This window comes from Hemitrygon akajei, unplaced genomic scaffold, assembly GCF_048418815.1.
Source record: "Hemitrygon akajei unplaced genomic scaffold, sHemAka1.3 Scf000123, whole genome shotgun sequence".
NCBI lineage: Eukaryota > Metazoa > Chordata > Chondrichthyes > Myliobatiformes > Dasyatidae > Hemitrygon > Hemitrygon akajei.
The window spans coordinates 359-72,447 of NW_027332009.1; the positions used below are offsets into that span (position 1 = coordinate 359).

The window sequence follows — 72,089 nt, forward strand, 5'->3', positions numbered from 1 at the left end:
TCCCCCTACGATGTCAGACTCCCTGGGTTATATTTTCCTGGCTTATTCTGAAGGTGCAAACGGGGTCACAGAAGTGATGTGTGGTGCTGAGTTTGTAGGGGTGATAACACGGGGAGAGGTGATAGGTCCTGAGGGGCAATATAGAGACGGGGGAAAGGTGTAGACGCTGAAAGGGGTTACGGGTATGGAGGAATGTTTTAGGTCCTATGTGGCTTTATAGACCGGGGGGAAGCGGTTGGTGGCAGGGGGATAGATGGGTTTACAGAGGCGGGGCGCGGTGTAGGAACAACCTTCCCTAAGCTGTTCGAACCTCACAGAACCTTGCACGACTGCACGGCTCTGTAAACACCCACCAGCCCGGAGACTTTCGTCCCCACCTCCCCCACTCTCCTACGGCCACCTCGAAGCTTTCATTCCAAATATTTCATGTTGCAGACCACGGAACTCCCATAACGGAGACACTAGCCATTAGCCTAGACCTGGCTTGGTTCTGAGCTCTGCCACTCAGTAGTGTCCCGTGCAGGAGCGAGTCCCCTAGAAAGAAAGGTCCGGGTCTACTACCCAGAGACGTAGATCTCCACCAGGTGGGACCACCCTGACCTGGGAGTGGTGCCCGGGGTCCGAGATCCGCTCACAGGGTTCCGGGAAAACGGCTCCCTGTGAGGTAGAGGGGCTCAACGCCATATCGGATATCCCGCGGGTGGTGGTGTTTGCAAAAATGTAGAGGACTGTCGGGGCCGGAAGAGAGGAGTGGAGGGTGGGAGTGACGGAGACAGGGATGGCTGCAGGAGCGGGAAGGGGTGACAGAGACGAGGAGGGTGTCAGGAGAGGTAGAGCTGAAAGAGGCGAGGAGGGATGTAAGGGGGGTGACGGAGACGGGGAGGTGTGCGCGGGAGGGAGAATGTGATGGAGATGGGAAGGGGTATAGGGGAGGGTGGGTGACGGAGACAGGGAGAGGCGTACGGGGTGTAAGATTGACGTGGAGGTGGTGCAGGATAAGAGGGGGTTGTCACAGAGATAACGAGTGGTGCATATGAGGAATGGTCACACATCTTGGGACGTGAAGAGGTGCTTCGGGTGGAGGGTGGGTTCCCGTCGACATGGGTGACGGGGCCACATCTCACTGCGATTCTGCCTTGAGTGGGAGGGCCGAAAGTGGATGGATCGAGCGGCCTCTATCTCACCCGCACATCCATCCTCGCTGCGCACAGTTCCACCGGACACACCAACCTTGAAGTCACGGTCCCGGACGCCATCACCGAGTGGAAGGGGAGTGCGTTCTGCAGCGGGGACGCAGGCTTTGGGCTCTCGGACACAGTGTCTCTGTTCGCCTTTAAGCCCTTCTTCGTGGACCTGGTGCTGCCCTACTCCGTCGTAAGGACCGAGGGCTTCTCCCTCAAAGCGAAGGTCTTCAACTACATGGCGGAGAGTCTAATGGTAAGGGGGAGGCGCTGGGTGTGTTCCGCCGAATTTGGGACCCTCACGGAGTCAAATCCCAACTGGTCCCTCAACGGACTGAGTGCCAGGCGCTCCCTCAGCCGGTATTCCGCAATTCTTCCACAAAGTTCCTCATTGCAAAGATCTCTCCTCACTCCCCCCTCAGCACCTCACATAGCATTTCCCCCCGCACCCCTACCGGCAGAATTCCCTCCTCACTCCCTCCCAGCATTCATTCCTCACCCCTCTCACTGCTTTCGCGCACAACCCCTCCACACAGAATTCCTTCCTCACCTCCCTCCACGGTGTTCTTTCCTCAGCCTCTCCCACTGCGTTCCCTTCTCCGCACCTTCGCAGAGCGTTCCCTCTCGGCCCCCCTCCCACAGCGTTCCCTCCTCACATCTTTCACAGCGTTTCTCCCTACCTTTCTCGACCGTCCCACAGCATTCACTCCTCAACCCCTCCCACATCATCCTGTCCTCATTCCCACCCACAACATTGCCTCATCAGCCCTTCCCACAGTGTTCCATTGTTACCTCTCTTCCAGGGTTTTCCTTGCTCACCCCCTCCTACAGCATTCCCTCCTCAACTCCCTCCCACAGTTCCCTCTTCACCCCATTCAACAGCGGTGTCCTGCTCGCCACCCACAGCGTTTTACCCTCGCTCCCTCCCACAGCGTTAATTCTACAATCTGTCCCACAGCGTTCATTCCTCAGCCCTCCCACAACGGTTCGCTCACAGCCCCTCCCACAGCGTTACCTCCTCAACTCCCTCCCGCAGCCTTCCATTCCAGATCCCACCACAGCGTTCCCTCCTTAACCCTCTAACAGTTTTCCCTCCTCACCCTCTCCCACAGCGTTCCCTCCTTACCCCTCTAACAGTTTTCCCTCCTCACCCTCTCCCACAGTGTTCCCTCCTTACCCCTCCAACAGTTTCCCCTTCTCACCCTCTCCCACAGCGTTCCCTCCTTAACCCTCCAACAGTTTCCCTCCTCACCCTCTCCCACAGCGTTCCCTCCTTACCCCTCCCACAGTTTGCCCTCCTCACCCCTCCCCCACAGCGTTCCCTCCTCGCCCGATCACATGGGTTTCAGTCCTCATCCCTCCAACAGCGTTTCTTCAATACCCTCTCCCACAGCTTTCCTTCCTCACTTAAACCCGCGCAGCGGCCCTCCAACCCCCTCCCACAGTGTTCCCTCATCAACTCCATCCAACAGCGTTCCCTCCACTCATCCCAAGCCCACAGCGTTCCTTCCTCACCACTCCACAGCATTCCCTCCACACCACTAGCTACAGCCTTCCCTCTTCAGCCTCTTCCACAACATCCCCTCTCACAGCGTCCTTTCCTTAACCCACTCCAACAGAATTCCCTCCACATCACCTCTCACTTCGTCTTTCCTCGCCCTCTCACGCAGATTTCCCTCCACACCAGATACCACAGCTTTCCTCACCAGCCTCTCCATAGCGTTCCCTCCTCATCTCTCAGACACTGCATTCCCTTCTCGTCCCCTCCTCATCCACTTCCACTGGGTTCCCTCCTCACCCCTCCACAGTATCCCTTCCTCACCTCCACCCACTATTCAGCCCCTTCCACAGATTCCCTCCTCACCATCTCTCACAGCATCCTTTCCTCATCCACTCCCACAGCGTTCCCTCCTCACCCTCCTACAGTATTCCCTCCTCGCCCCCGTCACAGCGTCCTTTCCTCACCCATTCCCACAGCGTCCCTCCCCGAACGCCTCTCACAGCGTTCCCTCCTCACCCTACTACAGTATTCCCTCCTCACCCCCTCTCACAGCGTCCTTTCCTCACCCATTCCCACAGCGTCCCTCCCCGAACGCCTCTCACTGGCGTTCACTCCTCACCCCCTTCCACAGCCTTCCCTCCTCACCCCCCCCATAGCTTTCTATCCTCAATCACTCCAACAATTTCCCCTCCCCTCCCTCTCCCACAGCATCCTCTCTACGGTCGCTCCCAGTGTTCCCTCATCACCCTTCCTACAGGATTCCCCCCCTGAACTGCCTCTCACCACGTCCTTTCCTCACTCACTCCCTCAGTGTTCCCTCCTCACCCTTCCACAGCATTGCGTCCCCACCCCCCACAATTTTCTTTCCACACTCCCTCCCAAAGCGTTCCTTCACACCCCGTCCAGAGGGTTCCCTCCTCACCTGTCCCACAACGTCCCCTCCTCACCTATCAAACAGCGTTTCCTCCTCACGTTTTATCGCAACGTACCCCTTCCCTTCTCGACAGCCCCCTGCAGCGTCACCACCTCCCTCCCTCCAATAGCGTTCCCTCCTCGAGCCCTCCCACAGTGTTCCCTCCTAGCCCACTTCAAGAGCATTCTCTTCACCGCTTCCACGGCGATTCACTCTGAACCCCCAAAAGGCATTCCCTCCTGAACCCCTCCTACCGCTTTCACCCTCACCCCCTACAGCGTAAAATCCTCACCTTTTCTGTCAGCGTTCCCCTTCCCTTCTCGACCCCAGCTTTCCCTCCTCACCCTCTCAAACAGCGATCGCCCTCAATCCTAACCACAGCGTTCCTTTCTCACCCTCCCACTGCGTTCCCTCCTCACCCTCCCACACCGTTCCCTATTCACCCCGTTCACAGCGCCCTCTCTTCTCACCCTCCCCACTATGTCCCCCTCCTCAAACCCCTCCTACTGCCCTCCCACAGTTCCCTACTCATCCTGCAACAACGTTCCCCTCTTCGACCCCTTCCACAGCGATCCCGCTTCACCCCCCTCCTACAGCGTTCCTTATTCTCCCCATCTGCCCATCCGGACTGCGTGTTGTCTATGGGCACCGTCTTGGCCGGCTTGTCCGCACCTCGAGTTCCCAGTTGACGCCCATCTCCCCTTCTCTCTCTCCCACCGTCACAAGGTCAAGATCACCCTGGTTGAAGCTGAGGGCTTCGATATGGCGTTCTCCAACCGTGAACGCGAAGTATGCGTCCTGTCCAAAGACAGCGTTACCCTCAGTTGGAATCTGACCGCCTCGGGGATGGGTGAGTCCAATGTGCGGTCTCTGAACATCAGGATGAATCAGCCCCTGGATTCCCCGCCACTTCCCGGTCCAATGACTCCTGGTTTAGGGAGGGAGAGAAGAGTGTAAATCACACCCGGGTTCCCCTCCCCAACCCTCGCCCACTGACCCTGGGTTAGGGAGGGAGGGACAAGGTGAATCAGCCCCGGGTTTCGTTCCCCCATCGCTGTCCCCACCAAGCCTTGGGTAAGGAAGGGTGTGAATCATCCTCCGGTTTCCGTTCCCCCATCCCTGCACGACCGACGCCTATTTCGGGAGGGAGGTTCAGCCCCGTGTTTCCTCTCAACATCCCTGTCCCACTGACCCTTGTGTTAGGGAGGGAGGGATAGAGGGGCGTGAATCAGCCGCGGATTCCCGTTCCCCATCACAGTCCCACCGACTCCTGGGTTAGGGAGGGAGGATGGGGGTAAATCATCCCCGGGTGTCCGTTCCCTATCCCTACCCCAACGTTCTCTGGGTTAGGGAAGGAGGGAGAGATGAATAAGACCCGGGTCTCTGTACCCTATCACAGTCCTCACTGACCCCTAGGTTAGGGAGAGAGGAATGTCGTTCTCTCTCTCTCCCTTGCCCGTCTTTCCGCCTCCCTTTCTCCCTTTCTCCGTCCCATCACCTGAGTCCTCTTCTCGCGCTCCATTTCTCGCCTCCCTACATTCCCTCCTCACTCTATTCCACTCACCCCTCTCTGTTTGTCCCCAGGCGAGGTGAACTTCACTGTACGGGCAGAGTCTGTCCACTCGTCCACCCTTTGTGGGAACGAAGTTGTCGTCGTCCCGCCGAAGGGAGCCGTCGACATCATCCGCAAGCCGCTGATTATCGAGGTCAGCGCGGGTCTCCACGGCTACCCGGAGCCAGAGTCCGTCCCCTCCTGGGGACGCCACCCCCACACACCATATCCCTGTCTCGCTTTCTCTTGCGGTCCTGACCTTCATTATCCCTCACTCCTCCCTCGTTCCCTGTCAAAACCCTCCTTCACTCACCTCACTCCTATCCCTTACTCCTCCTCATTCACTGCCCTCACCCTTCCTCATTCCTCCCTCATTTACAACCCTGAATTCCACTCAGTCCTCCCTCATTCCGTCAAAATCTTCCCTCTATCACCTCATTCCTATTCCTTTCTGCTCCTCACTCACAGCCCACAATTCTCCCTCCCCGTTCCTCACTTTTCTCTCATTCACTGTCCTCAATCTCCCTCCATCCCCTCACTCCCTTCCTCATCCTCTCAATCGCTCTTTCATTCCCCTCCCCCCTTCCGTCCCTCTTTGCCCTTCACTGAGTCTCACTCCATGTCTCTCTCTCCGCAGCCCGAAGGCTCAGAGACGAGTTGTCGCACAGCTCCTTGCTCTGTCCTGCTGGTAGGTGGATCTCATTAACAAGGCTTTTTCACCCACTAAACTGCCACTCACTGGACCTTTTTCCACACCATTCTCTGTAAACTCTGAGAAAAATTCCAGGAGATCAGCAGTTTCTGAAATACTCAAGCCACCCCCATCTGGCACCAACAATCATTCCACGGTGATACAACATCGAACATAGAAATTTACAGGTGATCTGGCCCTCGACGCACAACGTTGTGCCGACCATGAAAGCTACTTTAGAAACTGCCTACAATTCCCCTGCTCTCTGTGTTTCTAAGCTCCACTTAACTACCTAAGATTCTCTTAAAAGACCCTAGTTTATCCGCCTTCACCACTGTCGCCGGCAATGCATTCCACGCGCCCACCACTCTCTGTGTGAAAAAAAAATCTTACTTCTGATATCCCCCTTGTATCTGTTTCCAAGCACCGTAAAAACTATGTCCCTCGTGTTAGCAATTTTAGCCCTGGGAAAATGCTTCTGGCTATCCAAACGATCGCTACCTCTCATCATCCTATACTCCTCTATCAGGTCACCTCTCATCCACAGTCGCTCCAAGGAGAAACGACCAAGTTCACTCAACTTATTTTCATAAGGCATTCTCTCCAATCCAGGCAACGTCCTTCTAAATTTTCTCTGCAATCTTTCTATAGTTTCCACATCCCTTCCTGTAGTGAGGAGACTTGAACTGTACGCAAGTACTCCAAGTGGGGTCAAAATAAGGTCTTGTATAGCTGTAACATTACCTCACGGCTCTTGAATTCAGCCCCACGGCTGATGAAGGCCAACACACAACACACCTTCTTATTAACACCATATGCGGCTTCTTAACAACACCGTCAAAGTCTTTTAGGTCACTATTCCAACCCTGTTCCGGTTTCGTCTGAACAACAACTGACCTCTTGACCACGTCGACATGCTTTGATGCATTGAGTTGTTCCCGTGTTATTGGCTGATGAGATGTTTGCATTAACGAGCAGGTGTACAGGGATACCTCATAAAGTGGCCACTGGGCGTAAACCAGAAAATGAACCAATGCTGTAGTGTTGTTGTGGGGAGGGTGGTCACAGCAAGGTTGGAGGGGAGAGACCCTCCTCTTACCAAAGGCCCATGAGGAGGACCTGTTCTTTTGTCTCACCCTCAGGGAAAGACATCACCGAGAAGATCCATCTCCAGGTCCCAGAAGACGTGGTGGAACGATCGGCCAGAGCCTACGTCACCGTGCTGGGTAAGGATCAGGCAGTACCACCCAACAGGTTTTTGAGCAGGTTCAATGACAGCCCGTCCACCCGTCCATTCTGAGTCCGCATTCCAAGTTTACTCGGAACATGAGAGGATGCAGCCCCTTCTTGAGTTTTTCAAGGGGCTGCTGCCAAGGTTCTGGTTCAACTATTGTCCCGCGGTTCTCATATAAGAGCACCCCAGTTCGGAAGTGAGCGGGGTCGTGAAGATAATCTCCTGGTGGGCTTGTTCCTAGGCCTGAACAAGATAGATGTTCGCGGATCGAGGCGGTGTAAAGTAGAGGGCGTTGCCCGGGCCGAATGCCTGCCTCCTTTTCGAGTGTACGCTAGTGCCCGGCTGTCCTTGGACAGCGAGCATGCCGTCGCAATGGGTACATTGGGGGACTGTCAGGAGCGGTGGGACCCTCATGATATCAATTGTCCAATAGACAGTAGTGACCATATTTTAATTTAAGTCTACTCACTGTCTTGTAAATGCTGAATATTTGTACCTTGTGTATTTGTGATGTAAGTAAACTTTTATAGTTCTGTAAAAAAAAGACACAGCGGGGTGTGTGTAGTAACCTAAATTTCTGCAGCACGTGAAATGGGGCGGGTTTCCGAGGTTGGGTCAGAGGTTCTAGAAACATGAGGTCCTCATTCCGATTGGGTTACGATCCGTGACGCCGTGACCCCTCCCTCTCAACTGCAGGTGACCTCATGGGAAGCGCGATGGAAAACCTGGACCACCTGCTCAGGCTGCCCACGGGCTGTGGTGAGCAGAACATGGTGAAGTTCGCCCCCAACATCTATGTGCTGAGTTACCTCCAGAAGACGCACCAGCTCACGTCCAAAATCAAGGATAAAGCTCTCGGCTTCTTGCGGACAGGTAAATCGCCGGCCCTGGTCTGTCTGCCCCTCGCACCAGGCCGTGAGGAAGGGGGGGGGGGAGGAGGGAAAAGAGGAGAGGAAAGAGGAGAAAAAGAGAAGAGAGAGAGAGAGAGAGAGAGAGAGAGAGAGAGAGAGAGAGAGAGAGAGAGAGAGAGAGAGAGAGAGAGAGAGAGACTCAGGTCCTCTGGCTCTTTTAGGAGTACAAGAATGAATTGCTTCGCGATCATTTTTTTTAAAGTTTAAAGAAAGGAACAGGCAAAGATGATGTGAAACTAGGTAAAAAAAAAAACCTCAGAGAAAGACAAGGTAGTGACTTGTGCAGACTGACACTTTTAAGATCACATCCTGAGACAAGGCCTCGTCCATGAGATAAGGCTACACCCTGGGACAAAACCCACATCCGAGAGAGAACACCACATCACGGGGACGAGGCCACATCCCTGAGACAAGCAAAGGCACAATTTAAAACCACAGTCAATTAAAGCAGCAGGTGTGTCATGTGTTAACACCTGACCAATGGAAAATGAAATGGTTACAGACGGTTGTGACTGTCGTACCACTTTGTCACCAGTAAGAGGAAACAACCATCATGTATTGTGAAAATATACGCGTTACAAATGTCAGTAATTACAATTTTAATCTTGCTAAAATCCTTACTATTTGAACGCAAAAAACAAATGATTCCAATAGAGAATAGACCCGATAGAATCATTAATTGACATTTTCTGAGGACGTGGAAGTGAGGGGAAGGTCTTTGTAAGTGTGTGTCAGTGAGTGTGAGAGAGAGAGAGAGAGAGAGAGAGAGAGAGAGAGAGAGAGAGAGAGAGAGAGAGAGAGGAGAGAGAGAGAGGAGAGAGAGGAGAGAGAGGAGGAGGAGAGAGAGAGAGAGAGACAGCGGGAGAGACGGAGGGAGGGAAGAGAAGACGAAGAGAAAGAGAGAGGGAGGACAAGAGAGAAATTGAGGAGGAGGGGAGAGAGAGAGAGAGAGAGAGAGAGAGAGAGAGAGAGAGAGAGAGAGAGAGAGAGAGAGAGAGAGAGAGAAAGAGGGAATGGTTGTGCATGTGCCTTACTGTGTGGCACCCCATACACTGTGTGCTTCAAGGGAAATTGTATATCTAAGAGAGGAATTGCTGTCTGTGTATGAGGTAGAGCGAGAGTGATGGAGACCATGTTTTTGTGACTCTGTGCGTCAGCCTCTGTGTGTGTCGAACTCTGTCGCTGCGTCTCTCTCAGTGTCTCCATGTCTCTCTTCATTTCCGTGATTCTCTTTGTGTCTCTTGCTGTGCGTGTCTCTCTCCGAGTTCTCTGTCTCTCTCTCTCCCGCTGTATCTTTCTGTATCTCTCTGTCCCTGTGTCTCTCAGCGTGTTTTTTTTTCCTCTGTCTATCTGTATTTCTCCGTCTTTCTCTCTCACTCTGTGTCTCTATGTGACTCTGTGTGTCTCTGTGTCTCTCCGTGTCTTTCTCTCACCCTGTGGCTCTCTGTGTATTTCCGGGTGCATTTGTGTCCCTCTGTATCTCTCCCCAATCTCTCTCCCCCCCCCACCTTCCCCTCTCTGTCTGTCACTCTCTTAGTCTCTGTAATTGTGAATTATTCATTCAAGAATTAGAGTAAGATTCATTACATCATCCTCTTCAATATGATAGTTGTTGTTTTGTGCCAGAAGAACTGCATTTTTAAAATTACTATGATAATTAAAGTAAATAAATTACAGGAAAGGCAAGTGTCAGGGAATGTTCAAAGATCAGTGTTCACAGTAATGAATTATTATCAGAGTACGTACATTTCACCACATGCGAACCTGGGATTCCTTTTCCTGCGGCATACTTAGGAAATCTATAGAACAGTAACTGTAAACTATAAGGAAAATGTGCAAACGGAGATATAAATACATAGCGAAATATAACACGCTATTATCCTTAAATGAATACAGCTATATACTGTTGTTCAAGAGCCTGCTGGTTGTTTCCATTGTTTAAGAAAGGGGAGAGACAGCAAAAAGAAAATTACAGACCTATTGGAAAATTATTGGAGTCGATCCTCAAGGATGAGATTGAGTTACCTTGACAAGATAGGCCCAAGTCAGCATGGTTTCATGAAGGGAAGATCCTGCCTCACCAACCTATTGGAATTTTTTGTGGTTATCTCGAATAAGATTGACAAGGGAGAGGCTGTGGATGTTGTGTATTTGGATTTTCAAAAGGCATTTGATAAGGTGCCGCATAAGAGGCTACTTAATAAAATGAGGGCCCATGGAATTACAGGAATAATATTGGAATGGCTGGAGCAGTGGCTGATAGGCAGAAAGCAAAGAGTGGGAATACAGGGATCCTGTTCTGGTTGGGTGCCGGTTACTAGTGGTGTTCCGCAGGGGTCGGTGTTGGGGCCTCTACTTTTTACACTGTACATCGATTATTTAGATTATGGATTAAATGGTTTTGTGGCTAAGTTTGCGGATGATATCAAGATAGGTGGAGGAGCAGGAAGAGGATAGAAAACTGGTTGACAGATAGAAAGCAAAGGGTAGCGGTGAATGGGTGTTTCTCAGAATGGCAGGTGGTGACTAGTGGGGTGCCACAGGGCTCGGTATTAGGACCACAGCTGTTTACGATTTACGTCAACGATTTAGATGAAGGGATTGAGAATAACATCAGCAAGTTTGCTGATGATACTAAACTGGGCGGCAGTGTGACATGTGATGAGGATGTTAGGAGAATTCAGGGTGACTGGGATAGGCTGGGTGAGTGGGCAGATACTTGGCAGATGACGTTTAATGTGAATAAATGTGAGGTTATCCACTTTGGAAGTAAGAACAGGAAGGCAGATTATTATCTGAACGGTGTAAAGTTAGGTAAGGGAGAAATACAAAGAGATCTAGGAGTCCTTGTTCATCAGTCACTGAAGGTGAATGAGCAAGTGCAGCAGGCAGTGAAGAAGTCTTTGGAATGTTGGCCTTTATTACAAAGGAAATTGAGTACAAGAGCAAGGAAATCCTCTTGCATTTGTACAGGGACCTGGTGAGACCACACCTGGAGTATTGTGTACAATTTTGGTCTTCAGATTTAAGGAAGGACATCCTGGCTGTAGAGGAAGTGCAGAGTAGATTCACAAGGTTAATTCCTGGGATGTCAGGACTGTCTTACGCAAAGAGGTTAGAGAGACTGGGCTTGTACACGCTGGAATTAAGGAGATTGAGAGGGGATCTGATTGCAACATATAAGATTATTAAGGGATTGGACAAGATAGAGGCAGGAAATATGTTCCAGATACTGGGAGAGTCCAGTACCAGTGGGCATGGTTTGAGAATAAGGTCATTTAGGACGAAGTTAAGGAAAAACTTCTTCCCCCAGAGAGTTGTGGGGGTCTGGAATGCACTGCCTCGGAAGGTAGTGGAGGCCAATTCTCTGGATGCTTTCAAGAAGGAACTAGATAGGTATCTTATGGATAGGGGTATCAAGGGATATGGGGACAAGGCAGGAACCGGGTATTGATAGTAATTGATCAGCCATGATCTCAAAATGGCGGTGCAGGCTCGAAGGGCCGAATGGTCTACTTCTGCACCTATTGTCTATTGTCTATAAGTGTTGAAGAAACGGAAAGGTTACAGAGAGATTCGGCCAGTTTAGGAGCGTGGGCAAAGAAATTGCAGATGAGATATACTGTTGAGAAATGTACGGTTGTACATCTTGTCAGAAGAAACAATCGGGCAGATTATTATTTAGATGGGGAGACAATTCAAAAATCGGAATTGGAAAGAGACTTGGGCGTCCTAGTGCAGGATACCCTAAAGGTTAACCACCAGGTTGGATTGGCAGTAAGGAAAGCGAATGCTATGTTGGTATTCATTTCAAGAGGAATAGTGTATAAGAGTAAGGAGGTGTTGTTGAGGCTCTATGGGGTACTGGTGAAACCCCATTTGGAACACTGTGTGCAGTTTTGGGCCCCTATCTTAGAAAGGATATGCTAATGTTGGAGAGAGTTCAGAAGATTCACGAGGATGTTTCCTGGAATGGAGGGACTAGCATATGAGGAGCATTTGTCGGCTCTTGGATTGTATTCATTAGAGTATAGAAGAATGAGAGGGGATCTCATAGAAACATTTCAAATGCTGAAAGGATTAGACAGAGTAGATGTGGAAAGGCTGTTTCCTTTGGTGGGTGAGTCCAGGACAAGAGGTCACAGTCTTAGAATTAGAAGGTATACATTTAAAACAGAGATGAGGAGAATTTTTTTTAGCCAGAGGGTCGTGGACTTATGGAATTCGTTGTCATATACAGCTGTGAAGGTCCAATCCTTGAGGGTTTATAAGGAGGAGATTGCCAGGTATCTAATTAGTCAGGGTATCAAGGGATATCGGAAAAAAGCCGGAAATTGGAACTAGACGGGAGAATAGTTTAGCTCATGGTGGAGTGGCGGAGCAGACTCGATGGGCCGAATAGCCTGTTTCTGCTCCTTTGTCTTGTGATCTTATGATGTTGTGGTTGAGGAATAGAAACTGTTCTTGAACCTGACGGTGCGAGATCTGAGACTCCTGTACCTGCTGCTTTATGGTAGCAGCGAGAACAGGGCATAAAACAATGAGATCATAAGACATAAGAGAAGTTTTAGGCCACTCAGCCCATCGAGTCCACACCAAAGGCAGATCCAGAATACTATTTTACCCCATACACCTGTCCTCTTACACATTTATTGCTGCTCCGACCGAACGGGAATCTATCAAATTCCACTTTAAATAAATGACCGTCAGATATAGGAAAAAAAACTGAACCATATGGCCCAATATTTCTGCTCTGCCATTACATCATGGTTGATCCAATTTTCCTATCAGCCCCAATCTCCCCGTATCACTTCATGCCCTGAACAATTAAGAATCTACCAAACTTTGCCCTCAATATAGATAAAGCCTTGGTCTCCACAGCTGCCTGTGGCAAATGAATGATTTCTGTACTTAAACAAGTTAGAAACTATTGAGAGTTTGAAGGTATTGACAATCATCTTGAATGAACAATACAAATGAAGATTTGGAGGATGCATTCATCGAAAGCGTTGTATAAAGGCAGTCCATATACCCACCGCAGACTGGAGCAGAGCATTCCACAGATTCACCAATCTTTGGCTGAGAATTTCCTCCTTACTACTGTTATAAGTGATCGTCCCTTTCTCCAATGGCAACTCATTCTTTGTGAAATGGGCACAAAACTGTCGCTAATACCCCAGTGTGGCCTGACTGGTGTCTTATAAAGCCTCAGAATTATCTCCCTTGCTTTCTCAGAACATACCATAGAACATAGGACAAAGAATAGTACAGCACCGTACAGGCCCTTCGGCCCACAATGTTGTGCCGGCCCTTAAATCCTGCCTCCCATGTAAACCCCACTTTAAATTCCTCCATATACCTGTCTAGTAGTCTCTTAAATTTCACTAGTGCATCTGCCTCCACCACTGACTCAGGCAGTACATTCCACGCAACAACCACTCTCTGAGTAAAATCCCTTCCTCTAATATCCCCCTTGAACTGCCCACCCCTTATCTTTAAGCCATCTCCTTTGGTATTGAGTAGAGGTGCCCTGGGGAAGAGGCGTTGGCTATGCACTCTATATATCGCTCTTAATATCTTGTATACCTCTATCATGACTCCTCTCATCCTCCTTCTCTCCAAAGAGTAAAGCCTACCTCCCTTAATTTCTGACCACAATGCATACGCTCTGAACCAGACAGCATCCTGGTAAATTTCCTGTGTACCTGTTCCAATGATTCCACATCCTTCCAACAATGACATAAAGATCCACCCAGTTCTGTGAACAGAACTGGACACAGTACTTCAAGTGTGGCCTAACCAGAGTTTTATAGAGCTGCATCATTACCTCGCGACACTTAAACTGTATCCCTTGGCTTATGAAAGCTAACACCCCATAAGCTTTCTCAACTACCCTATCTACCTGAGAGGCATCTTTTAGGGATCTGTGGACATGTACCCCCAGATCCCTCTGCTCCTCCACACTACCAAGTAACCTGCCATTTACTTTGTACTCTGCCTTGGAGTTTGTCCTTCCAAAGTGTATCACCTCACACTTCTCCAGGGTGAACTCCCATCTCCCACTTCTCAGCCTACTTCTGCATCCTATCAATGTCTCTCTGCAATTTTCGACGGTCCTCTACACTATCCACAACACCACCAACCTTTGTGTCGTCTGCAAACTTGCCAACCCATCCTTCTACCCCCTACATCCAGGTCTTTAATAAAAATCTCGAAAAGTAGAGGTCCCAGAACCGATTCTTGTGGGACCCCACTAGTCACAACTCTCCAATCCGAATGTACTCCCTCCACCATGACCCTCTGTTCTCTGCAGGCAAGCCAATTCTGAATCCACCCGGCCAAATTTCCCTGGATCCCATGCCTTCTGACATTCTGAATAAGCCTACCGTGTGGTATCTTGTCAAATGCCTTACTAAAATCCATGTAGATCACATCCACTGCACTACCGTCATCTATATGCCTGCTCACCTCCTAAAAGAACTCCATCAGGGCTGTTAGACACGATCCGCCCTTCACAATCAGACCATGATTCTCTAAATGCCAATAGATCCTTTCTCTATGAAAGTTTTCCAACAGCGTTCCCACCATAGACGTAAGGCTCACTGGTCTATAATTACCCAGACTATCCCTACTACGTTTTATTGAACAAGGGGACAACATTCGCCTCCCTCCAATCCTCCGGTACCTTTCCCGTAGACAACGAGGACATAAAGATCCTAGCCAGAGGCTCAGCAATCTCTTCCCTTGCCTCGTGGAGCAGCCAGGGGAATATTCCGTCAGGCCCCGAGAACTTATCCGTCTTAATATATTTTAACAACTCCAGCACCTCTTCTCCCACCTTGCTCTAGAACATCAACCTCACACATATTGTCCTCACCGTCATCAAGGTTCCTCTCCTTGGTGAATACTGAAGAAAAGTATTCATTGAGGACCTCGCTCACTTCCACAGCCTCCAGGCACATCTTCCCACCTTTACCTCTAATCGGACCTACCTTCACTAATGTCAGCCTTTTGTTCTTCACATAATTGAAGAATACCTTAGGGTCTTCCTTTACTCTACTCGCCAAAGCCTTCTCATGCCTCCTTCTTGCTCTCCTCAGCCCCTTCTTAAGCTCCTTTCTTGCTACCCTATATTCCTTAGTAGTCCTGCCTGAGCCCTGCTTCCTAAACCTCAAGTATGTTCCCTTCTTCCACCTGACTAGATTTTCTACCTCACTTGTCACCCATGGTTCCTTCACCCTGCCATTCTTTATCTTCCTCACCGGGACAAATATATCCCTAACATCCTGCAAGAGATCCCTAAACATCGACCACATGTCCATAGTGCGTTTCCCTGCAAAAACATCATCCCACTTCACACACGAAAGTTCTAGCCTTATAACCTCATATTTCGCCCTTTCTCAATTAAATATTTTCATGTCCTCTCTGATTCTATCCTTTTCCATGATAATGTTAAAGGCCAGGGAGCGGTGGTCACTGTCCCCCAGATGCTCACCCACTGAGTGATCTGTGACCTGACCTGGTTCGTTACCCAATACTAGATTTAGTATGGCATTCCCCCTAGACGGCCTGTCAACATATTGTGACAGGAATCCGTCCAGGACACACTTAACAAATAGTCTATTCCTCTTGAAATGAAGGCCAACTTTACATTTGGCTTCTTTACCACAGACTGAACCTGTATATTAACTTTCTGGGACTCTTGCACGGGGACTCCCAAGCCCTTCTGTGCCTCTGATGCTTCAATCTTCCCCCCATTTAGATGATATTCCACGCTGCTGTTTCTTTTACCAAAATGTATTATCAGACATTTCTCAACACTGCATTCCACCTGCCACATTTTTGCCCATTCTTCCAATTTGTTTAAGTCCTGCTGCAATCGCATTGCTTCCTCAGTACTACCTATCCCTCCACCTATTTTCGTATCATCCGCAAGATTTTCCATAAAATCCATGAATTCCACTATCCAAATCATTGACAAATAATGTGAAAATCAGCGGTCGCAATACTGGGCCCTGAGGAACATCACTAGTCACCGGCAGCTAACCAGAAAAGCCCCCTTTATTCCCACTCGCTCCCTCACTACCTGGGCCTGGGTGTGTCAATCTTTGATGACGCAAGCTGCTTTGCATTTGTCGATGGACCGTTCAGATAATCTGATGGCGGAGAGGAGGAAGCTATTCCTGAATCGTTGAGAGTGTGCCTACAGGCTCCTGTACCTCCTCCCCGATGGTAGTAAAGAGACGAGGGCACGTCCCGAGATGTTGAGGGTCCTTCAGTGATGGATGTCCGCTTCCTGAGGCACTGCCTCTTGAAGATATCCTCGACAGTGAGGAGAGTTGTGCCCGTGAGTGAGCTTGCTGAGGCCAGAACCCTCTGCAGCCTCTTACCTGGCGGTGAAACAACCCGTTGGAATGCTCCCGTGGGACATCTGTAAAAAATTGCGAAGAGTCTTTGGTGACAGGTCAAATCTCTTCAAACTCATAACGAAGTACAACTGCTAGCCTGCCTTCTTCATGATTGTATCAGCGTGCTGGGCTCAGTACACACCTGTTATAATCCCATTCGCCTTCCCACAGGATATCAACGCCAGCTGAACTACAAACACCATGACGGTTCCTTCAGTGCCTTCGGAAGCGATGATGGAGCGGGGAACACGTGGTAAGGAAGTTGGGCATGGCGCTAATGTCTGCCACTGACATCACATAAGGGGGGAGGCAGGGGGTCAGAGACAGAGGGACCCACACGAGGGGAAGGAGTGAGGCAGGTGAGAGGGAAAGATGGGGGAGAGTGATAGGGAGAGAATAAAAAGTGGGAAATAGATGACGGACGGAGGGAAAGGGACTGACAGGAGGAGGGGACTGGGAGGCAGGTGACTGAGAGATAGAGAGAGAAGAGCAAGGCAGAAGAGGGAATGAAACATTACCTCTCTTTCCCATGTTATTAATATACAGAGGCCAATTTTCTAGGTACCCTGTACACTTGCTCCTTAATGCAAATACACAATTATCCAATCACACGGCAACAAATAGTTCCAGAAAAAAAAGACGCCGACATAGTCAAGAGGTTTAGTTGTTGCTCAAACCAAACGTCAGAAAGGGGAAGAAACGTGATCTAAGCAACTTTGACCGTGGAATGATTGTTGGTGGCAGATGGGGTGTTTTAGTGTCTCAAAAACTAGTGATCTCCTGGGATTTTCATGCACGGCAGAATTTGCTGAGGATGGGTCCAAAATAAAGATGCAGTGAGAGTCAGGCAGTTCTGTGGGTGAAAATGCCTTGTTGATGAGAAAGGTCAGAGAATGGCCAGACTGGTTCAAGCTGACGGGAAGGCGACTGTAACTCCAACAACCACACGTTACAACAGTAGTGTTCAGAAGAGCATCTCTGAATGCCCAACAGGTCGAACTTTGAAGTGGATCGATTTAGTAAGCAGAAGTCCGCGATTGTACACTCAGTGACCACTTTATCCGTGTCTGAATTGTGAGGCCTTGGACGTTTGGAGTCAACGATGGATATTGTGTCCCAGCCGCCTAGATACACAAGACTGGACAGTACGATATGCAGAGCAACCTCTTGCCAAGGCTGTAGTCTCTCCTCTCACACAACTGATGAGCCCAAAGGAACGGCAGAGATCGATAGAATTTGGCATCAGCGGCATTGTAGGAGTTGGCGGCCAGAGTTCACTGTCTTAGCGATTCCAGTTCTGGGTATTTCTTTCGTGGTTTACGTATTAGTGAGTAGAACCGCAGGGCAGCAGAAGTTTGAGATCAGAGTTTCCCTTTCTCCTAGATGAGCTGCCAACCACTGCTGACGGGCCCCATCGCCCCGAAGCGATGTTAAGCCACCTGTAACCCACCTTTACAACTCCTGCTGTCAGTAGAAACAGTTCTGCTGGGCTCAGTAGCTAAGCCACACGTGAAGATCAGAAGCTGGACTTGTTTGTCAGAGGCTATTTGAAGAGCACGCCATTGGGAGAATTGAACAGGAGCTTGTCCCGATTACCAGCCCCGGCTGAAGGAACCCAAATCTCGATCAGGCTCTTCTTTAAGGCTGGATGATGGAGATGTGGAAAGCATGTTTTCAACAGGGAGTGGGGGTGTGGGTGCAGGGACTCCCTCAGAATAGAGGAACGTACTTTATGAATGGAGATATGGATGAGTTGATTTAGCCAGAGGGTGGTGAATCTATGGAATTCGTTGCCATAGGCGGCTGTGGAGCCAAGACATCGGGTATATTTAAAGTAGAGATTGATAGGTTCTTGATCAGTCGGGATGTTAAGAGAAAACGTAAATTGTCGCTGGCCTGTTAACCTTGTCTGCTGGAGGGAGATTCGGCATGGGAGTTGTGTACACTCGGTCGTAGTGCAGACTAGACCTCAGGCCGAGGGCTTGCCTGCTGACACGGACCAGGTGAGGAGGAGACAGTTGAGGCGGTGCAGAGTGGCGACCACGCTCGGCTGGGTGCTGGCCTCTCCTGTCGGTACTGCGCTCCCGCATTCGATGGGAGAAATGACAGGCTGGGTTATGCGCTATTTGTGCTATTTTTGTTAGGATTTGCTCCATGGCCTCAGAGGAAAGCTGATGCGCTCGTTTTCATCTATCATAGTTGAATGAAATTAAATTCGATTGGATTTTGGATATGAAGGCGCAATATTGCTCCTATATGTTATGTTCCTATGGGCTTTATTTGCCGCCTGTGTTTTGAAGCACGTGGTTAGATGCATTGTCGGTTCATCGTGGGTCGATGAGGAAAGTCAGTACGCCCCATTTCTTGTTCCGGCAGTGAGGGAAAGGGAGACAGAACAAAAGAGAGAGGCAGAAGAAAGTTGTGGAGGATGAGCCAGATGTGGCGAGTGCAGCCCTTGATCCCAGCAGTGAGAGCAACAATATGACCGCGCCAGGGTTCGATTCCCGCTTCCGTCTGTAAGGAGTTGGTATTTTCTCCCCGTCACCGCGTGTGTTTCCTCTGGGTGCTACGGTTTCCTCCCACATTCCAAAGATGACCGAACCGGTTATAAGTTGTGGGGCGAGCCGACTGGCGCGCCGGAAGCGTGGCGACACTTGTGGGCTGCCCACGAAACACCCTGGCTTATTTTCTGCACGTTAAAACTCTTGACTTTAAGTCCCAATTTGGATCTCCGAACAGCCAAAGCAATGGAAGGATGAGCTGGGAGGCTGCCCGCAAAGGTCACCACGGTTTCCAGCGACAAAATAGCGCGAGTTAAGACCATAAAATGCGGGAGCAGGATTAATCATCGAGACTGCTCCGCTATTCCATCATGGCGGGTTGAGATGGAACGGTAATATGGCGGCGTGAACAATGCTTTCCAACACTGGCAACCCCGGTTTATTTCTCACCGCAGTGCGTAAGGAATTTGTAAGTTCAACCCGGTTTCTCCCGGGTGCTCCACTTTTCTTCCATGGTCCAAAGAGTTACCGATTGGACGTTTAATTGGTTATTGTAAGTTGTCCCGTTATTAAACTAGGATGAAATCAGGGGACTGATGGACGGCACGGTTCAAATTCCGCACTCTATCTCAATAAACAAATAACCCTCTCAACTCCATTCTCCTGCCTTCTCCCGGTAACCTTCGACACCCTGCCTAAGCAAGAACTTGTCAACCTCTGCTTTTGATGTACCCGACGACTTGTCTACCACAGCGGTCTGTGACAGTGAAATCCAAATTCCACACCCTCTAGAAAAGATATTCTTCCTCATTTCTGTCCTAAAGTGATAACCTTGTATTCTGAGCCGATGCCACCTGCTCCTAAACTCTCCCCTATTGGACATATCCTCCCCATGTCCACTCCATCGAGGCTTTTCAGAATTCGACAAAATTCAATGAGGCCCACTGATTCTTCTAAACTCCAGTGAGCCATCAAACCTTCCTCATAAGTAACCCCTTTCATTCACAGAATCATTCTCTTGAACCTCCTCTGGACCCTTTCCAATTCCAGCGCATCTTTCCTCACATCAGTGGCCCAGATCATGCCCAAGATGCTCCTCTGTGTTACACACAGAAAATCTGCAACAATTCCTTTTACAAGCAGAGCAGTCTCGATGGGCCAAATGGCCGAATTCTGCTTCTGTCTCATGCTCTTCTTCTTCTCTCTCTCTCTCTCTCTCTCTCTCTCTCGCGCGCGCGCGCGCACACACACACACACACACACACACACACACACACACACACACACACACACACACTCCACACACACACACACACACACACACACACACACACACACACACACACACACACACACACACACACACACACACACACACACACACACACACACACACACACACACACCTTGAACCTCCAGTCCACGGCCCTGGAGTCGCAGACCTGCAGAGTGGGAAGGCAGTAAAACGTTGAGGACGAGGTGGGGGCGTGAGTGGGGAGGAGAGGGAAAGAGAATGATATGGAGAAAGAGGAAGAGGGAGAAATGATAGGGAGGGGAGTAGGATGTCGAGGGGAGAGGAGAGCTGTGAGGATGAGACGGAAGCGGATTGGGGAGGAAAGGGGACTGGGGAGTGAAAAGGGTGATGAAGGGGTTGGGTGTACAGGAGGGGACAGGGGAAAGGGATGAAGACGGAAGGGGAGGGGCTGAGAATAGAGGAAGAGCGAAGGGGAAAGTGGATGGGGCACTGAGGGGAAGGGGAGGTGAGGAGAGTAAGCGAGGGACAGGAAAAGTCTGGTATCCTGATACTTTCCACGCCTCACCCCTGCCCCTTGCCTCCCTCCCGCAGGCTCACTGCCTTCGTGCTGAAGTCTTTCCTGCACGCCGAGCCCTACATCTTCATCGATGACTCTGTCCTGCAGCAGGCCGCCTCTTTCTTCCTTCAGTACCGGCTGGAGTCGGGCTGTTTCAGCAGCGTGGGTAACCTGCTCAATAACGCCATGAAGGTAGGGTACACGCTGGAGGGGTGCAGGGGCACTAAACAGAGGGGAGGGGGTGCAATGACGCTGTAGCAGGGATGGTTGTGACGAGCAGTTCCCGAATCTGAATTGGATATTGGGTTGCCGAGTGTCGAACCTCTGAGAGCCCGACAGATTCCTTACGAGCAGGCGGCGAGAGTCAAATCCCGACCTGTGTGACAGAAGAGTGCAGGACAAACACAGGACTTTCTGCACATTCAGTCGCGCCAAGCCATTGAAACTGCCTACTCCCATCGACCTGAACCCGGACCACAGCCGCATAGGTGACCAAAACTGCAGACGATACTCCAAACTGGGCCTCACCAGTGTCAAAAACAATTTTAACACAACATCACATCTCCTGCACTCAGTATTTTGATTTATGACGGTCAAAATGTCAAAAGCTTTTTTTACGACCCTGTCTACAGCAACGCCACTTTCAGCGAATTATGGATCTGTATTCCCAGATCACTTTGTTCTGCCACACTCCTCAGTGCACTACCATTCACTGTGCAAGACCAACCATGGTGGGTCCCACCGAAGTGCAACATTTCGTACTTGTCTGCATTGAATTCCATCTGCCATTTTTTCAACCAATTTTTCCAGCTGGTCCAGATCTCAGTGTAACTGCATTATCCAACTAACTGCATTATCATCCCGATCTTGATATAGATGATAAACAACAACAGACCCAGCCACGATCCCTGCAGGACTCCACCAGTCACAGGCCTCCGGTCAGAGAAGCAGCCATCTACGGCCACTCTCTGGCTGCTCCCACAAAGCCAAAGTCCAATCTAATTTACTATCACATCTTGAGTGCTGATGCTGAGGTTATTGACCAACCTCCCTTGCGGGATCTTGTCAGATTTCTTGTTAAAGCTCATCCACTGACTTGCCTTCATCAATGTTCCTGGTAACCTCTTCAAAAGCTCAATTAGAGTGTTTAGACATGAACTACCATGCACAAAACCATGTTGGCCATCCTGAATCAGTCCCGGTCTGATATAAGATTTACGATCCTATAGAATATCTTCCAATGACGAATAAACTTCCTGGGCATCTCGGGTACAGGTATCCATCGAGGTTTCGATGGTAAACTCTTCCAACTTCATCAGGGATGATGCCTAAGCACGTCTAGTCCGGTGGTATTTATTCCGCTGTCGTGCCATGCCGCCTGATTGGTTAGAACTCATCCAATCAGGTTTACGCTCTCCCACCTTCTTTACAATTGAATTCCAGTTTTTATTCAGAGCGAGGCACTTGTCTTTGTTAAAACGTTGTTTCTAGTTTTACCAGATTGGATGATCAGGAGGAATGGACAACGGGTGAATATATGCCACCAGACTAGACATGCCCAGTCATCATCTCTGATGACAATTGCACAGGTTGACATCGAAACGTCGGTTATAATCGATACTTGTACTCAGTTGGAAGGCCGAGAAGTGTATTCGTCGTATACGCGCTGTGAAAGCACTAGACCCTTTTTATATACCTTCCAATAACATTATCACCAGCCTATAATTTCGTGGATGTGGTTTTGAGCCTTTCTTAAACAGTTCAAAGGTTCATTCATTATCGAAGTATTTATGCAGAATACAAAACTAACATTTGTCTTCTCCAGATAGCCACAAGAACAGAAAATCCTAGAAGCAGATGAAAGAAAGAAATTCCCCCGCACGAAATGAAAAAATAAACAACTTGCAATCTCCAAGCACCCCCAACCCCTCACTCGCACAAAAAAATACTAACAGATCAGCCAATAAACCATCCTGCCATCGGCAACAAAAAATGGGCAAGAACTCGAAAAGAAAATCATAGAACTAAGAGAGGCCAATATTAACTGCTGTCCAGTCAATAAGTCTCAGAATTTCAATAACATCATGGAGTGAATCGGGACTCTGAGGGAAACAATGTGAACCAGCGGCCCCTTCGAGGGAAGCGAGGAAAGTGGACCTCTATAGACTCTGTGTTCCTCTCCTGAGAAAAATGCACATACAAAAAATAATTTAAGACCCTCTTATTTTGGCTCCACAAATAGATGACCATTTTGACTCACCAGAGGACCTTATTCTCTTAACACATCTCTAGAATCGCTTAGAATTCTCATTCACCTTGTCTGCTGGCGAACCCTCATGCCTTCGTTTAGCCTCCCGATTTCTTTGTTAGGCTTTCTCTTGCATTTCCTATACTATATTTGCAACTCATTTGTTCCTACCTGCCTATACTGTATCTGCTATGAACCTCCTTTTGTCTTGACCCGGACCTCAACATCTTTTGAAAACCAAGTAGGGGAAAACGTTACATCGAGTGAGCACATAGACATTACTTCCACAGCAAATAAGCAAAACGATAGGTCTGGTCCATGGGTTGAGATTCTAAATTGGGGGAACGTCAATTTTGATGATATCAGAAAGGATCTGGTAAGTGTGGATCGGGACGGGCTGTTTTCTTGCAAAGGTAAGTAGGAAGCCTTCAAAATCGAAATCTGGAAAATGAATTCCCAGCAGACACCATTTCTTTGAAGCATCTTCCATATCCATCTCCCGCCGAACAAAGGATAGAGCAACCATTCCAAAAAAATCTCTAACCATATCACTGTTTCTCAGTAAGACCATTATGTCAGCAGTGTAACCTTTCCCAGGGTGTTACACCATGCAAGTTTCCCCTGAACATGTCTATTGTGCAGACGGACACACACACACACACACACACACACACACACACACACACACACACACACACACACACACACACACACACACACACACACACACACACACACACACACACACACACCGAAACATACGCACACAGACACTGAAACACACACTCACACAAACACACAGAACTGCAGACGCAATCACACACACATACGTCCACACATAGAAACAGAAACACAGAAACAATTACACAAACACACACGCAAACAGAAAGACACACACATAAACGCGCGTGCACACACATACAAATACAGACACACACACATACACACACAGAAATACACGCTCACACATGCACACATAGACACACACACATTCACAAACACACACACACACTCACAAACACACACACAGACACAGAGACACGAACACGCACACACACATAGACACACTGATACACACACACAGGCACACATACACACAAAGAGACACACACAGAGACATAGACACACTGATACACACGCACAGGCACACATAAACACAAAGACGCGCGCACACACAACAGACACTTCACACTTGCCAAGTCTCTATCTAAGATTCTATTAAATGCTCCTGATGTGTTTGCCTTTACCAACAGCTCTGATCGGGCCTTCCACACACCCGCCACTGTCTGTGTAAAAATCCTTATCCTGACAGCAACCCCCGCCCCCCCCCCCCCCCCGTGCTTTCCTCTACTCAGAAAAATTCTCGGGATGTCCACTCAATCCATGTCTCTTATCAACTTGCACATCACTATCAAGTCACCTCTCGTTGTTCCTCGCTCCAAAGTGAAAAGTTAAAGCCCGCTGAACCTATTTCAGTAAGACATGCTTTCCAATCCAAACAGCATTCTGGTAAATCTCGTCTGCACCCTTTCCAATCGTTAACCATGGTTAACAATGTTAACCATATAACAATTACGGCACGGAAACAGTCCACCCCGGCCCTTCTAGTCCGTGCCGAACGCTTACTCTCACCTAGTCCCACAGACCTGCAATCAGCCCATAACCCTCCATTCCTTTCCTGTCCATATACCTGTCCAATTTTTTTAAATGGCAATATCGAACCTGCTTCTACCACTTCTAAAGGAAGCTCGTTCCACACAGCTACCACTCTCTGAGTAAAGAAATTCCCCCTCGTTTTACCCCTAAAATTTTACTCTTTAACTCTCAGCTCATGTCCTCTTGTTTGAATCTCCGCTACTCTCAATGAAAAAAGCCAATCCACGTCAACTCTGTATATCACCCTCATAATTTCAAATACATCTATAAAGGTCCCCCTCAACCTTCTACAGTACAAAGAATAAAGACCTAACTTGTTCAACCTTTCTCCATAATTTCGGTGCTAAAACCCAGATAACATTCTAGCAAATCTCCTCTATACTTTTTCTAAATTGTTGACATCTTTCCTATAATTCTGTGACCAGAACTGTACACAAATCTCCAAATTTGGCCTCACCAATGCCTTGTACAATTTTAACATTACATCCCAAATCCTTCACTCAATGCTCTGATTTATAAAGGCCAGCATACCAAAAGCTTTCTTCACCACCCTATGCACATGAGATTCCACCTTCAGGGAACTATACAACATTATTCCCAGAACACTCTGTTCTACCGCATTCCTCAATGCCCTACTATTTACAATCTATGTCCTATTTTGATTATTCCTACCAAAATGTAGCACCTCACACTTATCAGCATTAAACTCCATCTGCCATCGTTCAGCCCACTCTTCTAACTGGCCTAAATCTCTCTGCAAGCTTCGGAAACCTACTTCAATATACACAACTCCACCTACCTTAGTATCATCTGCATACTTATCCAATTTACCAGCCCATCATCCAGATCATTAATGTATATGACAATCAACATTGGACCTCCAACGGCCTCCAACCTGACAAACAGTTATTCACCACTACTCTCTAGAATCTCCCATCCAGCAACTTTTGAATCCATTTTACTACTTCAATATTAATACCTAATGATTGAACCTTCCTAACTAACCTTTCATGTGGAACCTTGTCAAAGGCCTTACTGAAGTCCATTTAGACGGTATCCACTGATTTACCCTCATCCACTTTCCTAGTAACCTCTTCAAAAATTTCAACAAGATTTGTCAAACATGACCTTCCACGCACAAATCCATGTTGACTGCTTCTAATCAGACTCTGTCTATCCAGATAATTATATATACCATCTCTAAGGATACATTACATTAATGTACCCACCACTGACGTCAAACGTACAGGCCGATAATTGCTAGGTTTACTCTAAGAACCCTTTTTAAACAATGGAACCACACGAGCAATAGGCCAATCCTCCGGCGCTATCCCCGTTACTAGTGACATTTGAAATATTTCTGTCAGATCCCCTGCTATTTCTACAGTAACTTCCCTCAAGGTCCTACGGAATATCCAGTCAGGACCCGGAGACTTATCCACTTTTATATTCTTTAAAAGCTCTAGTAATTTCTCTTCTTTAATCATCATAGTTTCATGACTACCCTACTTGTTTCACTTACCTTACACAATTCAATATCCTTCTCCTTAGTGAATACTGATGAAAAGAAATTGTTCAAAATCTCCCTCATTTCTTGGCTCCACACACAGCTGTCCACTCTGATTCTCTAAGGGACCAATTTTATATCTCACTATCCTTTTGCTATTAATATAACCGTAGAAACCCTTTGGATTTATTTTCGCCCTACTTGCCAAAGCAACCTCATATCTTCTTTTAGCTTTTCCAATTTCTTTCTGAAAATTCTTCTAAAATTTCATATTCCTCGAGCACCTCATTTACTCCATGCTGCCTATATATAATGTAGATATCTCTCTTTTCTCGAACCGTTTCCAATATCCCTTAAAAAAAAAGCTCTTTTAACCTTTTCTTTCAACCTTACAGGAACATAAAGATTCTGTACCCTCGAAATTTCAACTTTAAATGACCTCCATTTCTCTATTTCATCCTTTCCATAAAACAAATTGTCCCAATCCATTCCTTCTAACTCCTTTCGGATCTCCTCAATGTTAGCCTTTCTCCAAACAAAAATATCAACCCTGGGTCCAGTCCTATCCTTCTCCATAATTATATTGAAACTAATGACATTGTGATCACTGGACCAGAAGTGCTCCCCAACACATACCTCTGTCAGTTGACCTATCTCATTCCCTAACAGGAGATCCAACACTGCCCCTTCTCTAGTCGGTACCTCTATGTATTGCTGCAAAAAACGATCCACCACACATTTTACAAACTTCAAACCATCCATCCCTTTTACAGTATGGGCTTCCCAGTCTATTTGTGGAAAAGTAAAATCTCCCACAATCACAACCTTGTGCTTACTACAAATATCTGGTATCTCCTGACAAATTTGCTCCTCCAATTCTTGCTCCCCTTTAGATGGTCTACAATACACTCCTATAAGTGTTACTACACCTTTCCCATTCCTCAAATCCACCAAACTAGTCTCCCTAGACGAGCCCTCTAATCTATCCTGCCAAAGCACCGCTGTAATACTTTCTCGGACAAGCAATGCAACACCTCCCCCTCTTCTCCTTCCGATTCTATCACACCTGAAGCAACGAAATCCAGGAATATTTAGTTGCCAATCACACCCTTCCTGCAACCATGTTTCATTAATAGCTACAGCATCATATTTCAAGGTATAAATCGATGCTCTCTCATCTTCCTTTCTTACAATGCTCCGAGCATTAAAATAAATGCATTTAAGAAACTCCACCTCTTCCTCTCTGTTTATCCCTAACGGTGCAAACAACTTTATTATCTTCTCCTTCTTTCTACCCCACATCTTCGGTCTGAGTGCTCCCCTTCTCTATCACCTGCCTATCCTCCCTCACACACTGTCTCCAAGCTTTCTCCATTTGTGAACTAATCTCCTCTCCCCTAGTCTCTTCAAATTGATTCCCACCCCCAACCATTCTAGTTTAAAGTCTCCCCAGTAGCCTTAGCAAATCTCCCCGCCAGGATATTGGTCCCCCTAGGATGCAAGAGTAACCCATCCTTTTTGTACAGGTCACAACTGTCCTAAAAGAGATCCCAATGATCCAGAAACTTGAATCCCTGCACCCTGCTCCAATCCCTCAGCCACGCATTTATCCCCCACCTCATTCCATTCTTACTGTCACTGTCGCGTGGCACAGGCAGTAATCCCGAGATTACTACCTTTGCAGTCCTTCTTCTCAACTGCCTTCTTAACTCCCTATATTTTCCTTTCAGGACATCTTACTTTTTCCTACCTATGTCATTGGTACCTATATGTACCACGTCCTCTTGCTCCTTACCCTCCCACTTCAGGATATCTTGGACGCGATCAGAAACTTCCTGGACCCTGGCACCAGAAAGGGAAACTACCATCTGGGTCTCCTGACTGCGTCCACAGAATCGCCTATTTAACCCCCTAACTATCGAGTCCCCTATTACTACTGCCTTCCTCTTCCTATCCCTAACCTTCTGAGCTACAGGGCCGGACTCTGTGCCGGAGGCACGGCCACTGTTGCTTCCCCCAGGTAGGCTGTTCCCCCCAACAGTACTCAAACAGGAGTACTTATTGTCAAGGGGTACAGCCACTGGGATACTCTCTAGTACCTGACTCGTCCCCTTCCCCCTCCTAACCGTGACCCACCTGCCTGTCCCCCGTGGCGCCGGTGTGACCACCTGCCTGTAACTCCTCTCTATCACCTCATCACTCTCCCTGACCAGACGAAGGTCATCGAGCTGCATCTCCAGTTCCCTAACACGGTCCCTTAGGAGCTGCAGCTCGGTGCACCTGGCGCAGATGTGGACTTCCGGGAGGCTGGAAGACTCCAGGAACTCCCACATCCGACACCGAGACCAACAAGCTGCCTCAGACTCATACCTTCCCCCTTTCCTCAAATAACAGGAAAAACTGAAACTTAAACCTATCTTACCTCACCCGTTGAGAAAAAGCCGTTAAGCCTTTACTGTGTTCACGGTTCACTCCGCTGCCCGCAAACGAAGCTGTCCGCTGTATAAGGCTGTGTCTTTTTTAAAACTTCCGCGCTTCACTGCCCGACGTCACACGCCTACGCAGTCCCGCCGCTCTTAAGAAAAAAATAAAATGGCTCCCGCCGCTCTTAAGAAAAAAATAAAATGGCTCCCGCCGCAGTCCCGCTCATATCCTCTGGTAAATCTTCTCTGCACCCTCTCTCATCCTGGCAGCATTCTCGTAAATCTCATCTGCCCTCTCTGTAATCCGGACAGCTTCCTGGTAAATCTCCTCGGCACCTTCTCGAAAGCTTTTACACTGTATAAGTTTCTGAGGAGGGAGCGCTGTGGGAGGGGTCGAGAAGGAAACGCCGTGGGGGGGGGGGAAGAGGATGGAACTCTCTGGGGTTGAGGGGGAATGCCTTGGGAGGGGAAGATTTAACAAATCGGAATCTCCTCTCTCCCCCCAGGGCGGCGTCGATGATTCAATCTCTCTTTCGGCCTACGTCACCGCTGCTCTCCTCGAGTTACAAATGCTGAGGGCCAGTATGGTCAGTAACGCGGGGGTAGGACGGAGGGGTAAACACATGAGGAAGGGGCTGGGTCAGGCGGAGGGAAGGGGAGGTGCACTAGGAGAAGAAATGGAATGAGGTTGTGCGAGTGAGACAAGGAGGGATGGCGGATATGTAATGTTCAAAAATCGTGGGACTTGAAGGGGGAGCGTAGGGGAAATGGGGGGAGAGAAAGCGGAGTAAGGTGAGGGAGGAGAGGTGGAGTAAGAGGGGAGGGAGTGGGGAAATGGGAGAGGGATGGTTGGAGATGGAGAGGGAGAGAGTGAAAGAGAGTGGACGAGGGGAAGGATGGGGTATGAAGGAGGAGAGTAAGAGGGATGGAGAGGGCTTAGGGAGAGGAAGGGAGAGGACAAGGGAGGAGGGAGGGAGGGGAGAGGGAGAGGCTAGCGACAGAAGAAGAAGGGAGGGAGGGTAGACGATGAGAGGGATCGGAGAGGGAAGAGGGGAGAAGGAGGGCAGAGAGCGAGAGATGGAGGTGGAGATAGTATGGTTGGAAGAGGGAGAGGGAAAATGAGAGACAGGGAGAAGGAGCTGGAGTTGGAAAAGGTAGAGATCGGAGAGAAAGAGGGTGGAGAAGTAGAGGCAGAAGAGTGAGAGAGTGGAAATGGGAGAGGTGAAAGGGTAGCGGGGAAAGTGGTGGAGAAACCTGAGTTAGCCAAAGAGAGAGAAAATGTCTGAACAAGAGTGGGGAGGAGGCAGGAGCTGGTGTGACCTCTCAATTGCCATATCTTCTCGGTCTCCATCTAGGCCGATGAGATTTACAAGAAGAATCAGGAACAGTTGGAGAGTGAGTCTTCAAGCAACGAGGCAGGTGAGTGACGAGATCCCTTGCCGGGTGTAGCTTTCTTACCTCATGTCGTCAGCTTCTCTCCAATAATCCGCACCACACGGACTGTGCCTGTCCCAAACACACAGACCCAAGCCTGGGGATGTACTTCCCTCCTCTCCATTGTCTGTGGCCTTGAGCCTGTCCGTACTTACTCTCCCAGGGCGCACCTGCCCCACTCTCTGTGGCCTCCGACATACTACCTACCATAGGCCCTGTGGATGACCTACCGTCCTTGCCCAATACCAGGGCCTGCCGCCCCATCCTGACGTGGCCTGGGCCTGGGTTGAGGCCGAATCCACCTGTGCTGACCAACCTGCTGACTACACCCATCTTTAATTTTCCCCTGTGTTCCGTGTTTGCAGAAGGAACTACGCTGCCCAAAGTCGAGAGGGAGGAGACCCTGCCTTCAAGTTTCCGGGTGAGTCAAAGCAGGAGTGGCGGAAGACGGTGGGAAGGACAGGAAAGTGGGTGCAGTGAGTTTGGAAAGGCATCGGGGGGAGCAATAGGACTACTGGGAGTTATGGATATCGGGAAAGAATGAGGGCACTTGGGAGTGAGTGCAGGACAATTGGTGGAGGGTGATAGACCATCGATGGTGGCTAATGGACGATTGGTGATGGAAGATAGATTATGGGTGGTGAGTGATAAACCATTGGTGGTTTAAATAAACTCCCAAAACTGGTCTATCATCCACCCCAGCAGTCTATCACTAACAATCAATTGTATATCACCCACTACCAATGATCTGTCACCCACCACCAATAACCCATCACTCACGAACAGTGTTCTATTACCTACCACCAATGGTCTATCACCAGCCTCCAATGGTGTATCAGCCACCACCAATGATCCATCACCACCACCAATGATCCATCACCACCACCAATGGTCTCTCACCCACCACCAGCGGTCCATCACTCACCACGAATGGTCTATCGCCACCAGTAGTCTATTACTTCCCACCAACTGGATATCACCCACCACCAATCGTCCATAACCCACCACAAATGGTCTATCGCCACCAGTAGTCTGCCAGCCACCACCAATGGTCAATCATTACCCAACAATTTACTATCACTCACGAGTAATGCTCTATCACTCACTACCTATTATGCGTCACCCACCACCAATGGTCTATCACCCATCGCCATTGGTCTATGACACACCACCATTGGTCCAACACTCACCAGCCAAAGGTCTATCACTCTCCACCAATGGCCTATCATCCACCACCAAAGGTCCATCACCCATCGCTACTGGTCTATTACACACCACCATTGGTCCATCACTCAACAGCCAATGTTCTATCACTCTCCAATGGTCTATCACCCACTACCAGTGGCCTGTCGCCCACCATCAGTGATCTATTCCTCACCAACAATTTTCAATCCCTCCCCATCAATTGATGATCACCCACAACGTTCTATCTCAGACCTCTAATGGTCTATGACCCAACACCAGTGGTCTATGGCCCAGCACTAGTGGTCTATCACTCATCACCAATGGTCAATCAATCCCCATCAATTGGCTATCACACAACACAAATTGCTCATCACCCACCGCCAAATGCCTATCACTCATCACTTGTGATCTATCACCCATCAGCCACCAGCTATGGCATATCATCCACCACCAATGACCCATCTCCCACCACCAGTGCTCTATCACCCACCACCAATGATCTAGCATTCATTACCAAACGTCTATCACCCACCCGCTATGGTCTCTCATCCACCAGCAATAGACCATCACCCACAACCATTGGTCTATCAACCTCAAGCAATGGAACATCACCCCGTCCCAGTTGTGCATCACCCAGCCCCATTTGACTATCACGCATCACCAATGGACATTCACCCTACACCAATGGTCTATCAACCGCCACCAATTGTCTATCACTCACAACTAATGGTAACTCACTGTCTATCAAATGGCTATCACACACCATTAATAGTCCATCACCGGCCACAAACGGTCTAACACGCACTACAAATGGTCTAACACCAACCCCCAGTGAACGGGATGACGAACAGAGTATATATCGAGAGAGAGAGCTACCTGTGGTTTGAGTGACAGTCGGAATGAGGGGGCTTTGTCGGGGAGGAAGCAATTATCGGCCTGTAAGTTTGACGTCGGTGGTGGGTAAATTAATGGAAAGTATTCTCGGAGATGATATATATAATTATCTGGATAGACAGAGTCTGATTAGGAACAGTCAATATGGATGTGTGCGTGGAATGTCATGTTTGACAAATTGAATTTTTTTATGACGTTACTAGGAAGGTTGACGAGGGTAAAGAAATGGATGTTGTCTATATGGACTTCAGTAAGGCCTTTGACAAGGTTCCACACGGAAGGCTAGTCAGGAAGGTTCAATCGTTAGGAATTAATATTGAAGTAGTAAAATGGATTCAACAGTGGCTGGATGGGAGATGCCAGAGAGTAGTGGTGGATAATTGTTTGTCAGGTTGGAGGCCGGTGACTAGTGGTGTGCCTCAGGGAACTGTACTGGGTCCAATGTTGTTTGTCGTATACATTAATGATCTGGATGATGGGCTGGTAAATTGGTTTTGTAAGTATGCGATGATACTAAGATAGGTGGCGTTGTGGATAATGAAGTAGGTTTTCAAAGCATACAGAGAGATTTAGGCCAGTTAGAAGAGTGGGCTGAAAGATAGCAAATTAGTTTAATGCTGATAAGTGTGAGGTTCTACATTTTGGTAGGACCAATCCAAATAGGAAATACATGGTAAATGGTAGGGCATTGAAGAATGCAGTAGAACAGAGTGATCTAGGAATAATGGTGCATAGATCCCTGAAGGTGTAATCTTATATAGATAGGGTGGTGAAGAAAGCTTTTGGTATGCTGGCCTTTATAAATCAGAGCATTGAGTATTGGAGTTGGGATGCCACGTTAAAATTGTACAAGGCATTGGTGAGGCCAAATTTGGAATACTGTGTACAGTTCTGGTCACCGAATTATAGGAAAGATGTCAACAACATCGAGAGAGTACAGAGGAGATTTCCGAGAATGTTACCTGGGTGTTCAGCGCCTAAGTGACAAAGAAAGATCGAACAAGTTAGGTCTTTATTCGTTGGAGCATAGAAGGTTGAGGGGGGACTTGATAGAGGTATTTAATATTGTGAGGGTGATAGATAGAGTTGACGTGGATAGGCTTTTTCCCATTGAGAGTAGGGGCGATCAAACAAGAGGACATGAGTTGAGAGTTAATAGACAATAGACAATAGGTGCAGAAGTAGAACATTCGGCCCTTCGAGCCTGCACCGCCATTCTGAGATCATTTCTGATCATCTACTATCAAATACCCGTCTCCTACCTTGTCCCCGTATCCCTTGATTCCCATATCCATAAGATACCTATCTAGCTCCTTCTTGAAAGCATCCAGAGAATTGGCCTCCACTGCCTTCTGAAGCAGTGCATTCCACACCCCAACAACTCTCTGGGAGAAAAAGTTTTTCCTTAACTCTGTCCTAAATGTCCTACCCCATATTCTTAAACCATGCCCTCTGGTACTGGACTCTCCCAGCATCTGGAACATATTTCCTGCCTCTATCTTGTCCAATCCCTTAATAATCTTATATGTTGCAATCGGATCCCCTCTCAATACCCTTAATTCCAGTGTGTACAAGCCCAGTCTCTCTAACCTCTCTGCGTAAGACAGACCGTACATCCCAGGAATTAATCTTGTGAATCTACGCTGCACTTCCTCTACAGCCAGGATGTCCCTCCTTAACCATGGAGACCAAAACTGTACACAATACTCCAGGTGTGGTCTCACCAGGGCCCTATACGAATGCAGAAGGATTTCCTTGCTCTTGTACTCAATTCCATTTGTAATAATGGCCAACATTCCATTAGCCTTCTTCACTGCCTGCTGCACTTGCTCATTCACCTTCAGTGACTGATGAACAAGGACTTCTAGATCTCTTTGTATTTCTCCCTTACCTAACTTTACACCGTTCAGATAATAATCTGCCTTCCTGTTCTTACTTCCAAAGTGGATAACCTCACACTTATTCACATTAAACGTCATCTGACAAGTATCTGCCCACTCACCCAGCCTATCCCAGTCACCCTGAATTCTCCTAACATCCTCATCACATGTCACACTGCCACCCAGCTTAGTATCATCAGCAAATTTGCTGATGTTATTTTCAATGCCTTCATCTAAATCGTTGACGTAAATCGTAAACAGGTGTGGTCCCAATACCGAGCCCTGTGGCACACCACTAGTCATCACCTGCCATTCCGAGAAACACCCATTCACCGCTACCCTTTGCTTTCTATCTGCCAACCAGTTTTCTATCCATGTCAATGTCTTTCCCCCAATGCAATGAGCTCTGATTTTACCCACCAATCTCCTATGTGGGACCCTATCAAATGCCTTCTGAAAATCGAGGTACACTACATCCACTGGATCTCCCTTGTCTAACTTCCTGGTTACATCCTCGAAAATCTCCATTAGTCAAGCATGATTTGTCCTTGGTAAATCCATGCTGGCTCGGCCCAATTCTATCACTGCTATCAAGATATGCCACTATTTAATCTTTAATAATGGACTGTAGCATCTTCTCCACTACTGATGTTAGGCTGACAGGACGATAGTTCTCTGTTTTCTCCCTCCCTCCTTTCTTAAAAAGTTGGGATAACATTAGCCGTTCTCCAATCCTCAGGAACTGATCCTGAATCTATGGAACATTGGAAAATGATTACCAATGCATCCGCAATTTCCAGAGCCACTTCCTTTAGTACCCTAGGATGCAGACCATCTGGACCTGGGGATTTGTTAGTCTTCAGTCCCATCAGTCCACTCATCACCGTTTCCATCCTAATGTCAATCTGTTTCATTTCCTCAGTTACCCTATGTCCTTGGCCCATCCATACATCTGGGAGATTGCTTGTGTCTTCTCTAGTGAAGACAGATCTAAAGTACTTATTAAATTCTTCTGCCATTTCTCTGTTTCCCATAACAATTTCACCCAATTCATTCTTCAAGGGCCCAACATTGTTCTTAACTGTCTTCTTTCTCTTCAAATACCTAAAAAAGCTTTTGCTATCCTCCTTTATATTCCTGGTTAGCTTGCGTTCGTACCTCGTTTTTTTCTCCCCGTATTGTCTTTTTAGTTAAGTTCTGTTGTTCCTTAAAAACTTCCCAATCATCTGTCCTCCCACTCACCTTAGCTCTGTCATACTTCCTTTCTTTTAATGCTATGCAATCTCTGACCTACTTTGTCAACCACTGTGGCCCCTTTCCCCCCTTTGAATCCTTCCTTCTCCGGGGGATGAACTGATTTTGCACCTTGCACATTATTCCCAAGAGTACCTGCCATTGCTGTTCCACTGTCTTTTCTGCTAGGATATCCGTCCATTTAACTTTGGCCAGATCCTCCCTCATGGCTCCATAGACTCCTTTGTTCAACTGCAACACTGACACCTCCGATCTGCCCTTATCCTTCTCAAATTGCAGATAAAAACTTATCATAGTATGGTCACTACCTCCTAATGGCTCCTTTACATCAAGATCGCTTATCAAATCCTGTTCATTACACAACACTAAATCCAGTATAGACTTGTCCCTGGTCGACTCTCATACAAGCTGTTCCAAAAATGTATCCTGTAGGCACTCTACAAACTCCCTATCCTGGGGTCCAGCACCAACCTGATTCTCCCAGTTCACCTGCATGTTGAAATCCCCCATTACTACTGCGACATTACCTTTGCCACATGCCAATATTAACTCCCTAGTCAAATTTCATCCAATATCCATGCTACTGTTTGGGGGCCTGTAGACAACACCCATTAGGGTCATTTTGCCCTTACTGTTCCTCAGTTCTATCCACACAGACTCTACTTCTCCTGATCCTATGTCCCCCTTGCAAAGGACTGAATCTCATTCCTCACCAACAGGGCCACCCCTCCCCCTCTGCCCACATTTCTGTCCCTACGATAGCACGTATACTCTTGTACATTCATTTCCCAGGTCTGATCTCTCTGCAGCCATGTCTCCGTTATCCCAACAACATCAAAGTTACCCATTCGCACCTGAGCTTCAAGCTCATCCGCCTTATTTCTGACACTTCCGTGCATTCAGATATAGAATTTTTATCCCATTTCTCCTCTCTCTGTTTAAATCGCTGCCTATTGTGCTTAACCCAGCTCCCCGAACTCCCATCGGGCTATACGCCCCTTGAATTTTGTTGTCCTTCCTAAATTTACTTATTCTTTCTGCACATTTAATTCCATGTTCCATCAGACCATCCCTCTGTACATGTGTCCTCCTTATCACTTTTTCCGCCTCACCTTTCTCTACTACACACTTAATATTCCGGAGCCGTGTTGTCCCCACCTGTCCTTTATTCTTCATCTCACTATCCTCCCTCACATTCTGGATTCCTGCCCCCTGCAAATTTAGTTTAAACCCACCGAGAAGCTCTAGCAAACTTTCCTGCAAGAATGTTAGTACCGGTCCAGTTCAGGAGTAAACAGTCCCACCTTCCCTGGAAAAAAGCCCAATTATCTAAAAACCTGAAGCCCTCCCTCCTGCACCATCCTCTCAGCCACGTATTAATCTGTATAATCCTTCTGTTCCTTGCCTCACTCGCACATGGCACACGTAGCAATCCTGAGATTGTTACCCTGGAGGTCCTGCCCTTCAGCTTCGCACCTAACTCCCTGAACTCACTACGCAGGACCCCCTCACTCATCCTACCCATGTCGTTGGTCCCTACATGGACCACAACATCTGGGTTCTTGACCTCTCTCTCAAGAATAACCTGCACCCGATCTGAGATGTCCCGGACCCCGGCACCAGGGAGGCAACATACCATCCGAGACTCCCGAACTTCCCCACAAAATCTCCTATCTGCCCCCCTGACTATAGAATCCCCGATCACTACCGGTCTCTTCTCTTCCCTCTTCCCCTTCCTAGTCGAAGGTCCAACCTCAGTGCCAGAGACAGTTAAGTGGCAAAAGTTTAGGGGCAACACGAAGGGGATCTTCTTTACTCAGAGAGTGGTAGCTGTGTGGAACGAGCTTCCAGTAGAAGTGTTAGAGGCTGGTTCGATATTGTCATTAAAAAAAAAAAATTGGATAGGTATATGGACAGGACAAGAATGGAAGGTTGTGGACTGAGTCCAGGTCGGTGGGAATAGGTGAGAGTAAATGTTTGGCACGGATTGGAAGGGCCGAGATGGTCTGTGTCCGTGCTGTAATTGTTACATGGTTATAAGTAGTAGGACACATTTTCTTGGAGTGTCTGACTATCTCTCCGTCTAGACGGGAGTGCTGGAGCCTTCTCTCCGTTGCCTGAGGAAGCAGATGGAGACAGTGAACAGCACGTACACGCTGGCTCTTCTCGCCTACACCTTCACCCTGGCCGGGGACAACATCTCCCGGGACTGGCTCCTCGACAAGCTGGAGGGGATAGCTGTCAAAAAGGGTGCGGGAGAACCCCTCCCCATCAAATCACCAACCTCCCCAACAATCAACTCTCTTCGCACCTCTTAAGCCCCTCTAATCCTCCTCCATTGCTACAGACGTACCCCTCAACTTAACCCTCCCCAACCGTCCTCTTCTCTCCCTACTTTCCCCTCACCTCTGAGCACACTAATCTGTTTACCGTCACCAATCCAACCCCACAACCTCGACCGTCTTCTCTCTTCCCCTTCATTAACCCTCAACCCCTCCTTCCTTTCACCCACCCTCAAACCTTTTCCCTCCTCCCCAATCCTCCATTGCTCTGACCCTCCTCTTCCCTGCTTACTTAACACTGAACCCTCATCTCTCTTCTCTCCTCTTAAGCCTACCAACTCTACATTGCCGCAGCCCTCCTCTTCCGTCCCTGCTTCACCTTCAACCCTCAGTACTCTTCTCCTCTTTGCCCTCACCAATCCAACTCCACAACCTCGGTTTTCCTCTTCTCCCAGTTACCCACCTTCAACTCTGCTCCCTTTCACCCACCCTTTGCCTCCCTCCCTCCACTTCTCTCCCCAATCCTCCATTGTCTCAACCTTCCTCTTCCTCCCTACTGCACCCTCAAACTTCAACACCTCCCTCTTCTTGCACCTCCTCAATCCTCCTCCTTTACCAACCCTCCTCCTCCCTATTCTACATCACTGTGCCACAACAGTTAACCCTCCTCCCTCCTCTTCGACAACCATTCTCCAAACCCTCCTTTCCTTACCCCTCTCTGTTCCTACCTATCCCTCCCCTTGGACCGCGGTAACCATCGCATTGTTCCTTAGCACCTGTGACCTTGGTGCCCCCTCGACTCTGGGACTTCTGTAATCCTCCTCCCTCTTCTGAATTCTCGGACCCTCATGACATTAGAACCCTCCCCGTGACCATTCACCTTTCCCCTGCACAGATGGAATGAGGCACTGGACGAGGGTCCCAGAGGCGGAGGAGGAGGATGAGGAGTTCAGTTGGTACTGGACGAGAGCGCCCTCGGCTGAGGTGGAAATGACGGCCTACGTCCTCCTCGCCCTCCTGTCCCAGCCCTCGGTGAGACCTGCAGACCTGCAGAGGGCCACCACCATTGTCAGCTGGCTGGTCCGGCAGAGGAATGCGTACGGGGGCTTCGCCTCTACCCAGGTGGGTCTGTGAACGGGATGGATGAGTGGGTGGGCATTGGGGAGCGAGAGGCGATGGGAGCTGGAGGGGAGGGGTGAGGGTTGGAGTGAGAGAGACGGCAGAGGGAGAAGGAGAGGGTTTGCTGAGATAGGGGATGTAAAATCCCGGGTGTGGCTTGGGCGATGGAAATGGTGACCAAGGAGATGGAACTCTGGAGTTAACACGGAAGGTTTGGCGGAAAATCATTGGAGACGTTCCCTTGGAAGGGGAGTTGTGTTTCCCAGCCCATGTCCCTGCGAGGTTTTCCCGGGCTTTGTTCCTCTATTTTTCATCGGCATTCAAGGGCTATTCGATTCTCTGGACTTTGAATTTCAGGTCCAGATTTTCAGGTCGATGTTGAGTCGGGTGGGGTAGCAGCGTTGCCTTTCCTCCGTATGTTACTGTCTTCTTTCTCTGCGCCCCCACCCACAGGACACGGTGGTCGCTCTTCATGCTCTCTCACTCTACGGGAGTCTGACCCACGTGCCGGACCCTCAGGGGCTGGTGACCTTGACCGGAAAGAACAAGTTCCACAGGGAAATCCGCCTGGACGCCTCAAACCAGCTGGTGCTTCAGAGCGAGAAGCTGCAGGATGTTCCCGGTGACTACACTGCCCACGTCAGCGGGACCAGCTGTCTGTTGCTACAGGCGAGTTGCCCCTTGCACACTCTCGTCTCCGCAGGTCCCGTTCCTCCATCTGAACCCCCTATGCTCAATCCCAAGTCCACCTTCCTTCTTTCTTGTTTCTCCACCCTCCCTTCCCTCCATCCCAACTCTTTCATGGTCCCTCCCTCCCTCCAGCCTCTGCTTTCATTCGTTTGACCAACTCAGTACAACTCCCTGCTTGTTTCGTTCCTCCCACACTGGCGCATTCCCTTTCCCTCTCATTCTTCCTCCCTCTGTCCCAAACCTTCCCCTACCGCCCAACCGATCCTTCCCTCCTCTCTCTGTCTAATCAACTGTCCCTTTCTTCCTTCCTCCCTATCACCCTACCTTCCTCAGCCCAACTCTCTCTCTTCCCACTCCTTCCCTGTCCTTTTCCCTCTTTCTTCTAGGGTCATATAAAGTCACAGAACAAAACACAGGCCATGGTGCCCAGCTAGTCCGTGCCAAACCATTTAAGCTGACTACTGCCACCTACCTGTACCGGGACGTTATGTCTCCTTATCCGTCCTATCCAAATTTGCAATCGAGCCCGCATGCACCACTTGCGTTGGCAGCTCATTCCACGTTCTCACCACCCTCTTGCGAGGAAGATCCCACTCATGTTCCCCACTAAACTTTTTACCTTGTCACGCCTTGTCACGCTCTGAGGATTTATCCACACTGATTTGCCTCAACACCATAAACACCTCCTGGTCTACCACACACAAAGAGGCCTCGCCAACACCTTACACAACTTCAACATAACATCCCATTTCCTGTCTTCAATACTTTAATGAAGGTTTAACCTTTCCGTCACCCCAGTTGCCTCCTCTCTCTTTCCCTGATCTCTGCTCCTTCCCCACGCCCGTGCTCCCTCTGCAACAGATCTGAGGAGTTAAGGGTCAGAGGGATTGGTTGGTGACGTCGTGAGGAGGAGGACCCGTTCCTATCGAGCGGAGGGCACCTTCTGTCCTCTGGCCTCACTGAGAGGCAGCTGGTGATGACTGCTGTAATAGGAGGAGAAGGTGGGGGTGAGCGGTATGAAGGTCGCAGTGGGACGAGTGAGGAGGAGGGAGCAGCGGAGAGTGGCGGGGTAAAATGCAGTATAGAGGGATTGAGTCAACGGTAGTGAGTTTAGAATGGAGAGAACCAGGAGTACCAAAAGACAAGGGAGGGTGGAGAAATGGCCTGAAGGGCTAGGAGAGCAACGGAGGAGGTGATGGAGTGCATGCAAAGGGGAAGGATAGGCAGAGCGAAGAGAGGGGACAGAGCGAGGTTGAGGGGGAGTGGCAGGATGGTGTGAGGAACAAGGGTGATGGAGGGCGGTGGCAAAGAGAGGAGAGAGGAAAAGACGAAGGAATGGCAAGAGGTCTGGAAAGGGAGGAGTGTGGAAGGGAGGGAGGAAGTGTATACAGAAATGGGTATTAGAGAGGGGACGCAGAGAGAGAAAATGGAGGGCAGGGCAGAGGTGAGAAAGGGAGTGGACAGGGAGATTGAGGTGAGGGATACAGAAGAAGGGGGCAAGGGAGAGAAGATAAAGTGGGAAGGGCCAGGACAGAGACGGAGGAAGGTGATAGAGAGAAGTAGGTGAGGGAGGGGACAGAGCGAGGGGGAGGAGAGCAGGATGGAGGTGGGAGAGACGGAGGGAGGAAGCGGAGGGAGAATCAAGGGTGAGGGAGAGGCAGAGGGAGGGAAGGGAATGGTGAGACGGACGGGGGGAGAGGAGATGACAGCGGGACAGGTCAGAAAGAGGGATGTAGGGGTAAAAACATAATGCAGCTGATGAAGGGAGGGAAGAAGTGTATAGAGAGATTGGGGTGAGTGAAGGGACAAGGAGGGTGATGGGAAGGAAAGGATAGAGATAGGGACCAAAGGAGGGAGAAGTAAGGGCGGGGATAGACAGATCAGGATGACGGAGGGGACACAGGTGGAGGGAGGGGATGCAAGGCAGAGAGGAGAGGGAGGGAGGACGGTGGGAGGAGTGGGAATGTGGGAACAGAGAGAGACAGGAGGGGATAGGATAGGGACGAGGGAAGGAACAGGTCGAGGGGACGTGAAGCCTGAAAGAGAGGTGAGAGGGATGGAGGAGATAGAGAGATGGGGTGAGTGAGGGAACAGTGAGGGACGGAAGGATGGATGGAAGAGCGGGAAGGTGGGGGCGGATGGAGGGACCAAGGGAGGGAAAGAGGAAGAGGATAGAGGGGCAGAGGCGTGGGAGGGAACACGGAGAGAGGGACAGTAGATCAGAACAGAGGGGGAGAAGGACAGAGCGCATAGAGAGATGATGAAAAATGCAACACGGAAGGAGGGGGGATGGAGGGAAGAAAGCGAAGGTGGGGGCAGAGGAAGGAACCTGGGGAGGGAGGAGACATGGAGGGAATGGTGAGGAAGCTCAGAGGGAGGGAGGCAGGGGTAGAGATAGGGTGACGAAGGGCTGGAGTAGAGGGTTGGCGAGGGTTGGAGTGGAGTGCAAGGCGGAGGAGAAGGGCCAGGAGAGGAAGGAAGGAGACAGAGTGAGAGTGATAGAGTTGGGATTGGAATGGTGGAGGAGAGAGTGATGAACAGAGGGAGTGGAGTGGAAGAAGGACGAGGAGCAGGGGACAAGGGAGGAGCGATGATTACCGGAGGACAACGCACCAGTGTGACGGGCGAAGGGGGCCGGGAAACAGGCTGCGAGAGGGAGGTGGGAGGATTGGCGGAGGGATGGGACAGAGGGAGTTGAGCGTCAGACGGGGAAGGGAGAGCAGCTGCCGTCTGCACCCTGCGGTAACTGTTACCCCTCACTCCCTCCAACCCCTCAGACTACACTGCGGTACAATACCCTTCCCAAGCATCGCGACTCCGCCTTCCAGCTCTCGGCCGATATGAGGAGAATGGGTGACGATCCCGACGGAGGCTTCATCAAAATCAATGTGATGTGAGTGCGAGATACGTCCAAAGTGGGAGTGGGGAGGAAGGTGGGGTCGGTGGGGCTCCCATTCGTGGCGCAACGTGGGACCAGTGTGAGAGAGGGTCAATGTTTCCTGGGAGTGATTTCACTCGAAACCAACCATTGGGCCCGGAGCAATTCAGAAGACGCCATCCATGTTCCCTGCGAATGATTTGAATAGAATCCACCGTTCGTCCCTAGGAGTTATTCCCCAAACTATGTGTGTGTGTCCCTGGGAGTGTTCCTTCAGATCCTGTCCGTGTTCCTTGGGAGTGATTTCACTATATCTCGAGCGTGTGTCCCTGGGTGTGATGCCCCGGACCTTCTGCGGATGTCGCTGGGAGTGATTTCACGAAAATCCGACCAAGTGTCGCTGGGAGTGAATCCCCGGAACCTGCCGTGTTCCAAATGAGTGATTTCACTCAATCTCAACCGTGTGTACCTGTGAATGATTCCCCAGACTCTATCTGTGTTCCCTGGGAGTGATTTCACCAGAATCTGACGTGGTGTTCCTTGGAGTGATTTCCCAGGTCCTGCCCGTGTGTCCCAGGGAGTGATTTCACTAGATCCCGACTGTGTGTCCCTGGGAGTGATTTTACTGGATTCGGCCGTGTGTCCCTGGGTGTGATTTTACTAGACTCCGGCCGTGTGTCCCTGGATGTGATTCCCCAGATCCTGCCCGTGTTCCAAGGGAGTGATTTCACTAGATCCCCACCGTGTCTATGTTTCCGATTCCCCTGCTCCTGGCTCTTTTTACTGTGTGTGATTCTCGAACATAACCCTCTATGATTTGCTCTCTAACAGCGGCTGCTTTCTGCCCGTCTCTCCTTAGGTACGTCGGGTCTCGTAACGTCTCCAACATGGTCATCGTGGATGTGAAGATGCTTTCCGGGTACTCTGCTCAGGTGAACAGAGGGTTTGCCCCAGGTGCTCCTGAACCTAACTGTGGATCCGGGAGGGTGGGTAGTGACCTCTCCCCACTCCAGTCCCACCAACACCGTATGAACAACTGGCCGCCCGCGTTCTGTCCGTCAGGGATTTGTTTATAAGACCTCCCATCACCATCACTGAGCTGTCCCTGGTGCTGGGGTCTTACTTCGAAACAGCGACCGTCTCTGACCTGCTGAGTCGCAACGGTATCTTGCGTGTTTCTTCCGATTTCCCGCATCTGACATCTCCCTGTGGTATCTCCAATCCCGGGTCGCCAAGGACGCCACGGCGACGTAACGGCTGACGTAATGTTACTGCAGTGTTGGCGATGGCGCTTCTATTTCCACCATCTGATGCAGTGTATCCCCTCTGCCCGAGGCTATGTGGGTTTCCCCGGGAGCCCCGGTGCCCTCCCACACTCCAAAGGTGCCTAGTAACACTGCGGGCTACCCCCAGCACACCGTCGGACTGCGTTGACAGAAAATGACTCATTTCAGGGTATGTTTTGACGTACATGGGACCAAGTCACATTCACCTTTAGATAATTAGTTCAGCCCATCACTACCGACGACAGTAGCTCGCTAGAGTCCGCTATCCTGGGCCACTCTTTAGCATGTCCCGAGAAGTAATCCACCTTGTTGATAAATTCTTCCTCTCACAAGGTTGAGAACTTCGGAGCTTCTGTGGGCGTTTCCATAGCTCTCGTATTTTATCGGATGGGGCTGTCAGCCCGTGACGAACCCTGTTCCTTTACGATATACATTAGCAATCCGGAAGAGGCGACCGAGAGTAGTTCGCTGATGACACTAAACTGAGTGGAAAAGCAAATTGTGCAGAATATACGGAGAGTCGGTAAAGAGAAATAAATCGGTTAATTGAGTGGGCAGGGGTCTGAGAGATGGAGTACACTGTTGGTAAATGCGAGGTCATCCACTTTGTAAAGAAAATGGATGATCAGATTATCATTTAAATGGAAAATGCAGCATGCTGCTGTGCAGAGAGACTTGGGTGTGCTTGTACATGAATCACAGAAGGTTGGGTTGCAGGTGCAGCGGGCATCAAGATTGCAAATGTAACGTTGCGCTTCATTGGTAGAGGGATTGAGCAGGGAGCTTATGCTGTAACTGTACAGGCTACTGTTGAGGCCGTATCTCGAGTACTGAGTGTATTTCTGGTCACCTTACTTGAGGAAGGACATAATGCCTTTGGAGGTGGTGCAGAGGAGATTCACCAGGTTGATTCCAGGGATGAGGGTGTTAGACTATGGGCAGGGATTGGCCTTAAGATTCAGGGGTGTAGATTTTGGACGGAGATGAGGAGGAAATGCTTTTCCCAGAGGGTGTGAATCTGTGGAATTCTCTGCCCAATAAGCAGTGGAGGTTACATCACTTCATTATTATACACAAGTTTGGATATTAAGAGTTATGGGGGGAAAGAGGTAGTTCTAGGAGATGAGTCCATGTCCAGCTCAGCCATGATGGTATTGAATGGCAGAGCAGGCTCGGCGGGTCAAATAACCTGTTTCTGCTCCTACTTCTTATGTTCTGATGTTCACCTCCGGGCTTGGGACCGCCTCGGGCAGAATTAAAGAAAACAAAAACGATGTTTGATCTTTATAAACAACTCTCCCTCTGCTACAGAAGCCGAGCCATCCCGGTGTGAGCAGGTCAGAGACGCAGGGCGGGCACCTGTTGATGTACATTCCCGAGGTGAGTGGCGAGGACCCCGTCCCATCTGTCTCAGCTTGGTCTTGACGGTTGGGGGAGGGGTGGCGAGTCTGGGACGTTGCGGAGCAGGGGATATGCGGAGGAGATCTCGTATTGAATCCCCAACCCACTGCTCGCCCTACAGATGGACAAGCTCCTGCCTATCGAACTGCTTGTTCCTCTTCACCGGGACTTCGTGGTGGAGAACCTTCAGGACGCCTACGTGACCGTCTACGACTACTACGAGACGGGTAGGCACCTGGCCTCTCCCTTTGTCCATCCGAACCACTCAGTGCCACCCTGCCACCGGACACACCTTCTCCCTGTTCCCTGCCCAGCGGTTTCCACCCCAGCGCTCTCTCTGTAATCCCACTCAATGTCACTCCTTGCACCTTCAGAACGCTCGGCACCTCTCCCTCCAATCACTCTCCTTAACCCCTACATATCCCTCAACACACTCCCTCTGCCCAACCCATCCACATATTCACTCCTCTGTACTCACATCCTCACCTCTACCTCAAACCCTCCGTATTCTGTTCCACATATTCTCGACTTCCCACTGCCACTCCATCCAGTCGCTCACTTCATCACATCCTCCCATCCAACTCCTGTCCACCTGACCCGCTCCCACTCTCCGTCCACCCCTCTGCTCCCAGCTCCCCTGAATCTCCCAATCTGTCGCCCCTCGGTCCCCCCACTCGCTCTGCACGCCCATCCCACCCGGCCCTGGGCCCAACGCCATCCTCCGTCCACACCTATGACCTCCCTGCACTCACGCTCTGTCAGCTTCTTCTCACCCTGTTCTGCTCAATCACGTCCTTGCATCTCCATTGCCTCCTACCCCCTACTCGGCCCTACTGCCACACCTTCCCCCCACGTCTCCTGCAGACACCCCATGCTCCTGCAGAGTGGCGTCTCCTCCCTTCCATCTTACCCCCTTTATCTCCCCTCCCTTCCTCCAGCTCATATGACTATTGAATCCATCCCATTTTATCTCCGTCAGATGAGGCCGCCATCGCTGGATACCACTGGCCCGCACTAGGTGAGATCACGCGGAGACCCTCCCTGCGCGAGGGCGATATGGCGAGTTTACAGCTTACCACCAGCCCCACACTCCTGCCTACCGCTGCCCGCGCTTCCCTCCTACCTCCCTGACACTATTATTCAGGACTGGATGCGGCCTGCTTCTGTGGGCATGTTCCTATCCAGGGTCAGCATGCTAAGGGGGTTGGTCATGTATGAGGTCCTTCCACCGTTTACTGAGGGGTGCATTACAACAAAGGGTATCTGGGAATACAGGTCTATAACTCGTATAGAAAGCTTTTGACACATTGATCTTCAAAACATGAAGTATTAAGTACCGGAGATGGGACGTTATGTTGAAGTTGTAGAAAAAGTTCATGAGGTCTCATTTGAAATTCTGGTCAACTACCAACAGGCAAGAATAAAAGAGTGCAGAAACACTTTACAAGGTTGTTAGAAGGTTGTTGGGTTGTTAGGAGTTCAGTAAAAACTTTTCCACCCAGAGAGTTGTGGATCTGTGGAATGCTCTGCCTCAGAAAGCAATGGAGACCAATTCTCTGGATGCTTTCAAGAAAGAGTTAGATAAAGTTCTTTCAGATAGCGGAGTCAAGGGATATGGGGAGAAGGCAGGAACGGGGTACTGATTGTGGATGATCAGCCATGATCACATTGAATGGCGTTGCTGGCTCGAAAATCCGAATGGCCTACTCCTGCACGTATTGTCTATTGTCTATTATAAATAACGTTACAGCACAGTGAAAGCTCTTCGGTCTACAATGTTGTTGGGCCTTGAGGTACTGGAATTTAGGGAAATGTGAAATAGAGTAGTACTTTATTCCCAAGAACATGGAAGATTCTGGTGGGATTCGATCGAGGTATACAGAATAATGAGGGAAATGATGAAGGGTCAAAGTGAAATGTTTAAGGGGATCATGACGGGGAACTTCTTCACTCAGAGGGTGATGAGCGTGTGGGACGATCTGCCGGCAGAAGTGGTGGATACGATTTTGATTTCAACAGTTATGTCTGGATGAGTATATCCAGGTCGGAGGGGTCTGGAGGACTATGATCCTGGTGCAATCTAGGCAGAGTTACGGTCGACAAGGTTTAGGAGGATAGCGGCAGTCAAAGGAGATGATGACCCGCTGTGTAAATCCGATAAAGGTAGAAAACAGTCTCCCCTCCCGCACACAGTTACGCACCGACAGGCCAAACGCTAGACTTAAGCCAGCGGTATCAGTTCTCCCCATAGACCCACAAAACTGTAACATGAAAAGGCGATTTAACAAAGCAACTCAACGCAGGTTGAATGGCAGGATTCTTCGCAGTGAAGAAGAAGAGAGAGATCTTGGGGTCTACGTCCACAGATCCCTCAAAGTCGTCAGGGAAGTTTACAGGTTGCTTACGAACGCGCACAGCGTGTTGGCCTCCATTAGTCGGGTTGAGTTCAGGAGTCACGAGGTAATATTGCAGCTCCATAAAACCCTATTTACACCACACTTGGACTATCTTGTTTAGTTCTGGTCGCCTCAGTTATAGGAAGGATGTGCAAGTTTGAGATGTGCAGAGGAGATTCGCCAGGATGCTGTCTGGATTAGAGAACGTGTCTAATGAAGATAAGCTGAGCGACCTTTTCTCTTTGGAGCAAAGCAGAAGGAGAGGTGATTTGATAGAGCTATACAAGATGATTAAGATGCAGAGATCAAGTGTATGGCCAGAGACTGTTTTCAGAAACAGAAATGGCCGATTCCAGAGGGCATAGTTTCTCGGTAGCTAGAGGAAAATATACGGGGGAATATCAGAGATGGACACATGGATGAAAGAAAATTGAAGGTCTATGTGGGGGAAGGATTGAATTGAACTTAAAATGTTGTCATAACACAGTGGGCCGAAGGGCCTGTACTGTGCTATGATGCTTGAACATGGAAAAGTACAGCACCGAAACAGACTTTACTCTAAGATTAATCCATGGTATCAAGCTAAGATTAGTCTTTGGGACCCGAAGGGTGAAGGACAGATGGCTGGTGACTGATGGGTCTCCTAACGTATCTGCCTCTATCACCAAACCTGACAGGAAGTTCCACGCACCCACCAATCTCTGTGTTAAAATCCTATCTCTGACATTCCTGCCTGTATTTTCCTCCAAACACCTTAAAGTGTGTCCCATCACATTAGATATTTCCCCCAACTTACGGAGCTGGCAAGAGTGCAGGAGATTGTGAAAGATGCTGCTAGCTATCGAGGGCCATAGTTACATCAAGGTGATAGGTAGCGTTGGACTTTACTTCTTGGAGAGCAGAGGACAGAGAGGGAACATTGCCGGTGCATATCAAATTCTGGGGCCATAGATGAGGTGGACACTTGCAGTGTTTACCCCAGGGAACGGATCTTCCAAAGGGAGCACTGGTTTCCTGAGAGAAGGGGAGAGATTTAAAAGGGGACTGGAGGGAGATCATTTTCGCCCAGATGGTGGTGAGAATACGGAATGGAATGAGCTGCTGGTGGACGTACCGGAGACAGGGACATTAACAACATCAAAAGGCCTTTCAATAGAAGGGGCTTTAAAGATTAAAGATAGTCTTCGTCACAATTCCGTCAGGCATAGAGTGAAACGTGTCGCTGGTGTCAGGGAGGTTCGTGCTGGGGCCAGGCGGCAAGTGTCAACACTCTTCTAGCGCTAACGTAACTTGTCCATTACTTACTAACTCTTGTGGCACAGATCATCCTTAATCTTTAAACCCCGTCCGTATCGAAAAGCCTGTGGTCTGTGGGAGGAAACCGAGCACACAGAGGAAACCAGCATGGTCATGGAGAGAACCCACAAGCTCCTTTCAGAGAGCGGCGGGAAACAAACCTCGGTTGGTGATTGCTGGCCACGGGAAATGGTTGGCATGGACCATCCTGTATAATTCGGATCCATTGCTTTCATTTCACAGCGGAGGATCCGACTGAAACGCTGACTGCGACAGAAGAGGACATTGCTCCACAAGAGCTAAGATCAATGTTTCAGTAACTTGCAATCACTTCTAATAAATAAATGTCTTAATCCATCATTGTCACGCTGTATCTCTGCACCCTAACACAGGTTCACACAGAGACTCTGAAAGGTTAAACAAAAATAGTGATTTAATTAACTATGGAGACCTGCAAGTTCTTGAATAACTCCGGCAGATCTTCACTAGAGGAGAATCAGGAAAATTAAGAACTTGAGGGGTTGGAACTGCTCCGTTATTTCTTCAGCGGTTTGAACGGGGCAGACCTGCGCAAGCGCGTGGACGTCAGCCAGCGGCAACAGCGAGAAGAGTTTTTTTTTAAAAAAGACAGCTTTATAGCGGGCGTCGGAGTAGACGGAGACAGTGTAGGACGGCTTTGGCTCAACGGGGGTTCGGTGATAAAGGGTCGAGGCGAGGTAGGTTACTTGAATAGAATCCAGACAGAGAGTATGTGTGTGAGGACGGTTTTCTGTGCTCGGTGTCTGCTGTGGGAGGTCCTGGAGACTTCCAGCCACCCGGACGGCCACATCTGCACCAGGTGCGTCGAGATGCAGCTCCTTAAGAGACCGCATTAGGGAACTGGAGATGCAGCTCGATGACCCTCGTCTGGACAGGGAGAGTGAGGAGGTGATAGAGAGAAGCTGTAGGCAAGTATTCACTCCGGGGCCTGGGGAGACAGAGAAGTGAGTAACAGTCAGGAGAGGGATGGGAAAGAGGCAAATGCTAGAGAATACCCCGGTGGCTGTTCCCCTTACAACAAATACTCCTGTGTGAGTACTGTTGGAGGAGACGATCTACAACATTGGTCGTGCTTCTGGCCCTGTGTTTCAGAAGGGTGGGGAAAGGAAGAGTATGGCAACAGTTAGGGGGTCAGACAGGCGATTCTGTGAACGCAGGAAAGAATGGTAGTTTGCCTCCCAGGTGACAGTGTCCAGGATGCTTCTGATCACGTCCACGATATCTTGAAGTGGGAAGGAGAACAGCCAGAGGTCCTGGTACGCATTGGTACAAACGACACAGGAAGGAAAATGGAAACGCCATCCTAACTGAAGTAATGATGAAACCTCCGTCGGATCTAAGTGTTTCCCAAAGGCCAAGTGGATACATTCATGAATTAATTTATGTACTTTGGATTGAGACAGGAAAGATGGTGCGTTCCGCTTATAGCGATGCTCTGAAATATGTCAACACTACGAGTTAACATGTTGAAAAGAAAATTATTTTCACACAAAAGTTGTTGAATGTACTGAACGAACCGGTAAAGATATGTAAAATTGAAATGATTAACAAACAGTTAGACAGTTTTGCTGCCTATGGCTGACAAGCAAGCATGGGATTAACGAAGATTGGCGTCTTGACCATAAAGACCAATTGAGCGGAAGTGTTTATTTCAGTCTCTGTAATCCCATGAATCTCTGATTCAATGAATAAATGGCAGACCTGCTAAACGCACTAATGTTTCACAGCTTTTGTCTCCACACTCTGTCACCGTGCGACAGGAGTCGCGTGTTATCTGTACAACAACCGACTGAATGTAAACATGTACTTCATTCCATTCTTCAACTCTTCCCTGAACTTTGCCTGCATTAGCCCAAAGATACACGTGTTGGCCCCCATACTCATCATTTGCAACATACATGCGAGCTGTTGTTTGATAACTGCCAGATGATGGAAGATACTAACTAGGTTTGTTGAAATTGGCTGACAGAACGAACGACATCGTCATTGTAACCACAGTGGTTGTTCTCCTGATGCAGTTTCATTCCCGCAGCATTTGTCAACAAGCTGCTATAGAGTGATTGAAGGTGAGGCCCACTGTTACTCAAACGGCACTGTCCCTACATACAACTCTTGGTGCAATGGCCTGAGCGAAAATATAAACAATCATAACAGATCGAATATGCCTGAATAATCGCAACGAAGACATTTCCACCTGGTCCGGGTGATGCATTTCGAAATTCCTCACGTTCCCCGAGACAATCGCAGTTAAGTTAGAAACAAAGAAATGAAAAGTTATTCCAGCAGAGACAAAGCTTAACAAATTGACTTGAACAAATGGCTGTATAATTCAGAATGGTTCCAGTTCCTCTGATTCGATGTTGTCAATGGTTCGTTAAGAAACCAAGCGTTCCAGAATTGATAATGGTAAAACTTCCCCTTTGGGCCTGAAATAGTTAGGAAATGCGTAGAATTGCAGGTCCGTCTTTCATTCGTGATAACTTACGAAAATTCTCTGGTCTTTCGGCAAATCCCGGCGGATTGGAAGAAAGTAAATGTCAAGTCATCTTTGAAGAAAAGCTGTAGACAATGGGTAGGTAACTACAGGCCAATTAGTTTAACATCTGTAATGGGAAAACGCATGAAGCTATCGGTAAAGAAGGAATAGTAAAGCATCTGGAAACAAACGGATCCATCATGCAGATGCTGCCGGGATCCAGCTTAAGCAAGCCCTGTTTGACAAAGTTACAAGAGTTATTTGAGGCTACATAGAGCGGAGAGTTTACAGGGGAACAGACAGGTGTTATTTACTTTTACTTTCAGAGGGCGTTCGATAATGTGGCACATAAAAAACTTGTTTCCGTAAGATAAAGCCTTTGACAAAGTTCCACATGGAAGGTTAGTTAAGAAGGTTCAGTCGTTAGGTATTAATGCTGGAGTAATAAAATGGATTCAACAGTGGCTAGATGGGAGATGCCAGAGAGTAGTGGTGGATAATTGTTTATCGGGATGGAGGCCGGTGACTAGCGGGGTGCCTCAGGGATCTGTTTTGGGCCCAATATTGTTTGTAATATACATAAATGATCTGGATGATGGGGTAGTAAATTGGATTAGTAAGTATGCCGATGATACTAAGGTAGGAGGTGTTGTGGATAATGAGGTGGGTTTTCAAAGCTTGCAGGGAGATTTATGCCGGTTAGAAGAATGGGCTGAACGTTGGCAGATGGAGTTTAATGCTGAGAAGTGTGAGGTTCTACATTTTGGCAGGAATAATCCAAATAGAACATACAGGGTAAATGGTAGGGCATTGAGGAATGCAGGGGAACAGAGAGATCTAGGAATAACAGTGCATAGTTCCCTGAAGGTGGAGTCTCATGTAGATAGGGTGGTGGAGAAGGCTTTTGGAACGCTGACCTTTATAAATCAGAGCATTGAGTACAGAAGTTGGGATGTGATGTTAAAATTGTACAAGGCATTGGTAAGGCCAAATTTGGAATATTGTGTACAGTTCTGGTCACCGAATTATAGGAAAAATATCAATAAATTAGAGAGAGTGCAGAGACGATTTACTAGGATGTTACCTGGGTTTCAGCACTTAAGTAACAGAGAAAAGTTGAACAAGTTAGGTCTCTATTCATTGGAGCGTAGAAGGTTGAGGGGGGATTTGATCGAGGTATTTAAAATGTTGAGAGGGATAGATAGAGTTGATGTGAATAGGCTGTTTCCATTGAGAGTAGGGGAGATTCAAACGAGAGGACATGATTTGAGAGTTAGGGGGCAAAAGTTTAAGGGAAACACGAGGGGGTATTTCTTTACTCAGAGAGTGATAGCTGTGTGGAATGAGCTTCCTGTAGAAGTAGTAGTGGCCAGTTCACTTGTGTCATTTAAGGTAAAATTGGATAGGTATATGGACAGGAAAGGAGTGGAGGGTTATGGGCTGAGTGCGGGTAGGTGGGACGATGTGAGATTAAGAGTTCGGCAATGACTAGGAGGGCCGGAATGGCCTGTTTCCGTGCTGTGATTGTTATATGGTTATAAGGATGCATAGAGTTGGGGGTGACTTATTAGCATGGATAGAGGATTGGGATACATGGGTGTTACTGTGGTTGTCAATCAGCAGTGAGCGGTTTGCCCCGAGGTCGGAGCTGAGGCCACAACTGTTCACGATATACATGAACGGTCTGGAAGAGGGGACTGAGTGTAGTGTATCTCAGGTTGCTGATGACACTAAATGGAGTGGGAAAGCAAGTTGTGCGGAGGATACGGTGAGTCTGAAAAGCGATATAGATGGGTTAATTGAGTGGGCAAGGGTCTGGCAGATGGAGTACAATGGCCGTAAATATAAGGTCGCCAACTTTAGAAGGAAAAGAGGAAGTTCAGTCTATTGTTTAAATGGTAAAGGATTGCAGCATGCCGCTGTGGAGGAGAACTTGTGAATGCTTGTGCATGAATCTCAATATGTTAGCTTGCAGCTGCAGAAGGCAATCGAGAAGACAAATGGATTGTTGTCCTTCATTGCTAGAGGGATTGAATTAAAGAACAGAGAGGTTATGCTGCAACTGTACAGGGTACTGGTGAGGCGGCACCTGGAGCACTGTGTGAAGTTCTCGTTTCCTTACTTGAGGAAAGATATACTGGCGGAGGAGATTCACCAGTTTGATTCCAGAGACGAGAGGGTTAAACTATGAGGAGAGATTCAGTCTCTGGAATTCAGAACGATGAGGGGAAATCGTATCGAAACATATAAAATTATGAACGGGATAGAGTGGAGTGGAGGCTACCTCAGTAAATAGAGTTAAGAGTCGGTTGGATAGATTTTTGCGTAGTAGGGGAGTTAAGGGTTATGGTGGAAGGGCAGGTAGTTGGACATGAATACAGGGTCAGATCAGTCACGATCTTATTGAATGACGAAGCAGGCTCGGACGGCCAGGAGTCCTACTCCTGCTGCTATTTCCCATGTACTCATGCTGTTCTGTGGAGAACATGGCCGGCCGTACGGTGTTTCATGTGGATATAATCAAGGCGTGAGACGTTCAATATTGAGTCCCCTGTGGTGGGACGGTCTTAGTCCAGATGGCACAGCCTCAGAATAGAAGGGCGTCCTTTTGAACGGAGGTGAAAATGTATTTTTTTTTTTGGCCAAATCTGTGGGCTTCTTTGCTCATGCAGTTGTTGAAGTCAATTCGTTTGGTATATGAGAAGCTCAGTTTGATTGCTCAGGGCAGGAGGTTGGCGCTGAAAGGAAAATTGGATCAGCCTTGCTGAAATGGCGGAGAAGATGCGATGGGACAAATGGCCAAATCCTGCCCCTAAATCTCATGTCTTTTGGTCTGAATATTGAAACTTGTGAAAAAACCCCAGAGGGGAACATTTCATTATCAACAACAAATTTGAAGTGAGGTTTGGACACGAGTTCTCATTTGCGATGGAAAGACCTGCTTGTCCGAAGGCAAAATGAGAGTTCACCGAGAAAAGTAGAGTTGTCGTGGATGCTATACAGCCCCAAATATTTCGAAAGATGCAAGCTGCGACATAGACATTATCTACGGTAATCGTTCTTTCATTGCACAGAATGACTGGCCGTACAGTGTTTCATTTAGATATAATCAAGGCGTGGGAATGGAGACAACAAAACCGTCCCGACATGATTTATTGAATATATAATGAAAGAATTGGACTTCCATACACACAGGTACAGCGCGATTATGTTATTGTGATTTTAGTCAGAATGCAGTGAACAATGTATGAAAATTGCACACCTACAAGAATTGGCACAAAATATCAGTGGAGAAATGGATGTATGTTACAACTACTTCGTGTTAAACAATATAGTGCTGTGCAAAAAATCACTCCATGTTTAAAGATAGTTTCATGAAACAGACTTCTTTCATAAATGATAGATGACCCCGCTACTCCCATATCAGGTTAGATGTTAAGATGACCTTAGTGATACACAACTAATCTAATCGTTAAGTAAATTAGTTCTCATCCAGATTGACAACTATTGTTGCACCAAACCAATCTGAAAGCAAGAAGGAGGTGTGAACATTCCCCTTCCGGGAATAGATGTTTGAATTGAACAATCAAACTAAATCCCCTTCCTTAACCTCAAAATCTCAATGCGCTTCGCCAATTGTTATAATTGATGATTATTTCAGAGTAACGTACTTGTTATTTTTGTGATTCCTTCGAGGGAGAGATTTTAATTGCGCAATGACGCAATTAATATCAATGAAAACAATACTGAACTGTTTGTTTAGCGAGCTGTCACTAATGTGGCTAAACACGTGATATGATTAAATCTCAGAGGGCACTTTCCTCTCCTGTATAAGAGCTTGCAAAGCAATCAACAGTAGATATCGGCAGTTAGACTATTTTGAACTGATCACCGATTCACACAGAAAATGGGATATCCAGCAATTTTCTACATCGCGTGTATTTACTATCCTGTACTGGCAGCGATTGGTATCCCTGGTAAGTAACTGGAATTGGCTCCGGCTGTATGTGTGTGTTCTGTTCTTGTAGCATTTGTTACAGATGGTGCCTCATCTGATGAGTGTTTTAAAACTGTTCAGATTTAAGTATATAGTTTATTTTATTTTTCCATTTTTCTCTGGAATTGTTAATCCGCTCTCATGTCCGACCAATTTTGTCAATATAATCATTTGATTGAGTGTTAAGATCGATACTGTTCTAGCATTTTACCTTACTCGGCCTTCCATCACACATTGTTCCAAATATGATTCTGCATCACTGTGGAACTCAAATGTTTACTAAAATGAAAACAGAATCTTTAGTATCGCCGCTGCTCTCTCTGCGAGCTCCCCGGGTTTTCGGCAAAACGCTGTTCTTTCCTCTACGTCTTAATGCAACTGAAGAGACTTTTTTCTGTCGTTATTTGTCAAAATGTCTCTGAATTTGCCACAGTCCCGCGCGAAACTTTTCCGTTTTAGCGCGTTATTCTTCCTTGGACAGTTTTAATTGAGATAAGATCAGATAAGGTGAGATTTATTTTAACTCTTACATCCATCTCACGACATGAGAGGGTAAAAGCCTTTATGTTGCGTTTCCGTCGCAATGTACAAGATTCAAGTTGATTTGCCACCTGTACATCGAAACATTCATTTAGCTCTGCCGATCCTCCACTCCAAAATGTTATCGCCGAAGAAACAGTCTCCGAGTCCATTTTATTCCCGCAATATATAAAATCCTCAGCGTTCTCCACTACAATGATGGGTCTGTCTAGATGAGTGGATCGATAAACCTAACCTGTTCTTTGCTTCCTTGCAGTTAATTTAATGGCGATTGTGATCCTGTCTCTGAGAAACTGCGGACTCTCTAAATGCATCTCCCGGTACCTGGTGGGAATGGCAGCAGCTGATTTACTGGTTGTTATTATTTCTGTTGTAATCGATCAGATCAATAATATTTATGTTTATGCCCTTCCATTGAACATTGCTCCAGTTTGCGCCATGACGCTTGTCCTGAGGCTCGTAACCGTGGGCTGCTCTGTTTGGTTCACGGTGGCTTTCACGTTCGATCGCTTCATTGCAATCTGCAGTCAAAAGCTGCGGGAACGATACTGCACCGAGAGGACAGCGACTATTGTGATAGTAATTGTGTGTTTAGGATGTTGTGCGAAAAGTGTTCCATTCTACTTTGGGGTAGAACCTTACCTTATCATTGACAACATATCCTGGCGATGCATTTTGACAATGGATTACCGAACTTTACCAGCGTGGAAAGCATTCCAGTTGTTTAACACTATCAATACACCTTTATTGCCGATCGGTTTGATTCTACTTTTTAATGCTTTCACAGTCAGTCATATTATCGTGGCAAACAGAGTTCGCCGGGGACTCAGGAACAGCAGAGAGAAAAAGAATGATCCAGAGGTGGAGAACCGGAGAAAGTCAATAATTTTGTTGTTCGCTCTGTCAGCCAATTTCATATTGTTGTGGATCCCCTTTATTGTATATACTATGAACTGGCAAGTTAAGAATTACTTTTACACTGACAAATATTTGAACACCCCGACGTATATCCTGCAACAGTTTGGGTTCATGTTGCAGTTTCTCTGTACCTGCACCAACACGTGTATCTACACTCTGGCACAGAGGAAATTCAGGCAGGAGCTGAAATGTGGAGTCAAACATCTGGTTACGGTGTGTGTTAGGCTCTGTAGATGAAACGAAATCGAGTTGTAAGCTTTGAAGGAAATGCAAAAGCATTTCCACGTCACTTACTTGTCTGGTAAAATTTCCTGCAGCCAGGTGAGCGAATGTTAGTAGTTTAGTAGTTTGTGGCGTTCATTGAAGTCAAAAAAGTTAATTCAATTGTGCGGCGGAAGAAACAACAAAATTCAGAGATGTGATTGGTACACCGACAGAAATTGTATTCAGAATTTACATCGATGCCAGAACACGGTCCAAAGATTTTCTTTACACTGGTAGAATTCTATTCTAATTAACTGGACTATAGATCATTCCAGAGATTTATGTGACAACTGGAGGAATATTCCTGAAACCTGGAAAACTGGTGTCCGATAAAGTGAGCTCGGTTACCTACAATACCATTGTAACAGTGCAAAATATGTGATTACTGCCTTTTCATTCAAAAAGCAGGCGGTCCCTTCCTAAATGGGAAGTTAAAACTGCACGACGCTCCAGTCTGTCCCATAAGTGGAGATGTGTAGCATCCCCTCAGACTGAGAGGGGATGGTATCAGAAAGGCAGCTGTAGATTTTCATTTTGTGTTACTTTTCCCCGTCATTAAAACGCGAACTGCACAGAAACGTTGAATCGAATGTATTATGTCTACTAATATTCTGAATTAAAGCATGACGTCGGGTTGGAGGCAACCCAGATGGGTCCACTGCACGGTCTGGCCTCTCCTTTCCCTCGGCCTGCGCGGTGATAGAAAACTGACACATGGCCTTCACCCCGGATGCAGTAACGCTCTCCCACTCCTCGTCCCTCTCCAGGTCCTCATGCCTCCGTCGAGACAAAGTGTCTTATCGTCATTCCGTCTCCCCGGCCGGCACTTCAGGCTAAAATCATATGCAGACAGGGCGGCCAACCACAGACGACCGGTGGCGTTCAGTTTCGCCGAGGTCAGGCTTTAGGTAAGCGGGTTGTTGTCCGTCAGCACCTCAAACTTGGCCCCGTAGAGATAGTCACTCAGCTTATCCACCACCACCCATTTCAACACCCGAAACTCCAAATTGTGGGTGGGATAGTTCCCCTCGGAAGGTGACAAACTCCGGCTGGCAAACGCTACCGGCCTCAGCCCGGCGCCCTGATCCTGATACAAGACGGCCCCTAACCCCACTGACTGGCATCGATGTGTACCACATAGGACAATCGGGGGTCCGCAGAAACCAGACACGGCGGCCAAGTCAGCATCTCCTTCAGTGACTGAAAAGCCGCTTCACATTGGTTATCCCATCTCTGTCCGAAGGGCTCTGCCGGTCCAAATATTCTCCAGCCTCCCTTCCTCTTCTCCTTTTCCCTTTCTGTCCCAGATGAGGGTCGCCACGCAGAAGCTGGTTCAAAGGATGGCTCACCTTGGCGTAGCCCTTCACGAATCTCCGGTAGTATCCACAGAACCCCAAGAACGAGCGCAGAGCCCTCACAGTCTGGGGCCTCGGCCAGGTGGCCACCGCTTCGATCTGAGCCGGGTCTGTAGTTACTCCGTTCTGCGAGATTATATATCCAGCACAGCTAACAGACGTCTGGCAAAACTGGCACTTGTCCAGGGAAAGTTTTAACCCTTCATCCTTCAGCCGGTTGAGTACCTTCATTAGCCTCGCTTCGTGTTCTTCCAAGGTGGGTCCAAACACTCAGGTCGTCCAAATATACCAGCACTTCAAGCAGGTTCATATCCCTCACGATCTTCTCCATGCCCCTCTGGATGGTGGCAGGGGCTCCAGATATGCCCTGGGGCATCCTTTCAAACTGGTAAAACCCCAGAGGGCATATAAAGGCCGTCTTATCCTTATCCGCCTCACTCATCGGGATCTGGTAATATCCACTCCTCAAATCCAACACACTGAACCACCTCGCCCCACTCAGACAGGCCAGCGCGTCTTCGACTCTGCGGACCGCACACTGGTCAGGGATGGTGCGCCTGTTCGGGGTCCTATAGTCCACACACATACGAATCTTCCCCTTTTTTTCCTGGCTACGACTATCGGGGACGCAGAAGGGCTGTGGGACTCCGTAATGATCCCCGCTTCCTTCAGCTTACACAAATGCTGCCGCACATCCTCCATTTCTTCAGGGGCCATTTACCGCGACCTTTCTCAAAACGGGGTGTCTTCAGTCATCCGGATCGTGTGGCGAGTGCTCCTGGAACAGCCCACGTCAAACTCGTTTAGGGAAAAAAATATCTTTCAGCATCAACATCTTCTCCACAATCCTCCGCTTCCAACCCGCCGGCACAGGCGATGCCTCAGAGTTAAACGCCCCAGCGGTCAACTTATCCCTATTTTATAACTGCCGTCCCCCAGCGAGCCTCACGGGGGCACTATGTCATCAGGAAAAAATGCGCCGGGGCATCCCTCGTTTAAAAGTGACCTCCCGTTCGTGGTGTTCTTGATGTTCACCACCACCCGGCGTGTTTGTACCACCGAGAGCTTCTGCAGCTCAGGTCTCAACAGCAGCCCAGCCGGGAATCTCGATTCCCCCTCGAGATCCTCCGGGGTGTCCACTAAAAAGTCTTCACCCTCAGGCACTCCGGAGTATCTGGGATCCCCATCACTCTCTCTACTTCACCGGTTTGTACCACCCTGGGCTTCGACTGGGCACACCACACAGTTCTTCTTTCCAATACCGTGTCCCGCCCGGTGCGACCACGGACATCCTTAAAGGCAGCTTGGAACACTGGGTGCACCGACAGGGTCCCCACGAAGTCCTCACCCGCCTTCTCCTTGCAGGCCCCCAGGAGTCTCCGCACAATAGGGGTGTTGGTCCCTATCAGAACTGACACACCTCCAGTCGCAACTGGGTCCGGGCAAACCGGCACCAAGGCCTCATGAGCCTCAGACACTCCCACCTCGGCCTCGAGGAACTCCAGCCTCAGGGACAAATAACCATCGTATGGGTAATCACCAGCACTGTTACCCCAAATTTCCAGGGCACTGAAGGGCGTCAAGGGTAGATGCGACAAATACTGACCGTAGAGCGACCAGTACAATAGCGTGACCTGCGACCAGTGCCGAGTATGGCTTTTGCATCTGTTCCCTCTATCCGGATCGACACACAGGATCGGGGTCCCACCAATCCTTCTGGCACTTTGCTGGGAATATGTTTTCCCAGAGACTCCAGGCCGTTCCCTCACTGGGTCTCCTCTAAGATTCACGACCACCCTTCCTGCTGGGAACCCGTGGAGTGGTCTGGCGGCCCTCTTCCCCACGCACACCTCGGCTCCCGGGATCTCAGCGTCTTCCGGGCCTCTGTGCATTCCGTCCCTTCAGGGAGGGGCCCTCTCTGCCAGTCCCCTCAAGCGGATGGACCCCGCCTGTCGCGACCCCCCTCACTATCGCCCGATTGGAGCTGTCCCCAGTTACTAAACCACAAGGGGACTACTAGGGAGGACTGCACCGTACTGGCGGAGCCCTCTTCCGACTCCAATGGGTCCTCCTCCTCCCTCACCTCTCTGAGCAACTGAACAAAAGTGGGGGCGCGATCTACGGGACTGCCGGAGACCCGTAGCAATCACTTCATGCGTCTGGGCGCCCCGGGCTACCTTGTCTATCCTTATCTGATTCACCTCCGTCTCCGAAATGACCGCCCCCCCCCACCCCCGGTCGACTCAAACAATGTAGCCTTCGCTCTACCCTTCGCTTTAAAGGCTGAACAAGTTAGGTCTTTATTCTTTGGAGCATAGAAGGTTGAGGGGGGACTTGATATGAGCGGGATAGATAGAGTTGACGTGGATAGGCTTTTTCCATTGAGAGTAGTGGAGATTCAAACAAGAGGACATGAGTTGAGAGTTAAGAGGCAAAAGTTTAGGGGTAACACGAGGGGTAACTTCTTTACTCAGAGAGGGGTAGCTGTGTGGAACGAGCTTCCAGTAGATGTGGTAGAGGCAGGTTCGATTTTGTCATTTAAAAAAACTGTGGACAGGTATATGGACAGGAAAGGAAGGGGGGGTTATGGGCTGAATGCAGGTCTGTGGGACTAGGTGAGTGTAAGCGTTCGGCACGAACTAGAAGGGCCGAGATGGAATGTTTCCGTGCTGTAATTGGTTTATGGTTATACCCGGAAAAGGTACTCAGAAAGCTCTTCCCCTTTCTCCTGACGCAGTCTTCGAAGCCCCCCTAAAAGCTCCACCGTTCCCCCATCAGAACAAAAGCCTCCTGAAATACTTCTAGATGATCCTTCCAGGTAACCAAGGGTTTGCTGATTTTCACTACCACCCCTCTCAAACTGTCATCCAATCTCTGCCGCTTCTCTTCCTCAGAACACTCCCACTCACCCTGCAGCCCAGAGACATGTTCTATCCAGGTCTCAAAATCATCCTCCCATTCGGGGGTGGGTGTCCACCTTGAGAAAATTCTGAACTTCTGACGAGGACCCGCCATCTTGTTCACCAAGGAGTTAATGGCTCCCTTCTTCCGTGGGAGAAGGGAACTAATTAGATTTTCCAAATCTGACCTCTCCCTTCCTTCGTCCTTCAAAAACGATAGGACCCGCTCTTGAAAATCTCCGCCCCCAGCGGCTGGCAACTCCTCTGGTTTCCCAACAGACCCGTCGGGCCTTTCCTCTGTGACGATGTGCACGCCACATGGGCCCGCCTCACTGAGGTCACCGATACGCGGCGGCAGTCCCACCGCCGAGACGTCTGCGCTAGCACGAAGCCTAAATCCCCCATTTTACCAGTCTTTCTGCCTACGATTTCGAGCTGACTGATAGCTCTGACCGTACTGAAACATCGAATTAACACTTCGTCCGATACACGCATGTCCACCCCACTTAATACGCAGGCATGAGTAACCGGTACTCCCTCGATCTCACACCAGAGTTTAATCTTATCCGAACGCATCCCCCCTCGTTTAAACCGGGGCGTATTACACCGTATCTGACAAATTGAAATCGCGGACAAGAAACCCCACAAATGTAGCATCCGTGCCCTCCATTTACCCCCCGTTCGCCTAGGGTGAAGCGCTGTCGCCCCGCCAATTGTGCAATACTTCGGTGTAAATAAGGTGCAAAGCTCACCCCCCCCCCCCGCCCCCAGTACACACTCGCAGCACAAATATCAGACAATACACCAATGGCGAGTAAATAATTGCAACTTTATAGTTATTTCTTAAGTGATGGGCTAGTAGAAACAAATAACCTAAAGGCGCCAAATCAGTAAGTTTATCAGTTTGTGCGCATAATATTTTAATACATTGGAGCTCACGCCTCCGGTTCCATCCACAACGACGTTCCGAGCCTTCGGCCACCGTCCGAACCTCCGACGTCCAGTATCCGCCGCTCTGGAACCTCTTTTCGTTCCTCACACGTACGTCCTCCTCGCTCGCCTCCCGAAAAAGACCGCAAACTCCCGCTCAGCTCACATATACAAGCCAGCATAACAATTCTCAATTGTTAATACCCCCTTACCTACAGTTATAGTCAGCATGGCTTTGTGAAGGGCAGATCGTGACTCACGAGCCTGATTGAGTTTTTTGAAGAGGTAACAAAAGTAATTGATGAAGGTAAGGCAGTGTATGTGGTCTACATGGATTTTAGCAAAGCTTTTGACAAGGTCCTTCATGAGAGACTCGTCCAGAAAGTCATAAGGCATGGGATAAGTGGAACCTTGGCTGTTTGGATTAAAAATTGGCTTAAAGGAAGAAAGCAAAGGGTATTTGCGGAAGGAAAGTATTCTGCCTGCAGGTCGGTGACTGGTGGAGTGCCGCAGGGATCTGTCCTGGGACCCCTGATATTTGTGATTTTTATAAATGACCTGGATGTAGAGGCGGAGGGATGGGTGAGTAAGTTTGCGGATGACATGAAGATTGGAGGAGTTGTAGATGGAGCTGTAGGTGGTCGAAGGTTACAAGAGGATATAGACAGGCTGCAGAGTTGGGCAGAAAAATGGCAGATGGAGTTCAATCCGGACAAGTGTGAGGTGATGCATTTTGGAAGGACAAACCAGAAGACTGAGTACAGGATGAATGGTCGTTTTAAGTAATGTGGATGAACAAAGGGACCTTGGCGTTCAAATCCATACATCCCTCAAGGTTGCTGCACAGGTTGATAGGGTAGTTAAGGAGGCCTATGGGATGCGAGGCTTTATTAACAGGGCGATTGAGTTCAAGAGTAGAGAGGTCATGTTGCAACTCTATAAATCTCTGGTGAGACCGCACGGATTGTGTTCAATTCTTGTCACCTCATTATAGGAAGGATGTGGAAGCTATGGAGAGGGTGCAGAGGAGATTTACCAGGATGTTTCCTGGATTGGAGAACAAGTCATATGAAGCAAGGTTAGCAGACCTGGGACTTTTCTCTTTGGAGCGTAGAAGAATGAGAGGGGACTTGATAGAGGTCTACAAGATTATGAGAGGCATAGATAGGGTGGATAGTCAGTACCTGTTTCCCAGGGCACCAATAGCAAACGCCAGAGGGCAAAGGGACAAAATTAAGGGAGGGAACTTTAGCGGGGACATCGGTGTAAGTTTTTTACACAGAGGGTTGTGAGTGCCTGGAATGACATGCCAGGGATGGTGGTGGAGGCTAAAAAATTAGGGATATTTAAGAGCCTCTTGGACAGTCACATGGATGAAAGAAAAATAGAGGGTTATGGGGTAGTGTGGATTTAGTACTTTTTTAAAGGATTATATGGGTCGGCATAACATGGAGGGCTGAAGGGCCTGTTCTGCGCCGTAGTGTTCTATGGTTCTATGGTTCTATAACCCAAACATTCCAGATACAGAAACCCATTACAGCATTAAGTAACATTACAGAGAAGCCATTTCATTACAGCAATACAGAGAAGCCATTTTGTTATCCTGAACAGTTAACACCACAGTTAATGGTACTGATAGCCCTACATTTATTTCATTCCATCTGTTCTTCATTGCGGCTGCATGGCTTATGGATCAACTTCAACATCTTTAAAACGATAGGGTGTGTTACACCCACCTTCTGTCAGGATATACTATGGCGCAGTATGGTCGTCCCCGTTTTCGACTTTACTGGTTGAAATGGGAGAATTGCCTTACAATCACGGAGACTGCAGTTGAGGTAACATACTGAATTAACTAGAATTGGCAAAGAAATGTACATCCTATTAAAGCTGTATGACAAAACTGCTGGGGACATCACGCGAAGAAGGGTTTTAGCTTAAGGTGCCTAGGATGTTATTACACTTTTGAGCTTTCAACAGAAAAAGCGAAGCAGTGAGTCTTGCCAATTCCCTACACCACACTCTAGTCCGGTTTGTGTCGGGTCGCTCCTTAAACCCCGCCCTATTTCGTCACATCAGCCAATTATTCAAAGTGCAAGCAGAGACTGGTTGACATTGCATTGGCCAACCAGCATCAGACTAGATCCCCTGCCGTCTTGGGGAAATGTTGGGCTCTTAGTTTAGTTGGCGGGAATGGGAATAGTATTCTCAAACCAATGTGTGTGCGGCATTCCGGAGTAGTTAATTGACTGACGTCTGGCCGGGGCAATAAGGTACTGTTTCTACAGCACAGAGCTCTGCCACTACCCCACCCCACCCACACACACACACGCCTAATATCCCAGAGCTGCCTGTCGATTGGACAATCCGTCGGGCAATGACTCCTAGGAGATCAGGCGGTGGATGTGAGGAGCTGGAGCAGGGGCTGGAAACTGCGGCCGCCTCTCGCTTGGGGTCAGGAAGCGACTTTATTGATGAACTGAAACACGGAGCTGATCGGATATTTCACCGCGCTGATCACCTGCTCCCTGATTTTCGACTGAGTCACCGCGTAAATAAATGTATTCGTGTAGCAACTGAAATTCCTCAGCAAAATCCCGAGGTAGTGAAAGATCCATTCAGAATCATTAAAATCGAATCTGTTTCCCAAGACCTGATAATAGATGACATTTACAACGTGTGTCATCCACAGGAGGATGAAGCTGCCGGAGACGGTGAAGAGTAAAACCACAGACCTCCTCCTGCTCTCCATCTCCGGGTCACTGCCGTTCTCCCCCTTGCTCTGACCCTTCAGCCCCTTACGGACCCGACTGGCCACTAAAATGTGTCTGACTGTCAGAGCGTTGAGCAGCAGGATCCCAGTGAAAGGGAGGAACGGAGTTAAAACCGTATCGAACCAGTCATACCCTACCCACCCGGGGTCAGTGAAATAATTTTCCTTGGTCATACAGAACCATGGTACATTATCGATGATCACTCTGGGTTCCCGCGTGAAGTATTTCGGAACGTTTTTCAGACAGGACAGCACGCCGGTCGTTGTTAGAACCACAGTCGCAGTGTTCGCGGTGCAATGTTTTGTTTTCAGTTTCTGGCAGCAAATGGCGACAAACCGGTCAAAGGTGAAGTTAACGGTGAACCAGACAGAACAGTCAATGGCTGTGAACTTTAGTACACCGATAGCACTGCACACAGGGGTGATGTCTAGAAAACTCCACGGGAAGCAATAGTACTGATTTGGTGCAAAATAATCTGGGTGACAACGGTCAGTAGGTCTGCCGCTGCCATAGCCACCAGGTAGCGAGTGGTGCAGGTAGAGAGGCCGCACTTTCCCCGGGACAGGATCACAATCGCCACTACATTCACTGCAGAGAGAGAAAGAGAGGGAGGGAGGGAGAGTGAGAGAGGGAGGGTGTAGAAGGGGCAGAGGGAGGAGGAGGGGGGAAAGGAGAGGCGGAGAGGGAGGGAGAAAGAGAGAAACGGAACATTACTGAGCACAATCTCCGGGGTTTAACACAGGGTCGTGTTTCAGCTACAGATTGGGAATTATAAAGTATGTGACGCCTAACGATCTAACATCAGACACGGATCACACTCTCTCTGACATGCCTTCGTCAGTGTGGAGATAAGACATTCTGTCGTCGATAAAAGCGATTTGCATGTGTAAGAACGATCGGTACTCATTCCGATTCCAAGCGCTGATCGGGCCGGTTTCGTTGATTTAATCCGTGACTAATTAGGCCTCTGGAAACTGCATCTGATGAGGCAGAGAAGGGACACAGAGCGGAGTGCGGTGACAGGTACTAAATACTGGAATTCAAATACTGGCATTCATAGAATTCAACAAACTCTCTTTTCTGGACCGAGACCCTTCTTCTGGACGAAGTAGTGCTCCGATTTACGACGGATTCAGAGGGGAAGCAGCAGCAACTTCGTAACCTTAATGATTCCGTTAATGGATTCATTCTATAGCACAGCTCAATTTGACACCACACGTCAACAGATCTGTGGACACTGGTTCAGGTGATCAGATCCAATTTTTGACGAACAGTCAGTAGCATCCGACTGTGACACACTCCACAGGGAGACATGCAGCGAAGAACCAGCGATTCTCTCTAATCAATAATTGCTAAATAGTGAAATTCGCAATGTAAAACCTTCCCAGTCACACCTTCCCGAAGAGATGCCTTTCCCCAGCACTGAGACAACTCTGGACAAAGTCCCGATAAAGGCAATAAAACGTTTGAGTCGATCCCGTGAGTCAGAGGAGAGTGAGGGATTTAGTTCCGCTTGTCATTAAATATGGAAATTCTGAAGTTGAAATGACAGGATCGGTATGTCTGAATGGTATTTGTACAATGATCATCAAGATGAAAGCTCGTCAAATGAACATCAATAGATTCACATCTGTTAACACACAGAAATACTAAACATGAATTGCTCTGCTCACTCACCAGGAACTCCAATGACGGCAATGAACACGTACAATATTCTATGCGCACTCAGGTACCGATCCAACATTGCAGACATTATCTCTGTCCAGTGATCTGTTCCCTGTGCAACGGGCGATCTCTCGATGTTAAAGCAGCACATGCCTGGGGTTTCTTATCGCCTTTAGCGACTCCACGGGGACAGATTTCAACTGATTAAAAATAAAGCTTTTCAAATTATTTACAAACTGATTACAACAGACTGGTGCAATTCCCGCGGTGACAGGTTCTGAATAATTTCGTGAATTTATTTTTAGACCGTTTTCGTGAGTTTCTTTGCCCCAACAAAGGTATCTGAGCCTACTGAGCCGTCATCAATTAAAAACAAGAGAAAATCTGCAGATGTTGGAAATCCAAGCAACACGCACAACATGCTGGTGGAACTCAGCAGGTCATCTTCTTACTTTAACATCTCAGCTTTCTTTCTAGCCCTGTCGAAGGGTTCCATGCCGAAAAGTCGTCTGTACACTTTAACATAGATGCTGCCTGTCCTGCTGAGTTCCTCCAGCATTTTGTTCGTGTTGCTGTCATCAACTGAACGTGCTTCCACTGTAAATATGTACTTCAAGGGAATCATTTGTCAAATACAAAATATTGAAATAAATTATATCATTTTAGCTTGTCACTGATACTATTCTCATCAAGAGTATAATCCGTTTGTGTATTTTGTGTTTGAGGGACTCTACCGAGAGGACCCTCAAGAAAATGTTTGTTGGCGGTGATGAATAAACACTTTCATATATACACGAAACTCTCAAATTTCTTCAGTGACTTACTTGCAGTCAGAACTTTTGGAGGCTCGTCCACGACCCTCCCTAACCCTACTGCATGGACATCAAACTCAGCAGTCTTATATTTGCGGACAAATGGTTTTAAAAGGCAAGAACAGCGTTTAAAAATAATTTATTTTGTAAGCATCTATAGGTGAATAACCTTGAGATTCGACACACAACCAACTACGCAGGGACTCCTAAAACCCTGTGTGACCACAAGTCCGTGTGCACTCCAAACCATCTGATGCCAACAAATCGTATTGCTCCCCAAATCCATGCGCACCCTAGATGTACATTAGATTATGCCAGAGCAAAAATCATTTCAAACAGCTCGCATAATACCTGTTTCTACCTTAAAATAGCAAAAATGTAGTTCAGTGTTCAAAGTTAATTTATTATTAAAATATCTGTAACTCAAACACCAAAATACGTACGCACCCCGAACCCAAAGTGAGTCCACCCTAGTGCCTTATAAATCTTTAGCACCACATCACCGCACTTATATTTTCAACCTTCGAAATGAATGCTATATTTCATTTGCCTTGTTCACCAACGACTCATCCTGGAAGTTAACCCTTTGGGTGCTCTGCACAAGGACTTATAAATCCCTTGCAATTTGAGATGTTTGGATTTCCTCCTCGCTTAGAAGCAAGTCTGCACATATATTTCTTCGACCAAGCATCATGGCCATGTATTTTCCAACATTTTATTTCATTTGTGACCTTCTTGCATATTATCCTGGTTCGCCTGATTCCTTTTCCAGCCTTTACAACCTGCCCCTCCACCAATTTTCGTATCATTTCCAAAAGACAACAAAGCCATCTCTTCCATAATCTATATAATTGATAAACAGCATAAATCCCAACAGCGACCCCTGCAGCACACCATTCGCCATTGAAAGCCAATCAGAAAAGGATTCTTTTAATCCCACGTGTTCCCACCAACCAATCGATCAATGCTCTAAACATGCCAGTAACTTTCCTGTAATACCATGGGCGCTTAACTTGTTAAACAGCCTCATGTGTGGCACCTTGTCAAAAGCCTTCTGAAAGTCCAAATACACAACATCCACTGTATTCCTTTTATCTATCCTACCTGTAAACTCCTCAAGGAATTCAAAATGTTCGTTTGGCGAGATTTTCCTTCAGGGAAACCATGTGGACTTTGCCCTGTTTGGCCCTGTGTCAGCAAGTACTCCATAATCACGTACTCAACAATTGATTCCAACATCATCCCAGTCACTAAGCTTAGGCTGACAGGTCGATTGGTCCACAATTTCCGTTCTGCGGCGCCTTCATATTTTAAAGAGTGGAGTAACATTTGTAATTTTCTTGTCACCCGGATCCATGCAAGAGTCCAATCATTCATGAATGATCATGACTAATAACTCCACAATCTGTACCGTTACATCTTTCAGAATCGTGGGGTGCAGTTCATCAGGTCAAGGCGACTAATGTAACTGCAGCTCCTTCAGGTTTGGAGCAGCTTCTCTCTTGTAATTGCAATTGCCTTCATTACTCTTCCCTCACGGCTTTCTACGCCTGCCAACTGCCGCTGTCTTCCGCAGTGACGGCTGATGCAAAGTACCCATTTACTTTATACTCCGTCTCCTTGCCACATGTTATAATTTCTCAGACCATATTTTCATATACTTGGGAAAAAAACTTTTCTTTTTCAATTCGCTTTGATATTGTTTGCGATCTGGCTTGCATATTTCATCTTTACCTTCTAATGATTACTTTGGTTGCTCTCTGTTTTAAAAGTTTTCCATCTCTTCAATCTTCCCTGAAATCTTTTTTTATTTTATATGACCACTCTTTTGCTTTGACATTAGTTTTGACTTTGCTTGTCAGCTACGGTTCAGCTATTTTCTCATTGAAGTATTTCTTCGCTTTTGGAATTATCTATTCTGCACCTTCCTCTTTTTCCCCGACAGTAAAGCTATTGCTGCTCTGGCGCCATTCCTGACAGCAGCTTCTTCCAATTTAATTTGGCCAATTCCTCTTTCATACCACTGTAATTTTTATAAACTCCGCTGAAATACTGTTACATGAGAGCGTCTCCCTATCAAATTTCAAGTAGAATTCTATCATATTGTGATCACTTCCTCCTTACGGTTCCTTTGCAGTAACCTCCCTCATTGTCTCCGGTTCTTGACTCAACAACCAATACAACTGATCCACTATGGGCTCAACAGCAAACTGCTCTAAAAAGCCATCTCGTGGTCATTCAACAAATTCACTCTTCTGGGAACCAGTACCAACCTGATGTTTCCTGCCTACCTGCATGTTACATCTCCCATGACTGTCATTAGATTGCCCTTTTAACACGTTCTATTTTCCGTTGTAATCTGTAGTCAAAATTCCAGATACATTTTGAGGCCTGTGTTTCACTTCCACCCTTTTAGCCCTGCAGTTTCTCAACTCAACCCACCACGTTTCAACATCTTCTGATCAAGTTTCCAGTCATTTGATGCTATTTCTTACCAGCCGAATCTATAAATGGAAGCAACTTTGAGATTCGGCACACTTTTCAAATCAGCAGACACCCTCAACCCATGTGCGCGCTGAAGTCCGTGTACAGACCCATATTCACTGACATACCAATACATCTGCAAACATCCTCTATCCCTGCGGACCCCAAAAGAGGCTAACCCTTTCATGCACTTCAGATTACCCCAGAGCAAGAGTCATTCCAAATAGTTGACAAAATGGCTGCCTTCATCTTAAAAAAAAATCATGGATAACGTTCAAAGTTCAAAGAGTAGTTGTTATTAAAGAATCTGTAAAAGCCACGACCATGAGATTCGTCACAGTTCTAAATCCGCAGACACTTTAAATCGATTTGTATCCGCATATTCGTCGATATCCCATAAATCTATGCGCATCCCCAAATAATATGGAACCTGAAACCCATCGACTCCGCAAAATCCGTGTATACCCCATATTCGACGACACGCCCCCAAGGCTGCACTCTTATCCAAATCAGTGTACACCCCAAATCGGTGCGCGTCCCCGAACCCTTGACACCCTCACATCCAATTTCACCTCCAAGTAGGTGAGTGCTCCAACACGCACGTTAGTTAATCCCAGAAACAGAAACATTTCAAAAAGTTCACCAAATAATTTCCTGTTTGGTAAAAAACTATCGAGAACAAAGTTCAGCATTCAAAGTTCATTTATTACAGTATTGAAACATCCATAAATGAAACAAAGTTGAGATCCCTCAAACCTGAAAATCCGTGTGCGCCCATATTTACCGGCACCGCTACATCTGAGTAAATTCCCAGATCGGTGTGCACCCTGAATCAGCAGACACACCCACATGCACATTACATTATCCCAGGGCAAGAATCGTTTCAAGCAGTCCAGAAAATGGCTGCATCCTCCTTTCAAAATGCCAAGAACAAAGTTCAACGGTTAAAGTGTATTTCTTATTAGAGTGTTGATAAATGAAACAAGCTATAAATGAAGCACCTACAAATACATGCGCACCACGAATTGCATGTGCGCCTCCATATTTGCCGACGCGCCGTTAGATCTGCGCACATCCCCTAATCCACCGCCCGCCCATACCCGTGCGCGCCTCCAAACCAGCTAACACGCCCACATGCATATTGGATAATCCTAGAGCAAGAATCATTTCCAGTTATCAAAATTCCTGCCCCCTTCAAAAAATAGCAACAAGAAAGTTCCATGTTCAAAATGTATTTTTTATAAAAGTATTTAAAATCGAAAAGAACTTTGAGATTCACACAGCCCCTTATCCTCTGTACTGAAACCCAAACCCATGTGCACCCCGTCACCAACGTGCCCAAATCTGTGCGGGTGAGTGTGTTTCTGTGTATGTGTGTGGGTCGACAGATTGTCTCTGCTTGCCCCTGCCTGACTGAAATCTTTAAATCAAACCCTGCTCCCTTATTGGTCCAGTACTCACACATTTAAACTACATTGTGGGTAAGTACAGGATAGGAAACAGTTAGTCATAGACACTTGCAGCGGGGAAAAGACCCTTCAGACTCCTGCCAGTACAACTGAGATGTAAATCAAGCTAACTCCTGTTCCAATGGAGATGGGGCAAACGCGGGCACATTAGACCTTTTCGGTGGGCATCAGGTCGACATGGAGAGTTGGGCCGAAAGGCATGAGTCCAGGACGAAGGGTATTGTGTCAAAGTGTCGTCCGCACCGTCGACTCTTTCTCGCAATAGGTGCTGACTGACTGGCTAAGTTCCTTGAATTGTTGCGTTCAGTTCTGGTTCGCATTCTGCTTTAAGGATGTTTTGTGCTGGAGCCGGCAGAGGAGGTTCACCAGGATTCGGGGGGCTTGTCTCACGGGGCGAGATGGATATGTTTTGATGTACAGTGTTGATTTACAGACTGATCTTGGGATGCGAGTTCATAATTCCCTGATGGTTGCTGCACAAGTTGATGTGTTGGTCAAGGTGTTATAAGGCCTGTTTGCCTTGAGTGATCGACGCGCTGAGTTGCAGTGGCAGGTAGTTAAGTTGCAGTTTTATAAATCTCCAGTTTAATCGCATCTGAAGTGCTGTAATACAATTCGAGGAACGTGTGGGAAGTTTGGACGGTGAGTAGGAGGTTTACCGGGATCCTGTCTGGATAACGAGTGATTGGACTATTTAGGAATATTATCTCTGGAGCTGAAGACGCCGAGGGCTGCCCGATAAAATGTTTATCAAAATAAGAGAGGTATTTTCTCCAAAGAGTGACATGTCTAAGATAAGAGGGCATTAATTTAAAGTGAAATGGGGAAAATTTCCTCACCGGGCCATTCTTTCAAAATGTATGTTCTTTGCAATTTAGTGTAATTTCGTATCATTTACCGACACGGCTACTGTAAAAAAACCACAATTTGTATA

At 48.1% G+C, this 72,089-nt stretch overlaps 1 protein-coding gene across 2 annotated transcripts; it reads left to right on the forward strand.

Annotated features, from left to right (window-relative positions):
• Positions 1 to 1,316: 1,316 nt before the first annotated feature.
• LOC140723661 (alpha-2-macroglobulin-P-like) lies at positions 1,317 to 48,889 on the forward strand. Of its 2 annotated transcripts, none has more exons than XM_073038228.1 (20): positions 1,317 to 1,437; positions 4,322 to 4,445; positions 5,180 to 5,301; positions 5,785 to 5,835; positions 6,981 to 7,064; positions 7,769 to 7,945; positions 16,563 to 16,644; positions 20,739 to 20,895; positions 29,044 to 29,124; positions 29,893 to 29,956; positions 30,337 to 30,392; positions 37,272 to 37,434; positions 38,362 to 38,588; positions 39,039 to 39,254; positions 42,053 to 42,168; positions 43,013 to 43,085; positions 44,751 to 44,819; positions 44,962 to 45,067; positions 45,820 to 45,858; positions 48,776 to 48,889. In XM_073038228.1, exons 2-20 carry the CDS (start codon positions 4,387 to 4,389, stop codon positions 48,850 to 48,852), a joined length of 2,019 nt encoding a protein of 672 aa, XP_072894329.1. In that variant the 5' UTR covers positions 1,317 to 1,437; positions 4,322 to 4,386; the 3' UTR covers positions 48,853 to 48,889. The 2 variants fall into 2 exon arrangements, with proteins under 2 accessions (XP_072894329.1, XP_072894331.1); XM_073038230.1 differs by lacking the exon at positions 48,776 to 48,889 and adding an exon at positions 48,559 to 48,712.
• The last annotated feature ends 23,200 nt before the right edge of the window (positions 48,890 to 72,089 follow it).

Excerpts from the sequence above, each read along its gene's own strand:
- LOC140723661 (XM_073038228.1), top strand. The coding sequence starts at position 4,387 with ATGCGTCCTGTCCAAAGACAGCGTTACCCTCAGTTGGAATCTGACCGC. Across the intron at positions 39,255-42,052 it reads CCAGCTGTCTGTTGCTACAG|ACTACACTGCGGTACAATAC; the intron begins GCGAGTTGCCCC and ends CCAACCCCTCAG. Across the intron at positions 42,169-43,012 it reads TTCATCAAAATCAATGTGAT|GTACGTCGGGTCTCGTAACG; the intron begins GTGAGTGCGAGA and ends GTCTCTCCTTAG.